The sequence below is a fragment of the Andrographis paniculata genome, unplaced genomic scaffold, assembly GCF_009805555.1.
Source record: "Andrographis paniculata isolate CXL003 unplaced genomic scaffold, ASM980555v1 Contig65END, whole genome shotgun sequence".
In the NCBI taxonomy this organism is placed as follows: Eukaryota; Viridiplantae; Streptophyta; class Magnoliopsida; order Lamiales; family Acanthaceae; genus Andrographis; species Andrographis paniculata.
Genome location: NW_026137601.1, coordinates 4549884 through 4621972, shown reverse-complemented (window position 1 = coordinate 4621972; position 72089 = coordinate 4549884). Strand labels below are relative to the sequence as shown.

Genomic DNA, 72089 nt, shown 5'->3' with positions numbered 1-72089 from the left:
TGAAAAACATCGGAAACTGTAAATATGGAGTAATACTATTCCCTGCGCCTCCGCAGCTCAGAACTCTTTTGTTAGAGATATGATATTTTAGATAATGTAGAATAATAAATTATTAATAATAATTTATGATATTATTTTTTATATGAGTAGTATTGTTGGTATTTTAAATATTTTTAGAAATATATTTTAATAAAATATATGTAATATAAATATTATTTTGTAAATAATAAAATTTTATATAATACAAATAAATAAAAAAATATATTTATAATGAATTTAAGTTAATTTTATAAAAAATAAAAAAATTAAATATAAATAAAAATATTTTTTTAATTAAATTAATTTATATTTTTTAAAGTATATATAAGATGATGATATATATATATATATATATATAAAAGAATTATGTTATGTAATAATAATAATACTTCCTCAATCTCACCGGAAATGAACTCTTTGATTAGCGACACGATATTTAAGGTGAGTATGTTTAATTAGGTAATAATAATTAGTTATGATATTATTATATTATTTTTTGTATAATTAATAATATTTATAGTTTTAAAAGTAAATTTAATATATATGATTAAAAAAATTAAAATATATGTTTAAATATTTAAAAATTATATAGCAATTAAAAATATATATATGCAATATGGATATCATTTTGTAGAGAATAAAATCTTCTATAATACAAGTAAATAAAAAAATATTGTTGTTTATTTATAATTAACATATATCCATTTTATAAAAGATGTGTAGTTTTAAATATAGATAATATTATTTATTTTTTGAGGAGAGAGATGTAGAAATAAAGGGATTTTGAGTGGGTCATAGGTCATTTATGATGTTGTATGTTATGTAGTTAATTAAATTGATTTATATTTGTTAAATATGTTTTGGTTTAATAATTTTTATCAAAAATAGAAATGTGTCGGTTGTTACAGGACAGAAAAAAATAAAAATATTGTCAATTGTGGTGAGACGGAGGAAGTATAATACTCCCTTCATCCCATTGAAAGGTTGTCATTTTCTATTTTCGTCCGTCCCAAAATATGGTTACAATTTCCTAATTTAGTACTTGTACTACCTACCTAACATAATAAATACCCTTCAAACTTACACTATATTACACAAATGTCATTACTTTTATATTACACAATACTAATAGGGGCATTTTCGTCATTTTCACTACAACCCATTATAATACTAATATTAAAAAATCTACGTGCAAAAAATAAACGACAACCTTGCACCGGGATGGAGGGAGTATTATTATTGGTAAGATGTATCAATATATGTGAGTGTACTATCTAATAGTAGTATATGATAATATATATCAATGTATATAATATAATATACTCCCTCCGTCCCATTGGAAGAGTGACATTTGTTTTTTGCACGTAGATTTTTTAATATTAGTATTATATTGGATTGTAATAAAAAAGACAAAAATACCCCTATTAGTATGGTGTAATATAAAAGTAATGACATTTGTGTAATATATTGTAAATTGAAAGAGTATTTATTATGTTAGGTAGGTAGTACAATTACTAAATTAGGAAATGGTAACCAAAATAGAAAATAATAATTTTTCAAAGAGACTGAGAGAGTATATTTAATGTAATAAAGAGAGACTAGTGTGAGAGAAATTGTAATGCAATAAAATGATTCTTCTGTCCATTTTCTTCATTCATATGTACATATATATAGGCAACATATAGGTGAATGGATGAATATAATGCATCCGTATAAACAACACATAATATCTACGTATTCAGTACGTATTGCCTTGTAGGTGTTGAGAATTTTAACAAATTATATGTTATAGGACGAAAGAAGTATAATTTAGCTTTTAAATTTTAAATTTTAAAAATGAATTAATTTAAGAAACAAATGTGTTTGTTTGGGTATTGGATTTTAAATTTACTATTCATCACATTTTTTTTCTCCAAAAATATCAAATCAAACACCTATCTTTTATTTTTTATATTATACTAAAAATCAATTTTTCATTCAAAATATCACATCAACACCTATTTATATCACATCATACGACTATTCAAATTCAACATTTTTACTATTGAAATCTCAACTCAAAATACAAAACCAGAAACAAACACACCCTAAAGAAATGCCGTGTAAATAATTAGCCAATCAAGCAGCCGATCCAAGCTAGAGAGGGCAAGCCAACCCAACAATGAATAAATAAATGAAAGGCAGCAATTGGACGATGAAACATTGGAAGGGAAGAAAAAAACGAAGCGTTGACCTGAAGAGATGATAGGATGGGGCTTAGGGTGGACGCGCGCGCACTTAATAAATCCCCAGCCAGCAGTTCAATCAAAATCCTATACTATTATATCCATACGGCTGCCTGCCTGTCTTGCAGAGTACGGCCGAGATACGGACGCCATTTACCGCCTCTTCCGGTTCCCCACCACTTCCCCCTATTTGCTTTTTAATTTTGCTGCCCATATCTAGCGCCGCGTTTGCTATATTTAAACAAAATAGGTCTTTTTTTTTAGAAAAATAAAAAAATAAAAAAAATATTGAATTTGAAATATTAATTTAAATAATAATATATTAAGATAATATTACTTTTTTATAATAGTACTTCGTTTTTACTATGTGTGTTTCTTTAAAAAGTTTTGGTAAAATTTAAGTTTTGAGTTTAGTTTTTATTTGAATTTTGAAAGGAGTTTGAATTTATGTGTTTCTTTTTTGTTTATATTTTGGTTGATTGGGAGAGTTTTGATGCGTATTGATTTGATAGTAATAAACATAATAATATAAATATGTATTAATTTGTATAATTTGATTATAAATTTATATTATACCTACATATATATTTCTAAATTTTTATTTATTTGTATTATAAATAATTTTTATTTTTATTTTACAAAATGACATATATATCATATATTTTATTAAATTATAATTATTATAATTTTTTTTATAAATAAAAAAATAAAAGAGGAAAATTGCCCCAAAACCCCTCTAATCCAGTTTTGGGCTGGATTACTGCACAATTATTTTTATTTTGAATTGCTCATTACTTTTCAAAATATAATACTCAAACTAATGTCTTACTTTTCTAAACGTCCAACAACTATTGTCTTATTTCTTTTTTTTAAACACAAATTTTACATTTTTACCATTCATTCATTTATTACTTTTACTCTCTACCAGACACTTAAGGACAAATTTGTCAATTCATAACAAAAAGAATATCACCTAAAAAATCATACAAATATACTTTAAGATAATAGAAATTGGACAAATGAAGTATTACTTTTTGCAAATACTCTTAAGGTGTGTTTGTTGGGATATTTGAGATTTGAGTTGAAATTTGAATAGTAAAATTTTTATATAACAGGTGGTATATATTTTTTTTTGAGTAAAAGTGAAATAAAAATATCAAAAGAAACAAAAAAGGAACAAGTGCTTCTTCCCAGTATAAAAAAAAATAGTTTTTTGATTAATATAATAAAAAATAGATAAAACTGTACAAAATCTACGGTTAGTTTCATGAAATTACGTTAAATCGTCGTACTTTTAAAACTATGTTAGATTCCTTCGTAATTTCATAAATTATGCGTTTAACTCCTCGGCCGTTCTTATTTTATCGGTATTTGACTTACATTTGCCCAAACTACGAATGTATTTCATAATCTTTATTTCTAAACTTCTAAATTACAAATATACTCACTCATCTTATATTTAGTCTCACCCAATATTTGCAATTTCAGGAGTTTAGAAATGGAAAATTTGAAACCTATTTGCAATTTGAGCGCATGAAAGTCAAATATCGTTAAATAAGGATGACCAAGAGGATTAAACACAGAATTTATGAAACAATGAAAGAATCTTACGCAATTGTTAAAATATGAAAATCTAACGCAATTTTGTGAAATCATGTATAGATTTTGTGCAGTTTTACCTTAAAAAATAGTATATTAATACAAAATATATAACATATATTCTATTTATTAAACAAATTCAACAATTCAATAAAAAAATATCATTCCTCTATCATAACTAAATGTATCGGTTTAATAATTTTTGTTCATCCAACTCAAAAGTATCTATAATAAGTAAAAGTAATTCATATAGAAATACCAAAATATTTTTTGTTTTTACAAATGTATATTATTTTCAAAGGCAAAAATATCAAAATCAGCTTATATGCTTCCATTAATCAATAAAACACTATTAATTATTAATTCACTATTAAAAAAAAAATAAAAGAATACATTCTATTGAGACATATGAAATATTTTTTATATTACCGATACACTTATCTCTATATAAAAGAAAAACACATCGGGTGTGTTTGTTTTGTGAGGTAATTTAAAAGAATATTTTTTTTATGTAAAGTATAAAGAAATACACATAAATTATAAAAATAATCAATGTTTGTGATATATTAATATTTTGAAAAAATATGTATATATTTTTTATTGAAAGAACACACCCTCAAACTACAAATACGAAATAAACTCACATTGTTGTGTTTTGTATATATATTTTTTAACTTTTCTTTTTTTATATTACATAATTCTTATTTGTTAGATGTGAATATATTTTTAATTTCAAATGCGAAACCCGCATAAAATTTAGTGCATTTTAATTTTTCTTTTTTATGTTACATAATTCTTATTTGTTAGATGTGAATATATTTTTAATTTCAAATACGAAACCCGCATAAAATTTAGTGCATCTTCATACTATTTTATTTATTTATATATCTTGTTATTTTTACTTGTTCAATTTATTAATTTATATTTCTCATTTCATATAAGAATAAATCATGCCACTACTTAGATGAATAGCAATATTTTTAGAGCAAGTAAGTGAAGGAACAATATATATTTTATATCGAGAACTTGTAGGAACAAACACAAGTATTGAAAAATGTGCATGGAGGCTTTACCTTCAAGGTCAAGATCAATGGGGTCTGGTTGATGGCGATGATTCGACAATTTCTCCAAATATTCTAGAAAATACAGACACAAAGAAAATGGAAGATCAAGTCTGATAAAGCAATATTTGGCTTATAGACTTCAATTAACAAAGATTTCATTGATTACGTTCGTGATGTAAGCTCGCCTAAAGAAGTATAAGATACTTTGGAAAAATTGTTCTTAAAGAAAAACATTGCAAGGTTACAATGGTTGGAAACTATATTGATTATGCTAATCCAATGTAATATGTCAATCTCTTAATATTTCTTGTGAGTAAAAAATATTTGTGCCAAAGTTTTAGAGTTGGATTCAACGGACAAAATTAGTGAACCAGAGTTACGATGCTATCTCATCCGAGGTATAAAAAAGAAATACACCATTTTTATTCATTATATACAAGGATGGGTCACACAACCGTCGATTGAGGAGTTAAAAAGTCTACTTTCAAACTAAAAAGCCTTAGCTAAGCAATAGTAAAAAAAATTTGTTTTGATGATACCCCATTCCCAGATGGGAAGCATATGAAAATATCAATAGGAACCAACTCAAATGAGAAAAGTTTGAACAAAGAAAAAAAAGCCACTAGCAAACATAAGTCTTTGTATATGCTACCGGTGCGAAAGAGTTAACCATATAAAAAAATATTTTCAAGTTAAAAATTTTAAAGCAAATGTTGCCACACAAAAGAAGAATGAAGATCATCCAAGATGAGAAAATTGCTTCACCATAGAAGTTGTTAAATGGTTCAACAATATACCTGAACCAGTTAAAGACTAAGCTCTCTTTACCAATATATTAAAATGATGAATGGATCATCGATTCAAGTTGCTCTCATCACGTGACTATAAATGATTTGCTACTTTTGAAGTGCGAAAACACAAAATAGATAGGGTCATTGTCACAACTGATAATTCAACCTATCTGGTAGCAAATGAAAGTGTTGTAAAGATTGGAGCGATTGACAAAAGCATGGTCAAACTAAACAATAGCTTTCATGTTCCAGGTTTAAGGAGAAATACAATTTTTGTTTCTCAAATAACAAATTTGGAAACTAAGTTTTGTTTTGGCCTAAAGATGTTAAAGTCTTTGATAATGTGAAACATACAACTTGATGTTATTATTTCTAATAAGTGAAAGAGTTTGCTATATGTAATGTTGGTAGAAAAAATATATTTGAAGAAGACGAGCCAAATGGTTAGCACTGCCATACGGCATGCTCGTTTAGGAAATTTAGGTTGTCAACTTTTAAAGCAAATATGCTCAACAAAACTTTGGACAACTTTATGAAGTAAAAAAATGTCCGTGAAGACTTAACTTGTCCCAGATGTCAGTTTAGTAAATCACATCACCTTCCGTTGATAAAGTCAAAAAATCGCAGAAGCGCAATACTCGAGTTGATTCATACGGATCTTATGAGACCAACGCAAAGTCCCGCTACAGTGGATATCATTATCTTATGGTGTTTGTTGATGATTTTTCAAGAGTTTACTTGGTGAAATTTCTAAAAGAAAAGAGTGAAGCCTTGTCAAAAAAATTCTTTTGGGTGTGTTTGTTGGGGTTTGGATTTTGAGTTGGGATTTGAATAGTAAAAATTTTGAATTTAAATAGTTGTATGATGTGATATAAATAGGTATTGATGTGATGTTTTGAATGTAAAATTGATTTTTAGTATATAAAAAATAGATGTTTGATTTGATTTTTTTTTGGGAAAAAATAGGATAAATAGTAGAATTCCACCAAAATCCTTCAAACAAACACACCAGTATTGCGATAAAATTGGTATTACACGAAAATTGACATGCTCAAATATGTCCTCAACAAAATGAGGTTTCAGAAAAGCAACTAGCTCATTTGCTTCCGTAAGTTTGTCATGATTGTACAACCAAAATCTCCTTCGAAATCTTTAAATTGAAGTTGTCCAATGTGTGCCCCATGTGATCAACCGACTACACCGTGTAATGATAAAGAAAAGTTACATTTTGAAATTTTATATAGCATCAAGCCTAATGTGAATTACTTTAAGGTGTTTGGTTAATTGCATTTTATCCATGTTCCAAAAACCAAGCAAACTAAGCTTGATCCGAAAGTAAAGAAGTACATTTTTATAGGCTATGATCTTTTGAGAAAGGTTGGAGGTGTGTGGATAAAAAAAAATAATTAATTTTATAAATGTCGTGTTCGATAAAATGTCATCATACTTTCAAGTTGCTGATGCAAATAGTTATAAAGAAAATTTGCATCTTCTACCAAAAATAATTATGGACAACTATAATGATGCAAGGAACTTGCAACCATCACTTGAAATCATTGTGGACAACTTAAGTAATGAGAATTTGGAGCACCAAATATATCATAACCTAAAAGTGTTGCACCAAATATATCAAAGCTTGAAAGTCAAATTCAAAGGATGTCTACAAGGAAAAAAAAAAAAAAAGCCAGAATACCTCTAAGACTATGATGTATGCATTAACCAATTTTTAGTACATTTATGCTTCTTTATAGGAGCGACAGATGATGAAGAGCTACCAAGTTTCGAAATAGCAAAAGATCGATTAAAATGTATAGTAGCATTGCAAGAAGAATATGATGCCTTAAACAAAAAATCACATGGGCGTTGGTGCCACGCTCGGCAAGTTGTGATCCAAACACATGCAAATGGGTGTATCGTGTGAAAATGAAAACTGATGAAACTGTGAACAAATATAAAGCTTGGTTGGTGGCATGTAATTTTCTCAAAGCTAACATTCAATCCGGTGGCAAAAATGGTGGCGCTTCAAATGATGTTTTCTTTCATTGCATATAAAGGATGAAAGTTATGGCAACTTGACGTAAATAACACATTTCTGTACGGAGACTAAGATTTTGAAGTCTCTATGGAGCAATCTAAGGGTTACAACTCAAAGAAATATCCAAACCATATTTTTCGGCTAAATAAAGCATTGTGCAGACTTAAGCAAGCCCCCACACTTGGCATAGTAAAGTAGCTCAGTACTTTACTTTTGCAGCTTAAAAATTTCTAATGCAAGTTTCAACTTATTTATAAAACATGGTGTGATACCCCCAAAGTTGGACCAGTGCTAGGCCAATTCTCGTGTATGGATAAGGCAACTGGATCATCCGAGATTGAATAGAGATAGTTGATTGAATAGACGCTCATGTCAATAATATATTTCCTTTTGGGAGTGTTATTGAAAGAATTCTAGAGTTAAGTCTACTTGCCCTAAAGTAATTTAAAGATTGGTAACCTTTAGGAAGTCTCTCAGGGTGCACGTCAGTGAAAAAAACACGTGCTGAAATAACTCATGTTGACCTGTGGGGCTAGTCTAATCCCAACACACCTAGTCTGCATGGCTTGCATGCCGGGGTGTCACACATGAATCAAGTGTCCACTTGTTGATTCTACTATACATGGAAGACATGGTTATTACAAGAAATGATGAAGATGAAAGTGCTAAACTGAAAGATGATTTGGCAGTTTGATTTGAGATGAAGAATTCAGATGCTCGAAGGTTTTGTCAATTGGTTGATAGTTTAATTTATTTAACTATTACTAGATCTGATCTTTGTTACTCTGTTAAAGTGGTCTTGCAGTTCATACAATGTCCAAAGAGTTCTCATCTAGATGAGGCAAAGAAAATTCTACACTACATAAAAAATTCTCTTGATTATGGCATAATGTACAAAAAATGTGGAAATTTTGTATTACATGAATTTAGTGATGTAAATTGGACAGAGAATGCAAATGGGAGGCAATCGACTTTTGGCTACTGTATCCATACAAACTCATTTACTATATCGTGAGGTAGTAAGAAGCAAAATGTGGTTGCCTTATCAAGTGCCGAAGTGGAATATATTGCTGCAACTATGGGTGCATAGGAATGTATATGGATCAAAAGATTAATGGCATAAATATTTTCCAAAGTTGATTATGTTGTGTAGATTGAGTATAACAATGAAAGTATTGTCAAGCTTGCCTACAATCCGGCTTTCCATAGAATGACAAATTAAAGCACATTGAGGTCTGTCATCACTAAATAAAAATATTTAATTTTAATGGATAGTTGAAAATAATGTAAATATATTTTTCCTTTTTATATGTAAATATATTGGTACAATGGTAAATATATAAAAAAGTAAACGTATTTGTATTAAATAGTAGAGTCCATAATTACTGAAAAGTTAAGTATATATATTGTTATGAGATGGACGAAAACGAAATATATTTACCTTTATGCGAGATAGAAAGAATATAATATAAAAAAAATAGTAACAAAACAAAAATAAATATAGAATACTAAATAATACTTCCTTCGTCCCACTTAATTTGTCCATTCTTTTTATATCCATCCGTCCCACATAAATTATCTCTTTTATTTTTTAAATATAATTATACACTTTAATCACATTTTAAAATTCATAATTTATAACTTTTTTTAATGTTAATTAAATAATTTAGTAATCTTAATCTTATTTTTATTATATCATAATTATTTTTATTATATCATAATTATTTTTATTAATCCACTTTTTAATTACTTACTAATTACATCGTACTAAAACTCTGCGGCCCAGCTAAAGTGAACAAAATAACTGGGACAGTGGAAATATCAATCATAAATCAAATATCACAGAATTTATATCGCAATTTAAATTCAAATTTAAATTGGAGTGTAAACAACTACTTATAATCCTTGTAAAATTTAAAATTAAAATAAATTTGAAGAGCTTAATACCTATCAATGTGAACAAAAAGAAATTATTGATTTATTTATTTTTTGTTATTGTTTATCTTATGTTGTCTACAATAGAAAAAAATTCAGACAATATTAAAAAATAATAACCAAAACAAAAGATATCATAGAATATTAACTAATATAAATCATAAATAGTCAATACATTCATATCCCAATTTCAACTTAAATTAGATTTTTTTTTTAAAAAAAATAATTTATAATCTATATTAAATTAAAATTTTTTAAGATATTTTAGATATTTAGTTTTAAATTTAATAGATTTATATTTACATTTTGTTTTATCCATATATTAGATTACTTAGATTTGAATCTACTGAGTCTGTTTTGTATTGTCTATATATAGACACCTTATTTTGATGATCAATAATATAATTTCATTCTCTCAAAATTCTAACATATAGTATTAGAGCCTATTTTTCTCATGGGCTAGACATAGCTTATCAACCCTCATTTCTCCAGGTACGTTCAACTTGTATTGTACCCGGAGATCTTGTGATTTTGAGATAATGCCTTTGCAAGTCTGTCTTTTTGCAAATCTGTCTCTGAAATTTTTCTGCTATCCGTCATCTGGCTGTTGTCTACGTTCGATCTAAAATCTATCTGCTCTGCGTTTCTCCAGAGCCATGTTTCTAATTGCAATGAGAGTCCGTTATTTCCGATTTCGTGAAGAGTATTCCCGTCCTTTCCGGCTCCAGTAGAGAGTCATGTTGTTTTTGACTCCAGTAGAGAATCCGACTCTGATAGAGAGTCATGATATTTTTTGCTCCAGTAGAGAGTCCGACTCTAGTAGAAAGTCATGTCGTTTTCGGATCCATTAGAGAGTCCGGCTCATGTATATATCTATATATATATATTTATTAGGGTTTAGGGACATGACTTATGCAAATAAATTTTATTTAAAATCAAATTATTATTTGTTTATAATTTTTTTGAATTGGATGAATTTATTTTTGATGTATTGATAATATAAAAGTAATATTTTATATTAAATTATTAATTTTTTAATAAAATATATATACATTATTTTGTGTTAATCGAGTATATATTATATTTTTTATAATATTTATAAAACATCGTAACAAACAAATATAAGAATGGATCGGTTGTTGGTAAAATTATTGTTGAATTCCGCTTAATAACTTTAGAATTAATTATAATTTAGGACATTCAACATCACGTGCTGAAATTGAATTCAACACTTGATCCATGCCGAATTTTCCCTAAAATTATTCGAAATTCTTGGCACAATAAGCAAACTCTTTTAAGTACTCTTGTAATTTGATATATTTTTATATTTTCAAATATATAATATTCTCTTTGTTCCATATGACAGAGATTTTTTTGAGATTTTATAGTAGACTACAAAATAATAATATTTAATTGATTAATGGAACTGTATAAAAAATTTTGATATTTTGATCGTGACCATATATAAAATAATTGTACGTGTAATTGTCTATTTGTAATTTAAATAAAAATTAAAATTATTTTGGTATTAGTGTATGATTATTTGTACTTTAAAAAAAATGTGATACTTTTGAGTGGGACAGGCGAAAATAGTAAAAAAAAATAGTCCCCCGTCCCATAACTAAATATCCATTTGTTTTTTGCACGTAATTTTAGAAATATTAGTATTATATTTGGATGTAGTAGGAATAAAATAGAAATGACTAAAATAACCTTATTAGTATGTGTGGTATAAAGGTAATGACATTTGTGTAATATATTGTAAGTTGTAAGGGTATTTGTAATGTTAGGTAGATAATACAGTTACTAAAAAAATAAAATGAATACTTTGTTATGAGACAGATTAAAATGGAAAAATGAATACTTTGTTATGGGACGGAAGAAGTATTTTGAATTAAGACGGATTTAGTATCTAATATGTCTTCTGTTTAGATTAATTATATCATTTTATTTGGGCATATAAAGTAAAAAATAATATTCTCCCATTTCATTTATTGTGTCCATCTTTCAATTTTTATCTATATAGCTTATTTTGTTATTTTTTTAAAAAAAGAATTATACACTTTAATTTAATTTTAATTTTTTTAAATTTTAATTAGACTGATTAATTAACGTAATATATAATTATTTTTATTACACAATAATTTTTTTCACTAATGCATTCTTAATTATTTAAAAATGATATCTCTTCTAAATTCATGTGTCTACGGTAACGTGGACATTATAATCGGGACGGAGGGAGTAATATTTCAATATAAAAATAAGTCAAGTAAAAAGTAAAGTGAAAATATTATACTACCTCTATCCGGCTCTAAGAGTCTCATTTACTTTTTGTGTGTTGATTTTTGAATATTAATTATTATATCAAAACGTAATACAAACTAAGAAAAAACTGCAAAAATATTTCCATTAGTATTTTATAATACTAATAGAAGGACATTTATGCAAAAAAAATTATACAAATATAAAAATATTCTCAATATTAAATACAATAACGCTAGTATGACCCTTAGAGGCGGATGATGGAGTAATTGGTAAAGTATAAATAATAAAATTATATGTGAATAAAATTATTTACTGATTATGCACAAATTTAACGAAAAAAATAAATGACATAATTATAGGAGGCAAATGAAATATTTATTTTCATAAAAATTATCACATTTAAAATTAAATATTTGTTGCAAAAATTCATATAAAATACCCCAAAATAATAAAAAGCACAAGACACTTAAGAGTATTTTCAATTATTATTTCTTCCGTTTACAAGTTTGTTTTTTAATATATAATTTCAATTAAATGTAATGGCTATGTTTGGTTTTATATTTGAGTTTTAAGTTTTAATCTAAATAGTTTGTTACATGATATGCTTTTGAAAAAATATACTTGTTCCAAAACAATTTATCTATTTTTTTTTTTTTTATTTTGATTTGTCACATAATAAAGTTTTCATTTCTTTTTTATTAATTGTATTATCTACCTAACATTAGAAATACTTTTCCAATTTACAATATATTACACAAATAACATTACCTTTATATCATACAATACTAATAGAGTTAATTTAGTTCTTTACCTTTATTTCTACTTTATCCCAATATAATACTAATATTTTTAAAAACTCTGTGCAAAAAACAAATGGATATATAGATATGAGATGGAAAGAGTATTTTTTTAAGAATTGTAAAAATTAAACAATATTGATCTGCATTTGAAATTTAAACCAAAACTCAACGGTTAAATACATTTTTATACTCCCTCCGTCCAGCTACAAAGAATACATATTTCTATTTTGGGATGTCCAATTACAAAGTAATTATTTCATTAATTATATTCTCTTTGTCCCATAACTAGGTATCCATTTGATTTTTGCACGTAGTTTTAGAAATATTAGTATTATATTGGGATATAATAGAAATAAAGTAGAAATGACTAAAATAACCTTATTAGTATGGTGTGATATAAAGGTAATGATATTTGTATAATATATTGTAAGTTGTAAAGATATTTGTAATATTAGATTGATAGTACAATTATTAAAAAAAAATAGATACTTTGTTATATAACGGACTAAAATAAAAAAATGAATACTTTATTGTGGGACGGAGGAAAGATAAAAGATAAAAAAAATACACAAATGAGAACACCCTCTATTTCTATTGATTATTGAACTTATTTCAAAATTTGTCCTTTAATGATTGTGGGTTCAAATATTAGGTGAAATTAGACTATAGGTTTCAATTTTTGGTGAAATTGTCAAAATCACACCCTTTAACTATACAAAGGATTTATATAGATACTCATTCCGTTCCAATACAATAATTTTGTTTATCATTTTTGTCCGTTTCAAAATAATAGTTTTATTTTCATAAATAATCATATCACAATAAAAATACTCATACTTTTTCATTTTTATTACACAATTGCCACTACTTTTTACACTAACATACTCACAAAGGCAAAAAAAATCTTTTATCCATACATTTTACCAACTACCAATATAATATCAATATTCCTTAAATCTCGTGTCCAACCCAATTAAGACTATATTTATGGGTCGTCCAAAAATAATAGTCTTATTTTCATAAATAATCATATCACCATAAAATTACCCCTACTTTTTTATTTTTATTACACAATTGTCACTATTTTTTACACTAACACACTCACAAAGGCAAATAAATCTTTTATTCATACTTTTTACCAACTACCAATATAATATCAATATTTCTTAAATCTCGTACTCAATCAAATTAAGACTATATTTATGGGACGGAGGAAGTATATTTTATGCATGTAATTAGTTGTTGAATAAACTAGCTCTGAACAAGTGTATTATTTTTATTCTTAAATGTTAAGTGTATATTTGTTTAGACTTTATTCTTTCTATTATTTGTGAAGATATTATTGAAAATGATATTTTGATTGTTTTTGTTATATTATATTGTTATCTATCTATATGTATATATTTAAAATTATTTTTTTTAACTAAATATTATTCCTTTCTCATTTAAGAATCTGTTCAAATTTTTGGTCATAGGTTTTAATGTAGGATGTACATTTGGTTACTTTTTATTTTTATTATAAAGAAATATAAAAAATATAAATTTTTACTAAAATGTAAAATACAAATATTTTTAATTACGTATATAAAAAAAATAAGTACAAATTTAGGTGAGAGAAAAATATTCTATATGTTGTAACAATTGATATATTCCCTCCGTCCTATTGAAATGTTACTACAGTATTATTTATTTTTGTTCGTCCTAAAACAAGGTTATCATTTCCTAATTTAGTAATTGTACTACATACCTAACATAATAAATACTCTTTCAACTTACAATATATTACACAAATGTCATTACTTTTATATTACACCATACTAATAGGGGTATTTTTGTATTTTTTTTACTGCAATCTAATATAATACTAATATTAAAAAATCTACGTGTAAAAAACAAATGCCACCATTCCAATGAGACGGAGGGAGTATTTTTATTTTGAATAAAATTTACTAAATTAAAGTATATAATACTTCATATTGTATATATTTTTTTATTGCAGTATAATTTTAAAAATATTTGAATACATATTTTAATTTTTTAACCTTATATATTAAATTTATTTTAATATTATCAACATTAATAATTATCGAAAAAAATTATAAATAATATGATAATACACTATTATTAACTAATTAAATATATCTTAATACTATATCGTTAATAAAAATGAAAAATTACCTAGTAACGGAGGATTATAATGTAACAAAGTTTGATTGAATAAACTAAGTATGTGTTTGTTTGAAAGTTTGAATTTTGAGTTGAGATTTAATCGTAAAAATTTTGAATAGAAATGTGTGATGTGATATAAACAGAAGTTTGATAATATAAATAGAGATCAGTGTGATTTTTTTTTTTTAATATAAAATTAATTTTTAAAATAATATAAAAAATAAAAAATAATTATTTAATTTAATATTTAAAAAAAAAATTATTTAAATGAATAAAAAATCCGTCAAACAAGCCACATCCTTAAATGATGAAGTGAAGAAGAAAGAAGAATTGCAAAAAGTAAATGGCAAGGTACACCGTACACACACACACACGGAGGTACTATTGTATATATGAGTATTAAACACAAAAGGTCAAATTTTAGCTAAAAGCCTACAAATTAGAAAATTATTTAGGGCAAGTACAGGCCAGAAGACCGATTTATTTATTTTTTTTATACAATAAAACCGGTTGCGTGATGCCCACGCGCCGCCGTGGAGCCGGCAAAATTCCTCATTTCAACGGCGGAGGTTGAAAACCTGTTCAACGGTCCGCAGACGGCGCTCTTCTCATGATAGATAGATAATATACATACATATATATATATAATGAGGTCTGAAAATAGACAACCTAAGCCAAACACCCCTTCTCTGCCTTTTTCTCCTCTTCTTCTCTCCTCTCTTTCTTACAACCTTCGTGCATATCTTTTTTTCTCTCTCTCTCTCTCTCTCTCAGTTCACACTTTCGAGGAAAAAAAGAAAATAAAGAAGATTTATTGTTTATTTCAAAAATAATTTTCGTACAAGAAATCAGGAGGAGAAGGAAGAAACAATAATAAATTTGTTTTGACTGTAAATTTTTGAAGGAAGGAAGGAAGGAAGGAAAAGGTCTTTTGGTTGGGAGTGAAATGAAGGGCGGTTCTTTCTCTGCGGTTCTTGCTTTTTTGTGGTGTTCTGTTGCTTTTGCGGGAGATATTGTTCACCAGGACGATGTTGCCCCAAAAAGGCCCGGTTGCGACAACAATTTCGTCCTGGTAAGAAGTTCTCCTGTCGTTCGATCTTCTTCTTTTGGATGAATTGCAGTAATTTATTTGTTTATTTAATTTTTCTGGTTTGTTTTTAGTTGTAATTTGTTTGTGCAGACAGTAGATTGGATAGAAATTGAATTGAATTTCGAAAGGCATCTGAGTAGCTGACTGTTTGAGTTTTGGTTATGGCTTCATTCTTATGACGTTTTTGTGTTAAGGAGGGTTTTGTAGTATTTGTTTATCTTCAGGTTTTCTTCTGCTGTCTTTGTTTGATCATATGTTGTGTGTGAATTATCTGTTTCAGATTTTGATTCAGATTCTAATTGATTCAGATTACAGACATGAACTATGTTCTTGCATCACGCCTAAATTCCACAGCAGCAATGTTGTTAGAATAGGAAGGAATCGCATCACAATTCTCAGGATTCGACAGATATGATCCTTAGTCACAAACAGCCAATCATAGTACCGTAGTAAAAATTGGATAGGTTCGATCTATAGTCGTCCGACTAGGACCGATCCAATAAGTTGTTTGTAATAATTATTAGTAGAGAGCATTCGTTGTCAGTTTTCGGAAAATACTCATGTTGTAGTGCTAGGTCTTCCAAGTACATCGATATTAATTGCCTCGACTCACGCCTCCCGGATATATATATATATAATCTTGTATAAATACGTAATGCTGCTTTAATACCGTGTTAAATGATTATCTCGGCTTTAGAGGCCTCGGTTTATTATTGTGACCAATTGTGTGATGTGATTGTGTTTCGATAGGTTAAGGTGCCGGTTTGGGTCGACCATAGAGAGCAGAGGGAGTTTGTCGGGATCGGCGCGCGATTTGGTCTAACATTAGAATCGAAAGAGAAGCGCGCGAACCAGACCAGAATCGCTCTCGCAGATCCTCCCGATTTTTGTACTAGCCCGACGAATAAGGTCTATTTCTTCCCTCATAGTCTCGCGCAAGAATCGGACTAGAAAAAAAAAAAACCGTATGCATTTATTGATCTCATCTTTGCCGTTTTCTACTATTCGATAGCTCGCGGGAGAAGTCGCTGTGGTCGACCGAGGCAATTGCAGCTTCGTCAGTAAAGCTAAAGTTGCGGAAGCTGCCGGTGCGTCAGCACTGCTCATCATAAACTACCGGACAGGTTTGGAGCTTTCTTACAATTGTCGTGATGCAAACGCTTCTGATCGTATGAGGATCAGAAACACCTTTATTATATGCAACATGTGCTGTTTGTAATAAAAGTTTGTGCTGTTAACTCATAATTATAGCGTGTGCTGTCTGAGAGTATATAATGTGCTAAAATCAAGTATTTTGTGTGCTGTGTAAGATTATATCATGTGTAGGTTATGTACTGTATTTGTATTATATTAAAATATACTGTGTGCTGTTTATAGTAACACCGTCTGCTGTTTTGTAGAACGGTGTGCTATTCAGCACAGTGCTTAATGTTTCTTCAGCATTGTGGCTGCCGCCATTAGGCGTTGTATTAATCTAACAACGGTTCGGTCTTGTCTAAAATTATTTTTACCTCGACAGAGTTGTTCAAGATGGTTTGCGAAGCGAACGAGACGGACGTGTGGGTGCGCATACCCGTCGTCATGCTCCCGCAAGACGCAGGTGTGGCCTTGAAGCAGATCATGCAGAATAACACTTCACACGGTGAGGGTTGTTAGAATTGTTCGAAGATTATGTAATGGTAGGTACGTATGTATGTATGTCTATCCTTAATTGTTGCTAAACGGGCTTCCCGATTTTTCCAGTTTCAATACAAATGTATTCTCCGAAGCGACCAAAGGTCGACGTGGCTGAAGTGTTCTTATGGCTGATGGCTGTTGGCACCATCCTGTGTGCATCTTATTGGTCGGCGTGGACAGCGAAAGAAGCCGCGGTCGAGCAGGAGAAGCTTTTAAAGGTCGCACACTTGTTTGTCTGATTATTACATTTGAGTTTGGGTTTGAAGGATTAACTGATCGTTGGTGTGTATTGTTTACTGTCTCAGGATGGTTCCATCGACGAGGATGCTTGTCAGTCTACTGGCATCGTGGATGTGGGCGTCGCCTCGGCTGTTTTCTTCATTGTGATCGCGTCGTGTTTCTTGGTGATGCTTTACAAGCTGATGTCGTATTGGTTCATCGAGATTCTGGTGGTCGTGTTCTGCATTGGTGGCGTCGAGGTTGGTTGATCATTTCATGGTCTTTCGAAGAATCCTCTCCAAGCTGTCTTTTCGATTCGAAGATTTATATGTTCTCTGTCTGTCTTCTGTTTTTCTTACAGGGCTTGCAAACTTGTCTTGTCGCTCTGCTATCATGGTACGTATGAGGGTTGCATACTTCACTACTATGTCCCGGCAAGACAATTTCGACTTAAAACATCCCTTTTCTACTTCAGTTTCAGATGGTTTCGAACGGCATCGGAGTCCTTTGTCAAAGTTCCTTTCGTAGGCCCTGTATCGCATCTCACACTCGCCGTGTCACCATTCTGCGTTGCATTCGGCATTCTATGGGCTCTACACCGTCGTCACGGTCCATTCGCCTGGATCGGACAAGACATACTTGTAAGAACAGAATAACCGAATACTTACGTTTACATTTCCATGTATCGTTAATTGTCTTAGCTGCCGGGACTTAAAAAGATTTCCTTCGGAACAGGGCATTGCGCTGATAATCACGGTTCTACAGATCATACGCATCCCAAATCTTAAGGTACTCGTCTACAACCAAGTTCTTTTATCTTAGCTTCGATGAATAAACATGTCTCCAAACATTGTTCGAAATATTTCCTCAGGTGGGAACAGTTCTGCTCGGCTGCGCCTTCCTTTACGACATTTTTTGGGTGTTCGTCTCGAAATGGCTATTCCACAAGAGCATAATGATCGTGGTACGTTAAAGCTCTCGATAAGTTCCGCAATGTATATAACCCGATGGGACAGTTAATATATTGCGCGCTTATCTTGTAGGTAGCACGCGGCGACGGGAGCGGGGAAGATGGCATCCCGATGCTGCTGAAGATCCCGCGGATGTTCGACAAGTGGGGCGGATACAGCATCATCGGATTTGGCGACATTATCTTGCCGGGTCTGCTTGTCGCATTCTCCCTCAGGTAACAAACATTCTAAAATATATAAAAATCGATCAAACAGCACCACTCCAGAGTGTAATTTCCGAACATATATATAGGTATGACTGGCTGTCGAAGAAAACCCTGAAAGCTGGATACTTCATCTGGGTGATGCTCGCCTACGGTTCAGGTACATATCCAACAATCGTGTCCAGGAATTCATCAATGTCGCACTTTACTTACAACATCGAATCTGCAATGCTCCCGTAGGTCTTCTGGTAACGTACGTGGCCCTGAACCTGATGGACGGACATGGGCAGCCGGCGCTACTCTACATTGTCCCATTCACTCTAGGTAAGCATCAGCACAACCTATCAAGACATCCAACACTATTATTAAAATCAAAATTAAGAGCTTTAATAATGTTCACCCGGTCGATGTCAGGGACGATGATAGGATTGGGGAAGAAGAGAGGGGACTTGAAGCATTTGTGGACACGAGGCGAGCCTCACCAGCCGTGCCCGCACGTCGCCCCTGCTCAACAACAGCAACATCAACAATGAACGAGAGAGTTGAGATGAGAACTAACTAGGACACTTGTATACACAGGAGATGTATATGTAGAGTAATTACAGTAACAAAGGATGTTTGCATTTTTCTTGGCTGTTTTTGCAGATTCAGTTTTTGGTTCCTAGACGATGAAAAAATCCAATAGATTGACAAATACACACCAAAATATAGCGATATATTCAACAGAAACTGCAAGCAAGGAATGGAATTAATATCAAACCAAGCTCGAAGCACCATATAATTATATATCATACTTCTAAAATGCTCCAAAAAATGGATCTGCCAAAGCTAGAAATAAATCATACCTTTCTAAAATGCTCCCAAAAATGAAACTTCCAAATTTAAAATTTTGACATCGCCTAGACAGTCAAAACGTACGTACCAATAGGTTCTCGATCTTGGGGGAGCAACTCGGTCTCAAGTCAATCTGTCGATTAAACTGCACCTAAGCTGAAGTAAAGTTACTAAGCACAAAAACATAACTTTCAACACATGAAAAGCACAACTCAGAAAGACAAATCAAATTACATGTGAGAAAATTAATGATCATCGAGCAACTCAGGCTAAACTCAAGCTAAAGTAACTTTACTCAGCATAACATCATTACTTTCAACACATAGAAAAGCGGAACTTAGAAGGAAGATTAAACTCGACAAATATGGGAGTTTCAATGAACAAAAGCAGTAAATCTCTCCATCAAATCATTAAATTAAAGAACAAGGAAAAAGTTTCCTGATATTTACAGAAACTTCAGACTCACTTGGCTGCAGGCTTGCTTTTCCAGCAACTAAGATTTCTTCTAAACCACCTTGTTGACAGAAATTTCTATTACAAGACCCACAAGAAAAGGAACAACAGTCTATGACATTGTAAGCCTCGTGGCCTAGTCTGTTTCTCTGTTTCCGGGGGAGCGAAGACAATGAAACAAGAATTTTTTTAAAAAAAGGTAAATTTGGAGAAAAGGGAGGCTGGAAAAATAGGCCGATTTATGCGCATTCTTTCCCTTATTGTTTCTACAGAAGTACCTTAAGGATCAAACTCAAACATCAAAATTGAATCTCTTAAATGATTCCAAAAAATAGCCGGTTGTCGATCCATAATGATGTTGTTTCCAACTCCGGGCTGCGAGAGATTTTCTTTCTTCTTCTTTTTCCTTGTTTGGGGTCTGTAATTGGAAGTTGATAGGCAGACACGGAGCATCATTTTTTGTGATGATCTAAACCTGCAATGAAATTCAGTTATACAAAAAGTTTAACAGAAACAAAATGGTCTGAAAAGGTAAACACTTGGCGACATGCAAATGCTTGTCACGTTTAGACATTTTGTACATTAATGCAGAATACAATCAATGGCAATAACAGAACCATAATTAGAGCATGAAAAATAATCGTATGATTGCAAGTGTCTAATACTAGAAGGATGAGACAGCATAAGAGACAATAACATTAAACGTACTTGTGAATCGCCTCAATGAGCCATTTCCATTAATTGACAACTGTAATGGCCTGCGCTCTTGACCTAGGGAAAGAATCTCTTGCATCCTCTCTGGCCAGTCGGAATTTAACCTTCTGGCGAAGTCTTCCACTTCCCTGTTCAATTAAATGCAAAACAAAATTGTCACATATAATATTTCATTTGAATATCTTGAATTCCACCACTGCATTTTAATGCAGTGCATTACTAAACAACTCAACTAAAAGTAAGAATGAAGCATGATATCAGAAATTTGTCAGAAATGTATGTTTCTCCAAATACAATAACGGTGTCCTCAATGCAGCAATGCCGCCACTTTACGACTGTGATACTGCTATTAGCAACAAATATCATACCAAGATATGTTACATACACATCACTTACCTACGGACACACAAAAAGACAAAATGAACAAACTTTAAGTTGTAGACGCATGTCCAATTAACTTCATTGTAAGACAATAAATATATCAAGAAAATATCTCGTCTGATCTGTGGGGAACATGGTGTAGTCGTGTGCAAAAAATACAGCAGTGAAAATTTATAGAAAATATATCATAAATATGTATTGTGAAAAGAATGTGCAAAAAGAATCTTACAATAGATAAAAACAAATATAAACTCAAGGTGAAGATTACACGGACATGTTAGTGGTAAATCCAAGCACCATGGTATGCTGGCCTATACTGAAAATGAGCTTTTACTTATCCCACAAAATGATCATCAGCCGACACAGAGACTTCATTTTGTTTACAACTATCAACTAAAACTCACTCGCACAAATCAGGCATATTTTTACCCAAAAGTGTTTGTGCTCTCTCATATTGCCATAAAATAATTCAAATTCAATTACTATGGCCTATTCAAATTTATTTAAACTTTCCAAAACCCTGTACACCGTGGCCGAAAACCTAACCATATATTCTAGATCCCACCACATCATCCCCTAATACACAATAAAATAAATAAAAAGGAAAAGGAAATATAGTAAAATCAAACATAATCCACCATTATTCATGTCTGAGTAACCACACAATATTCTATCGCTAATAGTATCGGAACAAATAATAATAAAAAATTGCACAGTAATCCATAAAGCAGCACCATGCTCACCTATCAATTTTTTCTTTCAATGCAGGATCAATATCATCATCTAAATCACAATCATCAAAGTCATCTACCACAGCTAATCCACTATCTTCAATGTCAAGCAACTTTGTCGAGTTGGACATGTTGGGATGAAGCTTGTTGAGTAAAGAATGATTCCCACACTCAGAATGACACTTGTCTAGTTCCTGCCACATAAAATGGCATCAATCAAAACAGAGGCACATGCATCAGAACAACCTCCAACAGCCTATTTTTGCCTGTACTGGAAGACAGGGCTTAGGAAATTAATAAGGCCATGACTGAAACAATGAAGCCGACAACTTCAGAAAAATACAGAAAAGGTTTCTCACTTTCTTGTCCTTATCTGCAGTGTTTCTTGAACATGATGTGCTGTTCGATGGGCTAGTGCAATCTGAAGGAGCATTCTTCTGATTTTCTTTTCTCTTACGGTTCTTCTTTTTATTTTTGGAAGCTCTAGTCCCCTTAGAATCTACAAAATAATGCTTATCCAAGGTTAACCTTAACATGAAGAGAGAGAGAGAGAGAGAGAAAGAGATGGAATGATTGAGACGCAAAAAAGGTGTGGGGGGATGACAAGTGCATGACATCAAGTTCATCATTAAAGGAGGTATAAAACAAGGAATAAAGGAAATACAGCTCTAAGTTCAGAGGTAGTTGCTTCTGATAGATGATACACATTTACACATTCTCAAATACAGGACTCAGCAGAGCCACTGACAAGCATATCTTCAAAATAACAGTAGCATTTACCAGAAAATCTACAGAATTTAGTACAAAAAATATACTAACAAAGCATACAAAAGAAATTAAGGAATTAGGTAACAATGCAAACACCCAACTACACGAAAAAATTCAATTCCAATTGGAAAAATAAAATAAAACAAAGTGCCAAACTGTAAGATATAGAAAGCAAATACTGCCCAGGAAATCTTTGATGCCTAAATTTGAACCATAATGTAGAAAAAATTAAGAAAATGAATTCACCAATAAATACCTCCATTGCCTCCATTGATAAATGATAAGAGGTCATCAACTGATCGCTCATCTGAGTGATCCTCTGCAATCTCAACACTCTATAGAACACACAATAAGTTTAGTATTAGCTACTTTAAGTATTATAAGAATAAGACTCATTGTTCAAAGGGTACAAAAACCTAAGACTATATTTCGGTCCAATATCAAAATAGAAATCAATTATCATATTCACCTTTTGTCTCTCCCGTTCCTTTAACTCTTTCCTTTTCCTAGCATATAATCTGTTTAACAACCGAATTCTTGGATCATCCATGGTATTTTTTATAGGCTCCAACTTTTCTTCCTGCATTGACAGGATAAAAGAATATAAGGTAGAAGAGATCACAGAATTGGGTTCTCCCACGCAAAGAGGAACATCAAACATGCAGACTGCTTGCAACAACAAAACACCTCAGTGAGATCATCAGGCAGATGAAATATCTCCCGTATCTCTTCAGGGGTTTTCCCTTCAATCACCCTAGCAAGGGCACGGCTAGTGAGATCAACAAGTGGCTTCAGCTGAAGGCTATCAGCAGCAGATGTCAGCTCACAAAGCCTTTTGGTATCCATTCGAACAAACTTCTCATCGAAGGATTTTCTTTCCTGCACCAATGTATTCAAGGATTATTTTCCACTACAATCTAGCTGGAATGCCTATTGAGCTATCAAAATAATAATCAAGTAAAAAGAAACAGGCACAGCAACAACAACAACAAATTCAGTAACAGCTGGCAACCTTGTTTGACCGGCCTGGCACTTGATGAAATCGGCAATAATCAAGAATCAGACTAAGCATAGCTGGATTAACCCGAGAAGGAAGAGAAATGGGATAATTCTTTGAAGACCCGAGGCCTGAATGTATTTCCTGACATATATATGGACAATACATCGCAACCTCTTGTTCAACTTGCTGTATAGAGCCATCAGACGTTTGAAGCCACACATAAGCCTTCAGCATCTAGCCAGAACAGAGGAACGGACAATTCAAACCAGCAGAAAGTGTAACAAGGATATTACAATATTAAAACTATGAGCTTTGTGTGTTGGTAAGGTGGGCGATCAATAATTCAATAATTTATCAAACAATGAGAATAAGTAGTAAGGGGAGCTTGTCACCAAATAAACTTCGAAGAATATGCTAATAAAAACTAAGAAGGTAATTGTGCCAGATACCTCGGGTTTTATAATCTCGCTGTCGGCTTCAACCATTGTACTGAATCCAGTGCACCAATTTCACAAGCTATTTACTACCTGCAGTGAAGAACACGGGTTAAGGAATCACACAAATTTCAATGAATGGATATCATGAAAATAGTGTTATACAAATCCTAATTAACAAACCTCCTAAAACAAAACAGTATGGCCACATTGAGTGATAGTTCTAGTTTGTGCTCACATCCAGGACTACGGACCATACAAAAAAAAAAAACTCTTCAAGCTTACAAGTACCGGTAAACAAGTAAAAACATTGGCTCTCGGAAAACATTAGTATATATGGACATCTCATATAAGAGGGCATGCAAAATTAAAGATTGAGAATTACTACTGTTGGCATTTATTCTGTTCAAGAACTGAAACATAGTTGAGATATATAAAAAAAAAAAGATATTAACTATGAAAATTGTTACTAAAGTAAAAAAATCTGTACATAATACTAGGAAAGAAGAGCTAAACCAAAATCTTTCCCTCCGCTAACTTAAGATATTGTTCTTTGTTTTTTTCCTTAGAAGATGCTTTCGGTTCAGCCTCAAACATCATAGAGAAACAAGAAGAAGCCAACGATTTGCCACACCAATTTGAGTTCCGAAACCACAGAAAAGTTCAAAAAACCCAATAAAACCTAGACTCAACTTAAACAGCTAACAAATCTGAAATTTGCTGATTCCCAGCAACAACTCCCAAACTTAAATCCATAAAATGGATACGAAAAACCACCCAAACCAATAGAGAATCAACAAGCTCCACATCAGAAAAGCCCCAATTCCCCACCACAAAACAAGCCCCACCCCATTCCAATCCCTAATCGAAAATCTTCGCATACAAGATGCATTTTACAGTCACAGAACAGCAACAGAAAACCAAAATCAAGCAAATCTAAGAAATGGATTGACAAGCACACCTCACGAACCCCTCACCGGTTCCTATAATCAATCGAATCCAAACCTTAGAAATTAATCCAAAACCCCAAGTCAGAAGAAACACGTCAAATAAACACAAAAATATAACAAAACAACTCGGCAGCCGCTGTTATTGTGCGGTAAATGAAGTGGAGCATTTCCCACCGGCAAATTGAGAATAAAGATAACCTCAGTTCGAGCTGAACGGCGCTTTGAATTGCAGAAATGGCGGTCGCCCTCGAAAGCAGAAAAAATGGATAAATGCAGCCAAAGAGGCGAATAGAGAGTATCCGAACAGAGAATAGGGGATTTTTTTAAGACAAAGAAACTTACAATTTTTGTGCGGAAAAGATTTGTCTTTTTTATTTTATTTATATTTATTTATTAGTATTATTTTGCCTATTTTCATTTGGGTGGGTAAAAAATCTCAAATTTTAGGTAGTTCATTGCTTTTACAAATTTTGATTTGCATTTTAATGCACTCCGGGATCAAGAGGTCCAGAATTGACTCAGGCCACTTGTTGAGTGGGATCCACATTTTATTTGTAGTAGAGGTTGAGTAGGAGTCGAGTTCCTGGACTCGTTTATTAATCTACCCCTGATGAATCAGAGTATTACACTTTTATTTTAATATATACTGCACAATTTTATTTTATTTTTTTATATTTCAAATAAAATAATTAAAAGAACATTTTTCCAATAATTTCGCAAACTAAACACAATTTGGTGTCTAAAAATTATTTTTAATAAAAAATATTAAATACTATTTAGGGTTGGTTTGTTTCATTTTTGTTTCAATTAAAAAGCAATATCTTTATTCAATTTGCATGGTAATTTATATAAATATATTTTTTTTATATAAAATATTAAATTACATACAATTTAAATAACAAATTAAATTTCAAAATCAAAATCAAATAAGCTGTTACAGTTTATTTAGTTGTAATTTGAAATTGATTTGAAATAAAATATTAATTTGATTTTTTGTTTATATACTATTAGTTTAATTTAATATTTTATAAGAAAAAAATAATTTATTTTTATTAAAAAAATATATGCCAAATGAAATGGTAAAAAAAATTTGGTTTAAAATGCTAAAAATACATAACAAACTGAGTTCAAATTCAAATTGTAGTTTAATTTTAAATAGTAGTTGGTTTAATAGATTGATTTTTATTATTATTATTTTTAAAATAGTAGTTGATGTGATATATTATATGATAATATTATTTATTTTACAAAAAATTGTTTGACCAGTGAAAAGATTAAAAATATTATTTATTTTTGTTTAAATTAATGCATTTTTTTGGAATTTAATTTTAAAATGTTTTATTATATATTTCTTTCATAAAACAGTATATTTAAATTGATTTCGAATAAAAAGCAATATCTTTATTCAATTTGTATGATTTTTTTATATAAATATATTTTATTTTATTTCATAAAATATTAGATTAAGATAAAATTTAAATAAAAAATTAAATTTCAAAGTCAAAATCAAACAAGTCTTTACAGTTTATTTAATTGTAGTTTAAAATTAATTTGAAATTTAATTTATATATTATTATTTTAATTTAATTTTTTATGTGAAAAAATAATATATTTTTATTAAAAAAAATATGTCAAATGAAATGGTAAAAAATTTGGTTTAAAGTGATAAAAAGAAACCAAACAGACCTAGTTCAAATAGTAGTTTAATTTTAAATAGTAGTTGATGTAATAAATTGATTTTTATTATTATTATTTTTTAAATAGTAGTTGATGTAATATATTATATGATAATATTATTTATTTTACAAAAAATTGTTTGACCAGTGAAAAAAATTAAAAATAATACTAATTTTTGTTTAAATTAATGCATTTTTTTGAATTTGATTTTAAAATGTTTTATTATAATATTTTCTTTCATAAAATAGTATATTTAAATTGATTTGGAATAAAAAGCAATATCTTATTCAATTTGCATGATTTTTTTATATAAATATATATTATTTTATTTCATAAAACATTAGATTAAAATACAATTTAAAATTAAATTTCAAAATCAAAATCAAACAAGTCCTTACAATTTATTTAATTGTAATTTGAAATTGATTTGAAATGAAATACTATTTGAATTTTATTTATATACTATTATTTTAATTTAATATTTCATGAGAAAAAAAAATAATAATGTATTTTTATTAAAAAAAAATATGCCAAATGAAATGGTAAAAAAACTTGGTTTAAAATAATAAAAAGACACAACAAACTAAGTTCAAATAGTAGTTTAATTTTAAATAGTAGTTGATGTAATAAATTGATTTTTTTATTATTTTTTTTAAAATAGTAGTTGACGATATATGATAATATTATTTATTTTACAAAAAAATTGTTTGATTAGTGAAAAAAATTAAAAATAGTAATTATCTTTGTTTAAATTAATGTATTTTTTGGAATTTAATTTTAAAATGTTTTTTATTATAATATTTTCTTTCATAAAATAGTATATTTAAATTACTTATTAAAAAATAAATTTTAAAATAACAAGCTCATAATTTTACAATAATTTGGTTTCATTTTTTGCCTTATTGTATTCGATTACCTTTGGCATGAAGCTTAATTAAAAAATTAAAATGTGAAAAATATTACTTACTTCTAGCTTGATTCTATAACGAACGTCAAGTGCACATTAATACCTCCAAAGTAGATGGATTAAGTCTACTACGATGAGGACTAACCAATTTTCCACTCGTACTAAATGTTGATTCAGAAGCAACTGTTGAAACAGGAATAACCAACACATCTCGTGCAATTTTTTGCAAAGTAGGATATTTCACTCAATTAGTTTTTCACCAACTCAAAACATCAAAATTTGGAGTTCTTGGTAGCACATTTTCTTCCAAATATAAGTCCAATTTAGATGTTGATGATACTCTAGCAAAATATTTTGAACTAGAAGCAATATACGGATCATACAAAGCTAATGGATCACTCTCAAGTGTGTCACAAGTAGAATTATACGATGATGCATTTCTCAAGTCCAAACATTCAGAATGTCCAACATTTGAACATGTATCCCTAAATTGATAGTCATGCAAGAGATCATAGCAATATTGTCAGATCTCCTCAATTTTTTTCCTCCGATTATCACCATATATGAAGGGAAAATAGAATTCAACAAACTTCATTTTGTATCCAGGATCCAAGTCTTTCAAATACTAATAATAACACAAAAAAAAAAAGAACAAATCAAACTGCATCCTTTTATCAATAGACAATAACATCAAATGCAACTTTCTATAATCCACTCATTCACCCCTGCCCGTCAATAACATCAAATGTAATTCTCCAAAATCCACTCATTCATCCCTGCATAAAAAAAATAAAAAAAAATAGCAGTAATAGGAGGTTATTGTACTTAATATAAACTTTGAGAATAATATATTATACTACCATCGTCCGGCTCTAAGAGTCTCATTTACTTTTTGCGTGTTGATATTTGAATATTAATTATTATATCAAAACATAGTACAAATTAAGAAAAAATTGCAAAAATACTTCTATTAGTGTCTTATAATACTAATAGAATGACATTTATACAAAAAATTATACAAATATAAGAATATTTTTAATGTTAAGTACAATGACGCAAATTGTAAATGTGACCCTTAGAGACAGACAAAGGGAATACTAAATAATAAACAAAATATGTGATTCAAGTTAAAAAAAGAAAAAAAACTAAACTAAAAATAAATATAACTTGCAAGATCTGTTGGTTTTCTTAAAATAAGTGATCTTCATTTCTTTGCATCATCATAAAGTAGAACCGGTGATACCTTAAAAAAGTGAATAGACAATTTATGAATATGAACTATATTTAAATAAGAATAAAGAGAAATATTAATATTATGCCAGGTTAATATTAGTAATGAAATAACAATATAAATAAGAGAATTACCTTCTTCAATAGTTGCTAACATATTCAAATCTTCCTCCACATTGACTATTTTAGTATTTTCAAAAAAATTTCACTACAAACAAGGGATTCAACTATTTTAGGAGTTAATAAACTCCTAAAAGGGTCAAGAACACGTCCACACAAACTAAATGCAAATTTGAAAGCCACTATGGAGATGGGGATGGCTAAAGTATCACGAGCTATTGAACTAAGAATAGGAAATCTTTGACAGTTCAACTTCCACCAACTCAACACATCAAAATTAGGAGAAACGGCTTCCCTTGGCTCACTCAAATATTTTTCTAATTTAGATTTATTCTCAACACTTCCAGCTACGAGTTCAAACTTTTTCAATCTTGCCTCTGTGACAGAGTATCGTTTCTTCATTTGCCTTTCCAAATCATGAGTTTCCACTGATTTCAAACTTGATTTTCCAAATTGAGATTCAGGTTGAATGACTTTCTTATACTCATCAAACAAGTCATATAAGACATCTCTGACTTTTTTCTTGAGTTGTAATCCACTGGTTTCTTTATACATGTCTTCCAATGCAAATTCAAGATAAGCTAACTTGTATTGTGAATTAAGAATAACTGCAATGAAAATCAGGATATTGATCTTATTCGGATTTCCGAAATATTTAACATATTTAGCCTTCATTTTTATAGCCATAGTAGAAAAATTCTTATTTTCATTGCTGCAACATCCCTTCAACATCATATATTTCAAGGAAAAACTTGTTGGAAGTCACATAAAGAGATCCAGACACCCTACAAGTAAGCTCATAAAAGCACTCAAGAAATTCTACCAATGCTCTCACATTATTCCAATCTTCATCACTCAGAACACCATGATTAGATTTAAGCTCAATCAAATAAACTGGATCTTGCCTACCAAATCGCTCAAATGTACTTTGGAACTTTTGGGCTGTTTGTAACATCAAATATGTGGAGTTCCATATGGTACAAACATCAAGGCATAACAATGCCTTGCTTTCAATCCCTTCAACTTCAGCATATCTTTTAAACTTCTCCAATCTTGCTGGTGATTGCCTAATGAACTTCACTGCATCTCAAACTCGAATCACACATTGATTGAACTATTTCAAACCATCATTCACAATCAGATTCACAATGCGAGCAACACATCGCATGTGAAGAAACTTACCTCCAGCTATCCCACCCTTCCTATTCAATACTTTTCTTTGCAAGTACTCAACAACAACATCATTGGATGATGCATTATCCACGGTGATAGAAGAAATTTTATACAATTCTCAATTCCTTAAACAAATTTCTATAAGCATGCTAATATCATCACTCTTGTGACTTGTAATAGGACAAAAACTCAAAAAACATTTCTCAGAATCCAATTTTCATCAACATAGTGGGCTGTTAAAACCATATAATTAACCCGTTGAATAGAAGTCCATGTATCCGTTGTTAGAGCAACCCTTATAGATGTCTTCTTAAACAAGTCTTTCAACTTAGATTTCTCATCATAGAACATAGAAAAACAATCTCTACCTACTGTAAAGCGGGTAAAGATACAAAATCTAGGACATACCATAGACATGAAATATTTAAACCCTTTATTCTCTATGTGCTTAAAAGACAATTCATCCATAATCACCATAAAAGTCAATGCCTTTTTTATAACTTCATCAAATTCCAACAACTAAGTTTACCCTCCACATTAGTATTTCCCACAAGAAGAGATTGACTTGATTTTACCTCGGGATTCTTATCACATTTTCGGATATGCGCATTCGAGGAGCTTGTCCCATTGCCTTTTGAATTTCAAGCATATTGTTTACCACAATATTTGCACTTTCATCTTTCCTTCCTTTTGTCGGTCTTGAATTTAATGAAATGGTTCAACACATCAGACCTTGGAGCAATTGCTTTCCTTTTCAATGATTGCATTTTACTTGATGATTGAAGTGGAACACACTCCGTAGAAGAACTAATAGATCTACCAGTGCTTCTTCTTGGGCAAGTTGAGGTATTGTTGACCACTAGATTTAGGGATCCAACATCCTCGTGTAGTTGTTCTGAAGTTCCCACTTTAGATGAACTTATAATCTAGAAATATAAATAAAATAATAAATAACAAGTTTGTTTGGTTAAAAAAAAATATATATCAAAATAAAATTAAATTAATAAAAACATGAATGAATTCTAAGATTCAAGAATATGGCTATAGAAAAAAAGAATAAAGTAGCAATTGTGCATATGTGTTGTTAATTAAATTAAATAAGTTAAAAATTACCTCTCTTCGGTTTCGAAATAATCTTGGCAATTGAAAGTCAGGAAACAACTTTAGACGTTGTTTTGTTTTCCTCGGGGGGAAAGAGAAGAAGATAACACCGTCGATTCATGAAGAAGAGAGATTGAGAATAGCGGGCGCGGGCAGAGAGGCTGAAAAGAGGATTGTCCGCCATTGATGATTGAGAAAATTAGGATTTCAATTTTTAAATGGGTGAGTGAGGACGTGAGAGTCAATTTGAAATTCAAATATTAACATATAATCAAAATAAAATTCAAATAATCAAAATTCAAATATTAAAATATAATCAAAATAAAATACAAATAATCAAAATTCAAATATTAAAATCATAATATATATTATTTAAAATTTATTTGATGTAAAGTTTGGTTTTTTCGGTTAAAAAATTGAAACCCATAACCGAACCGAAACCAATATTTATAAATTTGATTTTGGACCGAACTAAACCAATTAGCCGAACAAACCAAACTGAACAATCCAAACCGAAAAAAAAAATTCAGTTTTTTCGGTTTGAACCGACCAATGCTCACCCCCACCTACAATGATAATTGTGACAATTCTCACCCCTACCTACAATGATAATTTTGATTAAAGAGGAAATATTTCATAATGTAATATAATATAGATAGAGCACGTAGCATACTAAAAATAATCACACTATCGTAACATAATTAGCACAAATTGTAGTATAACTTATCACAAAAAAACTCTCTTCTTTTGAATTATTCTCTAAAAATTAGTGTTTAAGTTTAATTATATATACAACAAATTATAAATAGCACATAATATGTTAACAAAAATCACACTAAGAAGACTATTTTGCACACGAACAACTATATAGAAGAGAGCTTTTTTTTTTTTTTTTTTATTAAAAAAACACACACACATTCAAATATAAAATATCACACATATAAAAAATTAATAGTACAATAAAAATAATAGAAAAATATAATTTGATTTACTAAAAATTATAAACGATATGCCTAAAGGGACCAACCCTAGAAATAGTGTTGTTTTTGCATATGTCAGTATAAAATAATAGTTACATTTTTAGTAATATCTTAAAATTATTTAATAATTTTATTAAACTAATAAGGTATCATCATTTTAAATAACAAATATTTTATAGAAAAATATCACATATATAACATATAATAGCACATAGACAACCGTAGTATATAATCTTTAATGGAATAATATAAACAAAATAGCAACATAAGTAAAAAAATCACACATATTAAATAAAAAAACACAACAAATATAATGAAAATATATAAACCCTAAAAACCTTAAAGTAATATGAAAATTTTCAACGTGTGTTAGAAAAAGCTAATCAATATATTTTTGTAATTATTTTTATAATATCATATTTTATATAAATAGATAAATAGCATACATTGCAAGTAAACAAATCCCACATTTAATGTAATAAAAACACACATATACACTTTTTGATTAAAATATAAATTACACTAATATAAACAAAATAACAACACTATAAACGTAGAATGTCACACATATTAAACAATAAAGTACGGTAAAAATATTTAAAAATATATAATAAAAAAACATAAACCATGAAAACGCTAAAAGTAATGCACTGCATTTTTTTCAATATGTCATGAAAGCTAGTCATTATATTTTTATAATTATTCAATATTTTTATTAAAATAATAATAGTATCATATTTCATATAAATAGATAAATATGACACATTATAAATACATTATAAATAAATAAATCACATATATAATATATTTAAGAAAATCACACGTACCGATATATTAAAATATGTGTATATATAATAAAAATATATAAATCCTAAAAATTCTAAAAGTAATCTATAATTTTTAAACGTGTGTCAGACAAAGCTAATCATTATATTTTTATAATTATTTAATAAATTTAATAAAATAATAATATCATATTCATATAAATAGATAAATAATATACATTATAAATAAATTAATCACATATATAAATAATGTTTAAAATATGAATTACACTAACATAAACAAAACAGAAACACTATAGGTACATAAATCATACACATTATAACAATAAACCGCAACAAATGTACTAATATATATAATAAAAATATATATAAAATCTGAAAATCCTAAAAATAATATGTTGAACGCATTGTATTTTTCTTTCGGTTGTGTCAATGAAAACTAATCATTATACTTTTTTAATTATTTAATAATTTTATTAAAATATTAATATCATATTTTATATAAATAGAAAAATAGCATACATTATAAATATATAAATCACATATATAACATAATAAAAGCACACATACAAATTTTCATTTAATAAAACTAAAAAAACAATAATGTCATATTTATTATAAATAGACAAATAGAACAACTACAAATAAATTAATTATATATATAATAAAAACATATATATATAGATTTTCATTTAAGATATAAATTACACTAATATTTTTATAATTTAATAATAATTTTATTAATATAATAATATCATATTTAATCTAATTAGATTCATAGCACACATTACAAATAAATAAATTACATATAGAATGTATTAAAAGCATACAATTTTCCTATTTAATCGAACATAAGAGCACACAAACATCTTTCATAAAACATCAACTTGGTGCGTCTAAATAACTGTAGTTGTAAAAACAATCACTACTGACGGTTTAATCGGAAAACTATGTCAGAATTGATTTATTCGAAGGGTTTTTCGACCTTCTCAACAAAGGATCCGGACTATCTCGCGATGAACAAATAATTAATGTAAAGAGAAAACAAAATAAAGTTGATAAACAAGAAATAAAGCTGAAAATTAAATTGGAATTAATGGAAAAAAATTATAAAAAATCTGAAGAAAAATACAGAAAAGCAATGCAGAGAAAAAATTAAAGAAAAAAGAAGATGAATTGATGTGAATGTGAATGGTGTGTGATGATCTGATCTAATCCGCTCTTTCTTTTATCTTGAATTTTGTTGTTATTTTTTGAATTTTTTAAGTAAAATATTATTCAACTTTTTTCTCCAACAACTTCAATCTTCTTTCAACCACTTCCGCATCCTTTTTCCGAGCTTCTTGCCACCCTCAAGCTGAACTGAGCCCTTCACATTGGGTCAGGCGGATCGGCAGGCTGTTCGCTGGTTTGGGCCGGCAAGTTAGGCTAGAACTCATCCTTCTTGGGTTGTGCTTGTATTGAGCCGGTCCAATTAATTTTGGATGTGTACAAATACTCCGCAAAAAATCATCTGGACAAGAATTAACTCGTGGTCCTGATGATTTTGTCAAATACTTGGTGTTTCTTTTCTTCCTTGGTCTGTCCGACCATTCTTTTTGCTTCTGGGAGGTTATCGTTTACTACAGCTTGATCGTGCCTTCTTTACAGCTCCCAAAGAGAATGGTATAATATTTAAAGATGTCTTCCATTAATAAATATCTTCAGCTCTTTCCCTTCGGCCTCAATCAATCTATCTGCGTTGTTAGATGACTTGACCGATATGATAAACGGCCCTTCCTATATTGAGAACCACTTCCCGAGCTTCGCATCTTTGGAGCCTTCCGAGAGGACGGGCTTCCAGTCCAGGTCACATTACTGGAAGGTTTGAGGCCTCACGCGTTTTTAGAAGGTCGATTCGGCCTTCCTCTTTTGATGCCAAATGCGTTCAAGAGCCTTTAGTCTCTCTTCGGGCAAGGCGTCGAGCTCCTGTAGCAATATCTGGTCATGCTCTTCCATCGGTAGCTGGTTCATCTTCAAGATCCGGAGAGAAGGCATTATAATCTCCAACTGAAGCACAACGTCATGGCCGTAGGTCAGCCTATAAGGAGTGCTCCCGATTACGCAAGATTTGACATTTCGATACGCCCATAAAGTCTCTTCCAAAGTATCATGCCAGCTCTTTTGGTTGTCTTATAATGCTTTCTTGATAATGGAAATCAAGATTTTGTTCGTCGTCTCGGCTTGTCCGTTAGCCAAGGGTAGTACGGAGAGGAATGAAGCAGCTCGATTCCGTATTGGACTTTAAAAGTCTTGACCTTCGTGCTCATAAATACGGTCCCTTGGTTGGTGGTTATCGTCTTTGGAATGCCAAACTTGTGAATGATGTTATTCTTAATAAAGCGTATGACATGATTATGTTGTACCTCGGCCAATGGAACGACGTCCGCCCACTTCGTGAAGTAGTCCGTAGCTACGATGATGTTGACGTCCAAAAGCCTCCCGAACCACTTGGACAAATTACCCGAAGACAAGCTCATAAACTTCAAGATCAATTTTCCGACTTTGAGAGCTCGAGATGAAGAATAATAATAAAGATGAAGCATGAAGAGCTATCGGCCTGAGATTAACGGTTATACAAATCAAAATAATTGAAGACATGTGATGATGTCATTGCTTAGATCATAAACATTGACATCATTGCTTACATCACATGTGATGATGTCATTGCTTACATCACTTTTTGGGAATGTACTACAATTAATTACAATCTTGGAAATATATATTCTTTTGGAAATATGTTATCATTATTGTGAAATTGGTAATATACTTTTGGAAACATGTAGCAATTATGTATATTGAAATATGTTCGCTATAGGAATGTGTTGTCAATTTAATTGTACTAAGTGCTTTGTCCCCCTCCCTTTGACTTGTATATAGGCTCTTGTATCCATTTTCATATCAACTTTGGTCATAATATATTTCTTTTCCTTTGAAAACTTGTGTTTTTCATTGTGTTTACTTTCAAAGTGTGATTGAGTGATTTCTTGCACATTGTTTTTAAATAAGGTCTTTGGAATTATCTATTGGTTCGTGATAGTTCTTGCAGAGGAATTAAGCCTATCGATTTTTTTTCTTTTCCATAGTTAGGATTTTGGGTCTAAGATTGAATTCTTGAGGTTCTTAATCAATTAGATTGAGTATCAAATTTCTGTTCTACTTATCTATTTTTTTTCTCAAATTCCTTACATTGACTAAGGTTATTTTTCTTCAACCTGGGAAAAACATATGAACCCACGCGGGTTAAGTCATTTTAGTATCAGCGCTAGTTAGCTTGAGTTTATACACTTGAGTGTTATTTTTTTTTCTAAAAAAAAAAGAATCTACAAAAAAAAAAAAGAAAAAAAATTAAAGCTTGTGCTAATTAAAAAAACAACACACTTGTTTGTTTGTTTTATTATAGCTTTCGCATTTTCCATCATAAGTATTTTTTTGTTTTATTTTCTTTCTCAATTTCATTCGAGTTCTTCGCAGTTGCTTTCACTATCTTGATTTTTTCATCACATCTTTGAAAATATTCCACCGATCTAATTTGTGCTTTGTGCAAGATGGAAAGATACAATATGTGAAGAGTGAAACATGAGAGTTGTGAGGACTTATTTTCTAACTAATCTATACATATATTTTCATATTAGTTTTCCTAATTGTAGGAGATGAGGACACACAGATTCAAAATGTAGATGTTCAAAACCTCTTGAACTTGGTAATGAACCAACTGAAGGAGTAACACCATTCCACACTTGAGGTGCTTAATGACCGCATGCATAAATTGGAGTTTAACCAAAAATGGCAACAAACTCCACATGGTTTTGAAGCCATTGATGGGGAAGGTGTTCGTGGTGAGGGAGTTAGAAATAACGCCCTTCAAAGAGAAGTACCAGCTCCCCGACATAACCTCCATGAACCAAGGAGGTACGAGTGTGACTATGAAGATGAAGAAGAAGAGTTCAATGATGAACTCCCACGATGGAAGGTATAATGATGAGGTTGCACTACCCGTTAAGTTCCAAGTTCCGTCATTCAATGGAAAGTATGATCTCGAGGCGTTTATCGAATAAGAGCGTAAGATGGAGTTGATTTTTGACGTGCAACAACTTTCAGAGCAAAAACGTTGCGTGTTGTTTTCATGAAGTTCTTTGACTATGCTTTATCATAGTGGGCAGACTAACCTCTCACGACATAGACACGGAGAGCCGCCTGTGCGCACTTGGAATGAGTTGCGAGGACTCATGCAGAGAAAATTCGTGCCGCCGCATCATCACCATGAGGTACTAAGGAAGCTAGAAGGTTTGAAGTAAGGATCAAGAACAGTGGATGAATATCACAAGAAGTTAGAGATGTTGCTGAAACAAGCTAATGTTGATGATGATCCGGAACATATTATGGCCCGTTTCATCAATGGGCTTAATCAAGAAATTGCTAATAGTTTGGAGATGTATCATTATGTGGATTTTGACGAGATGGTACACCAAGTCATCAAATTAGAGAGACAATTGAAGAAAAAAAATAAGGTGCACATACATCAAAGGACGCTGCAGCCGACAAATGTGTCAAAACCGAAAACTCCCTCAACAGCAAGTAAGGGGAAAGAATCCACCGTTCTTGCATCGTCACACTCTAAGGGTACAACATCTTCTCCAAATCATGGATCCACTATTGGCACTCGTGAGTTATTAAATATTTTCAGTGTCAAGGACGATGACATTTTACCAATCAATGTCTTAACAAGAGGACCATGATCATCACGTCCATCGGAGATTACGTATTCGAATCCGAAGAGGACATGGAAGAGACCGGGGAGATCAATCCGGAGGAAGATGAGTCCATAACCAATAGTGGACTGACATTGGTGACCTTGCGAGCTCTAAATACCTTGCCCAAAGGTGTCGAGGACATGGATAAATGGGATAACTTATTCCATGGGAGATGCAAGGTGGGAGAAAAGGTATGTAGATTGATCATTGATGGAGGTAGTTTCACTAATGTTATGAGTGACCTTGTAGTAAAGAAGTTGGGTTTGAAGTTCATCCGAAGCAGTATAAGTTCCTATGATTGAACAACTGTGGCGAGATCAATGTTCTTAAACAAGTGGATTTGGAGTTTGAGAATCAAGGCTACAAAGACAAAGTAAGGTATGACGTAGCCCCGATGCAAGCTTTCCCTGTGTTACTAGGACGATCTTGGCAATTTGACAAGAAGGTCATTCATGATGGATATCATAATAGGTACATTTTCTCCCATCTTGAGTACGAGAGAGGTCAACGAGGATCAAAAGCATATATAAAAGTAATATGCGGCGGAACAAAGCGAGAAGAGAGCTCAAAAGAATGGCAAGAAAGTCCTTATAAGCAAAAATAATGAGAAAAGTAAGTGCATTTCAAACACTCTTGACCCACATAAAATTGTTGAGCAACTTTCTTTTCAAAACTCTTCCAATCCCTCTTCTTCAAAAGCCAAACACTCAAATTCCAAAAACACGAGTGGTGTTAGGAAAATGCCGACAGATCTTCTATACACGAGAGCGTGATGACTAACTTATTTGTTAGTAGGAATGAGATCAACCAAATGGAAAAGAGAGTACATTGCTTGTTAATATTCACTAAGCCTTCATATTTGTCTTATCAAGATACTAATGTTCTTCCCTCTAGCATTGCTAACTTGTTGCAGGATTATGAAGATGTGTTTCCCGAAGAAATACCTTGTGGGTTGCCTCCAATTAGAGGAATTGAGCATCAAATTGACTTTATCCCGGGATCTTTTCTTCCAAAATGAACAACATATAGAGCCAATCTGGATGAGATAAAAAAATCAAAAGCAAGTTGATGAGTTGTTGAGGAAAGGATCTCAATCCTTGTGCAGTGCTTGTACATTTGGTGTCAAATAAAGATGAAAGATGGAGGGTGTGTGTTGACTGGCGTATTGCCAATGCAATTATGGTAAAATATCGTCACTCAATTCCTCGATTTAGATATGTTAGATAATTTGAGTGGTTCAACGATCTTTTCCAAAATTGATTTGAAAGGTGGGTATAACCAAATTCATATGAATCAAGGTGATGGATGAAAAATAACCTTCAAAACCACTTTTGGTTTATATAAATGGCATGTTTTGCCATTTGGACTCACAAATGCCCTAAGCACTTTGATGAGGTTGATGAACCATATTTTGAGGAATTTCATTAAAAATTTGTTGTTGTGTATTTTTATGATATAATTATTTATAATCAATCTATTGATGTACACACAAAACATGTTAATGATGTACTTGATGTTCTTCGAAATGAGAAGTTGTTTGCTAACCGCAAGAAGTGCGACTTTTTTGTAGACAAATGCATTTTTCTTAGTTTTATTGTAGGCAAAGATGGGATTATTTTGGATGAAATCGAAGTTAAGGCAATTCAAGAATGGCCTACACCAATGAGCGTGAGGGATGTTCGGAGCTTCCATGGCCTTGCAAGCTTCTACCGATGATTTATGCGAAACTTCAGCACCATTGCCTCTCCACTAACCACCATCACCAAAAATGATGGTAAGTTTGAATGAGGAAGTATTCAAAAATATAATTTTGATACATTGAAACAAAAGCTCACACAAGCACCTATCCTTGTTTTACCCAATTTTTTAAAATCTTTTGAGGTTGAATGTGATGCTTCTTGTGTAGGGGTTGAAGTTGTTCTACCTCAAGATAAAAGACCCTTGGCCTACTTTAGTGAGAAGTTATATGGTGCAACCCTCAACTACTCCACATACGACGAGGAACTCTATTCCTTGGTATGTGCTCTCCAAACATGACAGCATTACTTGCGCCCACATGAGTTTGTTGTCCATACCGACCACGAGTCCTTGAAGCACATTAAATCCCACAAAAAGTTGAGTTCAAAACACATCCGGTGGACCTCTTTCATCGATACCTTCCCGTACATTGTCAAGTACAAGAAATGTAAAGATAATATTGTAGCCGATGCACTCTCCCGAAGGTACACTCTTGTTGCTACCCTTGAATATAAATTGTTAGGATTTTCCTACTTGAAAATTTTATATGCAAATGATTTAGACTTTTCTAAAAAAATTTCTAGGTGTCTTAAGCATGCTTTTGATAAGTATCATTTGCATGATGGGTACCTAATGTGTGAAAATCGATTGTGCATTCCAAGATGTTCACTAAGGCATTTATTGATTTCTAAGGCACATTCGGGAGGATTAATGGGTCATTTTGGTATTTCAAAGACTTTGAGCTTGTTAAAAGAACACTTTTTTTTTGGCCAAATATGAAAGCTTATGTAGAGAACGCTATTTAAAATGCACCATTTGTTTATCTTCCAACGTCATAGTTTTTATACACGCCTCCCAATTCCTGAATCCCCTTAGGTAGATATTACTATGGATTTCATCTTAGGATTGAGTAGAAGTAGAGGTGGAAAAGATTCAATTTTTGTGGTTGTTGATCGATTTTTAAAGATGGCTCATTTTATACTATGCACTAAAACCACTGATGCCTCACATGTAGCGAATTTGTTTTTCAAAGAAGTTCTTAGATTGCATGGTATTCTAAAAACTATTATTTCTGATCGTGACTTTAGATTTCTAAATTACTTTTGAAAAACCTTGTGGGTTAAAATTGGTCACAAAATTGCTATTTTCAACTTCACATCACCCACAAACGGGATGACCAAGTTGAATCCGTGAATAGAATTGTAGGTAGTTTAAACCTTAGTTCAAGAGCACTTGAAATCATGGGAAGAATGTTTACCATATGCTGAGTTTGCTTACAATATTACCATTCGTATGGCTACAAATTATTCACCGTTTGAAATTGTGTATGACTTTAACCCACTGACACCTTTTGATCTTATGACATTGCCTCGAAATAAGCAAACCAATCTTGATGGTAGAAAAAAAAATGGAATTTATGTGGCAATTGCATGATGAAGTCCGCACAAGACTCCAAAAGATGGCTGAAAAATATATAAAGCAAGCAAACAAAGGTCGTAAGAAAGTTCAACTCCATCCGGGTGATTGGGTTTGGTTGCATTTGCGTAAGGAATGCTTTTTCGAGATAAGAAAGTCGAAGTTAACACCACATACTAATGGCCCCTTCCATGTTTTGGAGAAAGTGAATGACAATGCTTACGGCATTGAACTCCCAGGCGAGTACCAAGTCTTCAATACCTTTAATGCTGTTGATTTGACTTTGTATGATGTAGGAGACGATGATGTTGTTCCGGAGAACAAAACACCTTTTCAGGAATGGGGGATGACGTGGACGTAAAAAAGCCTCCCGAACCACTTAGACCAATTATCCGAAGCGAGCTTGTAAACTTCAAGATCAATTTTCCAGCTTAATCCGAGAGCTCGAGATGAAGAATTTAAACAAATATGAAGCATGGAGACCTATTGTCCTGAGCTTAATGATTATACAAACCAAAATAATTGAAGACATATGATGATGTTATTGCTTACATCATAAGCATTGACATCATTGCTTATATCACATGTGATGATGTCATTACTTACATCACAACATTGACATCATTGCTTACATCACTTTTTGGGAATGTACTACCATTAACTACGATATTGAAAATATATTCTTTTGGAAATGTGTTGTCATAATTGTGATACTGGTAATATATTTTTGGGAACATGTAGCAATTATGTATATTGAAATATGTTCTCTATGGGAATGTGTTGCCAATTTAATTGTTTTAAGTGTTTTCCCCCCTCCCTCTGGCCTATATATATGCTCTTATGTCTATTTCCATATCAACTTTGGTCATTATATATTTCTCTTCCTTTGAAAATTTGTTTTTTTTATTGTGTTTACTTTCAAAGTGTGAATGAGTTATTCCTTGCACATTATTTTCAAATCGGGTGTTTGGAATTATCCATTTGTTCGTGGCTTCTAAATTCATGCAGATGAATTAAGCCTATCGATTTGTTCCTTTTCCATAGTTACGATTTGGGTCCAAGATTGAATTCTTGAGGTTCTTAATCTACTGGGTTGGGTATCAAATTTTTGCTCGATCTTATCTATTTTCTTTCTCAAATTTCTTACATTGATTAAGGTTATTTTTCTTTAACCTGGGAAATATATACGAAGCCATGCAGGTTACGTCATACGAGAATGAAGGAATGCCCCTTGAAAGATGGAGGATGGATCTTGCCGATGATGTCTATCACCCACTCACGGAAAGGCCAAGGTTTGATAATCTAATGAAGTTCTTCTACGGGGACTCATCGAAGTGGTCCATAGTGCTAACATGTTGGACATCTTCGAGCATAAGCCACGCAATTCTGTGAGATTCGCGGCCAAAATTAGCCGTAATGGAGTATTATCCACTTTATAGCCGGTCCAGCCCTATGAACACCTCTAACACTTTCTTGGACCTCGGCCATGACTTTCATAGCATCCGTTGGTACAAATCTCCATCTATTTGCGTGTATTTTAGAAACTGATGGCACACTGCTTTTGAAGCGACCTTCCCAAGGTCAGTTAGACCTTCCAGCAGCTGAGTTCGCCAGTCTGGGTCCTGAGTAGCCTGCAAACATTCATATCTTTGTTGTATTTCCCCTATTTTAAATCGGAAAGCCTATTGGGCCAAGTCATTGGCCTCTAAATTTTATTCCCGAGGTATGTTCTCTAATGTCACCTCCTTGAGCTGCTGAAGGAGATCGTGGGCTTTTCGAAGAAGGTCCTGAAGCTGTGGTTCCTTGTTTATGAATTCTTTGAGGGTTTATCAAATAACCAGTTGAGAATCCCCTCGAATGACGACTTTCTTGACCTAATTTGTGACCAAGAATCGCAATGCTAAAAGTAGCGCCTCGTACTCAGCTTGGTTATTCGTGACACCTTGCGGAAGTTGGTGGGCAAAGCGCCACACTTTTCCTTATGGACTGGAGATCACCATGTCTGCTCCGGTTGCTCCCGAGGTGCTGGATCCATCGAAAGTAACCAGCGAAGGTTCCAGTACCAAGTAATCCCAGGGGATGGCCTGAACCATCCCAGGATGTTCGGACAAGAAATCAGTGATGGCCTATCTTTTAACGGCCTTAAGGGGCCGGTATGTTAATGCGAATGACGCAACTTTAACGCCCAGTTAACGAAACAACCTCTGAGGATTGGCCTATTTAATAAATAGCATAAAAGGTCAACTTTGCATATGACTTTAGTTTCAACAGGAATCAAATAATACTCTAATTTTGTGCATGCATTATATAATGATAGACAGAGTTTTTCAATACGTGAATAAAGAGTTTCAACATGGTTGGGGGTCTCACTAAGATAATAAATAGCTCACTCTCGACCTTCATCGTTATCCTGGGCAAGGAGAAAGCCCGTTGTATCATCGGTCGCAGCTATGTACAGCTTCAGTTTCCTTCCACTGATTGGAGACATTAACACCGGAGAGGTGTTAACGCCTACTTAATTTGATCCAGGGCTTGTTGCTGGGTTGTTTTTCATTCAAACACGTCCTTACTCCCATGCATAGCAGCACCGAAAAGACTTTCATTCTCCCAACCGCATTGGCGATGAATCTCCTCAAGAAATTGAGCTTCCCCATCAAGCTTTGTAGCTCTTTAATGTTGCGTAGGGGCCCAAGGTCCTGGACAGCGTTGACCTTATTTTTGTCAACTTCAATCCTCTTTTTATGGACCAAAAAACCTAAGAAATTCCCAGTTTGTACTCCCAAAATGCACTTTGCCGAGTTCATCTTGAGGTCGTATTGTCTCATACGCATAAAGGCCTTCCGAAGATCGAGAAGATGCTAATCAAATGCTCGGGACTTCATCACCACATCATTTATGTATACCTCCATGCAAGCACCGATCAGGTCATGAACATCATGTTCACCGCCCTCTAGTACGTCTCTCAGGCATTCTTGAGGCTGAAGGACATTGCTATCCACTCGAAGATTCCAATTGCTCCGGGGAAGCGGAAAGCTGTTTTATGGGTGTCCACCTCGGCTAAATATATCTTATTATAGCCAGAGTAGCCATCCATAAAAGATATATCTCGTATCCAGCCGTAGAATCAACGAGCATGTCGGCAGTATGCATCATGTATTCGTCCTTCAGTGTCGCTAAATTGAAGTTCTGGAAGTCAATGCAGATCCGGATCTTTTCATTCTTCTTCACCACTAGTAAAATATTGGAAATCTACTTTGGGTACTTGCATGTTCAGATAAAATTAGCTTTAAGGCATTTTTCAACCTTTTCCTTCACTTTCGGCAACAATTCCGGTTTGAAACGTCTATGGGGTTGTTTGTGCAATGATGCTTTGGTGGATATTCGGTGTTCCACCAAGTTCCTCAACAACCCGGGCATCTTATGGTAATCCTACACGAAGAAGTCCTTGAACTCTCGGATTAAAGCAATTATTTGCTTCTTCTTCTCGAAATCTAACAGGGCGCTGATCCGCATCATCCGACGGGCTGTCTCGTCCCCCAGGTTGACCTCCTCCAATGGATCTTGCACTTTGAAAGGTGGAGCGGCTCTTCAGATTGAATAATAGACCTCATCTTCACCTTCATCCCAAATAGGCGGCTGGGAGAATGCCCTTGCCTGGCCGTCAAGAAGGTAAGGAGCATAATTTTCGGCATATATGAATGGGCAGCCGAATCTGCCTGCTCGCACTTCCTAGTCCTGGAGGATCATGTCGTCATTCATGATGAACTAACGAGTTGCAGGGCCGTGTGTTGTCCTCGGTTTGGAGGTAAAAATCTAATCACCTTGACCTTGAAGTCGCCCCTGAAATATAAAACTTATTCAAGGTCTTGATTGGTGGCAATTATGTCCAAACTTGCTTCCTATATCTCGTCGCAATCGAGTGTTCCAATCATCGGTCCATCTTCCGAAACCTAGATCATGTTAGATATTGCAGGAGGCTGCTGGTCAAGAAAAAATTCACTTTCCAACATGACACGCTTCGGTTTCCATTCCCGCTAGGCCTGACACGCTTCGGTTTCCATTCCTGCTGGGCTTGAAGCTGATGGAGCAGATCTTTCAAATCCAATTTCGACCTTCCAATGGCCACTGCATCCTGATCGTCTGGCTGCTGCTTCTAACGTTCCCAATCTAATTTCGGCCTTCCAGTGGCCACTACATTCTGATCGTATGGCTGCCGCTTCCTTTCCTGATCTTCCTGGTCTAATTTCGGCCTTTTAGTGACACTGCATCATGATCATCTGAATGCTGCTTCCTTGTCTGACCTTGCTAGTCTAATTTCGACCTTTCTGCGGCGGCTCTTTCCTGGTCCTTGGCCTACTGGCCCCCAACCCGACCCTTCTGGTAGAGGCGAGCGGCCAAATGTTATTGCTACACTCTCATTTTTCGGGTACTAGTAGAAAATCGCGATCTCTGCTCCTTCTGGTTCACGGCCCAGCTTCCATCATTAGGAGCTCTTTTAGGAAGGCAGGTCTGGTGTAGTGTAATCACTATCTGATCTACCGAGGTCACTTACCAGACTTTCCCACCCTTATCGAAGCTCACTTCCGCAACTATATTAGTAGGAGAAAGTCTATCGCACACCGAGCTCTTTTTCAAGAGTTTGATCAACCTTCTGAGTCATTCGAACACCAATTTTTTAGGTTCCATTTTCATGTTATTTTTTTTAGATCCTGATGCTGACTTTTTGGCCTTGTTTGACGTATTCCGACGGCATTTATTAGTATAGAGAATGGTTCAGTATCAATCTTTATTTATGGTTTCTCAGCCAGCCCAAGGTGGCCTTCTTTGATGGCTTTTCCATGGGATTCAGCCAGGAAGATCTCATTTGGTTCATCCTCAGCATTGGAATCTTCTCCCTGGGAATGAGCAGAGTGGTTTCCGCTCCGAACTTCTGGTTTCGAGCGGTTTGAACCTCTTTAAAGGATTGTTCGGCCTTCAGAGCTTTGGACATCGGCTGCCGAAAGTCATGACACTCCTGGAGGGCCAGCCTGTCCCGCAGCTGATGCATCGTATTATTTATTCTCACATTCACCACCTGGTCCTCTGATACACGAAAGTCATCCCAAATCCGTCGGTTGAAGGCAGCCCAAAGGAAGCCGGCCTGGCCGACGCTCGAGATTCTCCGACCTTCTGGGTGGTGATCGGAGGTCCTCCAGATCTAGACCCTTACCGAACAAAGTAACATTGTCATACTAAGTGTTTGGGAAATCCTTAGAGCTGAACGGAGGTAGTATAAAAAATTTATTTAAAGAAAAATATCAAATATCTATTTATATGATGTCAAATAATTATAAAACTAAAATTTTTAGTAAGTTTGACCGAAATTCACTCAGAGAGCATTTAAAAAATAGCATTGTGGATTTTCACGTTGCGAAAAAATTTATATTCTAAAATCCTCATACACAACCAAACCAATCTTAAAATTTTGAATAAGTATTATTATATCATGCAATATTTTGAATGAAAAATTAATTTAATACTTTCTCCGTCCAGATGAACCGTGGACATAGTATTTTAGGTAATGTAGATTTAATAAGTTATTGATAATAATTAATAATATTATTTTACTTCCTCCGTCCCGCTGCAAGGTTGTTATTTGATTTTTGCGTCATTGTACTTGACATTAAAAATATCCTTATATTTGAATGATTTACTCTAAAAATGTCATTGTATTGCTATTATAATAGACTAATAAATATATTCTTGAATTTTTTTTCTCGATTTGTACTACGTCTTGATATAATAATTAATATTCAAATATCAACATATAAAAAACCAATGACAACCTTGCAGCGGAACAGAAAGAGTATTATTTTTTTTTATATGAATAGCATTATTGATATGTTAAATAATTTTACTATTATATCTCCGTAAAATATATTCAATATTGATGTCATTTTGTAGATAATATATTTATTATTAACTTAAAATTAATTTTACAAAAATAAAAATTTTTAAATATAGATAAAAATATTTATTTTGAACATAGATATAAAAATAAAGGGGTTTTAAATTTATCCTACATGTAATAAGTTAAAATTTAATTAAATTGATTTATATTTATTAAGTATGTTTATGAATAAATTTACTAAAAATAAAAATGGATCATTTTTATTGGACGAATTAAAAAGAAAATTAGGTTATTTGTCGCGGGGAGTATATTTTTACAATATATATTTAATTTACTATTTGTATAGAAAAAATTATACAGTAGATATTAAAAACCCACCCAAAAATCAAGCTTGTGTTGTGAATTAAAAAGAAAAAAAAGAAGAACAATTTAATATACATAATTAAAATTTAATTATTCAATATAATAAGTTTAATATAATATATAATTTCACTCTCCAATATTCAGATAAGAATTTATGAAAATGTCACTGCAAATGATTATTATTATTATTTATTTATTTATTATTATTATTATTATTATGGATAAACTATTTTGTCATTTCGTAATTGTATTTCTTTATCATTTTAGGGTCTGTTTGAATTAATGTGAAAATTAAACAAAAACTAAAAGCAAAAACAGAAATAGAAAGAGTTCGATTTTGTGTTTGATGGATCGTTACAAAAGCAATTTTTTTATAAAAAAAACTATTGTGATGTAATAGAGTTCTTTTAAATGGTTAAAATTAATAAAAAAAAAATGCTCTTATTATAATTATCTTTTTCTATAAAAATTTTATAATTTATTTTTAAATTTTATTATTTATATTTAAAGATTTTAAATTAAAATATAAAAAAGTATTCTATTTGTCATAATTCAAAATATAATTTTAACTATTTTCGTATGTCCAACTTCAAATATCTCTTTTCTATTTTACAAAAAGTTAAAAGTAACCAGGGGCTGTGGGTTCCCACGTTATAAAAAAAAAAAGTATTATATACTAATACCAAAATACCTTTAACTTTTATTTAAATTACAAATATAAGATTATACGTACAATTACTTTATACATAAAGTCAACGAACAAAAATGTAAAAAATTGTTACACATTTTCACTAACGTAATATTATTTTTAATCTACTACAAAATTTCAAATGTTATTTATGTTTTAAAATTTTAATTTAAAAATATATATAAATTAAAATTAAAATTAAAATCTAATATAATATAATATTAAATTAAAATTAAATTTTAATTCAAGTATAAAATATAAATAAAAATAATAATATAATTAAAATTTTATTGATTTTTATTAAAATATAATATATAAATTAATTATTTTATAGTATTATTATTAAGAAGGATAATATTTTATTTTTAGTTGAAAAATGTTTCTACTTATTTAAAATTACCTTCAATATACTTCTGGAAAAAAAAAAAGAAAAAAAAATTATTTTTCAACTTAAAAATTGTTTCTATTTTTGGACAAAAGCCAATGTAAATATACAAATTGTTTTCTCCTGCCAAAAGCCAAACTAGACTAGGTTAGTTTGTAACGGAAGGTTGTCTTAAAACAGTCATATAAGTGAAAATTTTTCACATATTTATTCATCACCGGAGATGCTTGATTCATCACCGGAGATGCTTGTATAGAATACCAGAGGATATGTGTCTGTCAAATCAGCACCACCTGATGAACACGAAGATAATGTTTATTTTTCTTATTTTTTATTTTATTTTTAAAAATATAAAAAATAGAAAAATAAAATAGAAAATATTGTTTTTTTTTAAATTTTATTTCATTTTTTATAATTTTAATTTTCAGTTTTTAATAATTTATGTTTTATTTTATTTTAAATTATATTTTATATTTTATATTTTATATATTTTGGAAATTTTTTTTATTTTTTTATTTTTTATCATATATTTTAATTTTTTTATTTTCATTTTATATTTATATTTTTCATTTTTTAATTTTCTTTTATTTTATTTTATTTTAAATTATATTTTATATTTTATAATTTTATTTTTTATATTTTTAAATTTTATTTTTTATATTTTATATTATTTTTAAAAAATAAAATATATATAAAAAATAAAATTATTCATTCGCCAAGTAACTTTGAGCTGACAAAAACGTGTCATCCGGCAAGACAAACGTTAGATGAATTAAATATACAAAAAATTTTCAAGACTATTTAAATACAATCTCCTTATGCAGTTTACTTACTACTACTATTATTATTATTATTATTATTATTAATTTTTATTATTATTTATGTTTTTATTTTTTACGTAGCAATCCAAAATGTTCTCCAAATAATATAATGGGCTAATACAATCCATTGAATGAATGTTAGCACAGCCCAAACAAAAAGTTTATATATATAATGACCTTGAGGAAAAAAAGTTAGATTAAACAGAAAATATTATGAAACACATCCCAAAAGAACCTGTAGATATGTGTTTGATGATTGAATTTGATGTCCAATTTTAATTTGAAGAATTATTTAACATGATATAAATAAACATTATCTGTATAAACGAAGACTAGACGATACTCGTTGCTATGCACAGTGTAATCGACGAAAAAAAAATTATAAATACTCATATTGTATATAATCAGTGAAAAAAATTGCAATATTCATAGGTTGAATTTTATCGTATTTTCGTATTATAATTTTTTATATATTATGTGCATTTTTCATCTTTTTTTTTAAAAGATAGTATTAATAAATTATACATGTATATATATCTTGTATAAAACGGTAAAAAAAAAATAGAAATTAAATTGTGTTTGATTGTAGATTTACATAAGTTTTTTACTGTTCTTACCATTTATTATTATTTTTTTTTTTATAAAATCCATGAAATCAAATATTTCCTCTAAAATTTATGAAATATTTCAATACTAAAATTAAATTTTAATGTAATATACTGTGAATTTCATGTTATTCTTATTATTATTTTTGTAAATTATATATATAAAAAAAAAACATGTATAAAATTAGAGGAGGAAAAAAGTAATAAATACAAATAAATATTTGATTTAATATTTTTTTTTCGAAGAAATTCAAGTAATAGTAAAAAACCTATAAAAATCTACAACCAAACACAATTTTACTTTTTTATCTAACATATATATATATATATACATTTGTGTATAATTTATTAATACTATTTTTTAAAATGATTAAAAAATAACCTCGTGCTTAGTTGTAGGTTTTTATATATTTTATTTTACTATTTCTATAAAACTTCCTATAAAAAATTATTAAATCAAAAAAGAAATTTATTTATTAATTTCCTCATCCTCAATTTTATACATATTTTTTCTTTATAATTTATATATTTATATATATAAAACTATAAGATTTGAGATGTTTAATTTTGTATTTTTAGCAAATTCTTTTTTATTTATTTTATTTTATTTTTGATAAATAATAAATTTTTTGTAAAATATGATAAAAGAACCTACCATTTTTTTCCGAAACATTACATAAATTTAAGAAAAGTATTTATTTAAAATATTTTATAAGAAAATTTGTGAGAATACTGAAAGATCTTATAAAAACCTACCAACTAAACACAACCTTAAGATTTTAAGGTTTTTTTTTTTTTTTAAATAAAGTAGATTTATAATTAAAATACCATGTAGAGAATATATATATATATATAAACATATATATAGAAAATTATATGTTTATATATAATAATTAATAAAGACATAGGTTAAAAATGAAAACTGTTGAGAGAAGAATACATTATCAATTTTCTCTTTATCGGAAAATATTAATATATATCTGACATATCACGATATTGCCACATAAAAATGCAATAATTAAAAAATATATATATATCTCAATATCAAAATTAAAGAAATAATTTTTATATTAATACATAAATAAACAAACAACTTACCAACAATATATAATCATTGATCTATTTTAAAATCTGCACTACAAAGAAAAAAAAAAATCAGTAAATGAGACGAATAGGAATTATATACACACAAACATAAAACACTATCATTTAAATAATGAAATAAATTTATTGTATATTAATAACAATTATTTAATGTAATATATGATAAAAACTACTAAATATGTTTTACCTAATTTTTTATTGTTACAAAATGTTATAATATAGAAATAATATATCCTAATTTAAAATTTATAATAAAATCGTAATTTTTTTTAAGAAAATAATTGAGCTAAATTTCAATATTTATATTATAATATAAAATTAATATGTTAAACTTTTAACAATATTTAATAATAATTTTAAATTTCATTTAAAGCTAATTTTGTAAATTAATTAAAATTATATATTATTTTTATTTTTTAAATATAGTTATAAATTGGAATATTTTTAATAAATAAGAAAAATAATTTTATAAATATTTAAATAGATTAATAGAATCATTTTATCAAATAAAAAATAATTATTAAATTAAAATTATATTTGTATTAAAATTGAATATATAAAACACATTCTTGTATAAATTAAAAAAAAATCACTTTATGAATATTTAAATAGATTGATTGAAACAACAAAAAAAATAATTATTAAAAATATATGTTTATATTTAAATTGTATAGAATAAAATAACAGAAAATATAATCAATAATCAAATTTATTGTAAAAATATTTAAATATGTTAAGAAAAATACTATATCAAACAATCAATAAATAATACTCCCTCAGTCCTAATACAATAAATTTGTTTACTATTCCAAAACAATAGTCTTATTTTCATAAATAACTATATCACCATAAAAGTATCCATATTTTTTCATTATTATTACACAATTGCCACTACTTTTTACACTAATATACTCACAGGGTCAAAAAAGTTATTTATCGTTACTTTTTACCACTGCCAATAAAATCTCAATATTCTTTAAATCTGGTGTCCAACACACAAGACTATATTTTGGTGACAAATGGAGTAATTATTAAAAATTAATTGTTTGCATTTAAATTACACAATATTATATTATATCTTATAACCAATAAAATAAATAAATCAAAATTCAAAACTCCTATAAAATAAATGCAATGACCAATCAATAAATTTAAAAAGAAATTCAAAATTCTTCAAAATTCAAGCTTTATATTATGATGGAACTAGAGCTGTTAAACGAACCGAGCCGTTCGTGAATTCGGCTCGGTTCGGCTTGATTCGGCTCGATTAAAGCTCGTTCGCGAACATTAACGAGCCGAGTCGAACAACATAAACAGGCTCATTTGGTTAACGAACGAGCCCGAGCTTTGTTCGCGAACGTTTATTTAAATAATATATTTATTATAAATATTATATGTTAGAAATTTTGGAGAAAAATAATGAGATTGTCTTATTATCGTCAAAATAAGTAGCCTATATATAGGCCATACAAAATAGACTCGATAGACTCAAATCTAAGTAATCTAATCTATGAATAAAATCAAATCTAGATATAAATCTACTAAATCTGAATATCTAAAATATCTCAACATCCCCCCTCAAACTCAAGATAGTGCAGTAGAGACCAACTTGAGTTTGTCCAAAAGTAATCAGAAACGGCCTGGAAGAAAAGATTTGGTAAAGATATCTGCTGTCTGATCTTCAGAAGATACTAGAATGAGATGAACTACTCCATTGACAACATGTTGTCGAATAAAGTGACAGTCAAGCTCAATATGCTTGGTGCGCTCGTGGAAGGTATCATTATGGGCCATCTTCATAGCACTCTGACTATTACAGTGAAGAGCCGTAGAAGATGGTTGAGGGGCACCAAGGCCAGTGAGTAGCCGTCGAAGCCATAAAAGTTCTGAAGTAGAGTCAGCAAGAGCACGATACTCTGACTCGGCATTTGAGCGAGAAACTAAAGTTTGCTTCTTGCTGCGCCAAGAAATGAGAGAATCACCTAGGAAGAAGGAGAAACCAGTGGTCGAGCGTCGATCGGTGGGATCACCAGCCCAATCAGCATCAGAGTAACCGCTGAGAGTCAAAGAGGAGTTAGAGGAGAACTGTAAGCCATGCAGAAGAGTACCTTTCACATAACAAAGAATATGTAAGACGGCAGAGTGGTGAGAGGTCCTCGGAGCTGCCATGAACTGACTCACAATATGGACTGCATGAGCGATATCTGGTTGAGTGACAGTCAAATAGATCAAACTCCCAACAAGTTGACCATAAAGAGTAGGATCATCAAGAAGAGAACCATCATGAGGAGTAAGTTGAACGTCGTACGCAAGTGGTGTAGATGCTACCTGACAGTCTGTGAGACCAGCTCGAGCAAGAAGATCGGAGGCATACTTAGCCTGGGACAGAAAGAAACCATCGGGAGAATCAGAGACTTCAAGCCCCAAAAAGTAACGAAGGGGACCCAAGCTCTTCATCTCAAACTGCTGGCTAAGATATGCTTGTAGATTAGAAATACCAGATACATCATCTCCCGTGATGATCATATCGTCAACATAAAGTAAGAGTATAACTATCCCTGATGAAGAACGACGAAGAAATAAACCAGAGTCGTAAGCACATGTGGTAAAACCAAATTCCAATAGTGCAGCGCTGAATGTGGCATACCAAGCCGAGGGGCCTGCTTCAAACCATAAAAAGCACGACGCAAACGACAAACTTTTCCAGAAGACAAGAAACCTGGAGGAGGGGTCATATAAACTTATTCAGAAAGTGTGCCATGGAGGAATGCATTCTTGACATCTAACTGAAGAAGGTACCATTGACGAACAACCGCAACGGCAAGAAGACAATGAACAGTAGTGAGACGAGCAACATGAGCAAAGGTCTCCTCATAGTCAATTCTATACTCTTGGGAATAACCTTTGGCCACCAGACGAGCCTTGTAGCGCTCAATGGAACCATCAGAGTGTGTCTTAATTTTAAAAATCCACTTGCACCCAATAGAGGTTTTTCCTGAGGGCAAATCCACTAAATCCCAAGTGTGAGTATTTTCCAGAGCCTGCAATTCTTCAGTCATAGCTTGCTGCCATAATGGATCAGCATTCGCCTCACGAAAGGACCTAGGTTCATGTTGAGATAAAATGACAGAGTAACAATGGTAATCATTAAGGTGTGAAGGAGGTTTACTTACACGAGTGGAACGACGACAAGTAGGGAGAGGTGTAGGAGTAGACATCGGCTCAGGAGGCGCAGGCGGATTAACTCCAGGAGACGGTGACAAGACAGATTGATCAATGAGCTGTGGTGAAGAAGAGGAAGAGGTTTCTGGGAAGAGATCGGAGAGTGAAGACGAAAAGAAGGGAGAAGATGAGTGAAAAGATGTACTAAACTTGGATAAGGTGGAGAAATATGTGCGGTCCCAAAAGGTGACATGACGAGATATGCGCAATCGATTAGAAATAGGATCCCAACATCTATAACCCTTGTGTTCGTCGCCATAACAAAAAACAAAAAATATACAAGCTCGAGGTTGAAGCTTTGTCCGCTCATAGGGAGGGAGGAGGACAAAGCACACACAACCAAATGGATGGAATAAACTATAATCAGGAGACTGACCAAATAGACGCTCGAAGGGACTGACATCATGGAGGACTGACGAGGGTAACCGATTAATGCTGTAAACAACAGTTAAGGCTGCTTCCCCCTAAAAACGATCAGGACACTTAGCAGAAAGAAGGAGGGCACGAACAGTATCGAGAATGTGACGATATTTGCGTTCTGCCCGCCCATTCTCTTGAGATGTATAAGGATAGGAACGCTGTACCAAGGTACCCTGACTAGATAAAAACTGCAAAAATGATGACGTATTGTACTCACAAGCATTATCAGTACGAAGGACTTTAATAGGACGGGAGAATTGAGTGTGAATCATCTGAGCAAACTGAGCATATATAGAAGGTAATTCAGAACGATTTTTCAAAAAATAAATCCAAGTAAATCGTGAAAAATCATCAATAAATATAACATAATACTGAAAACCACTGACGGAAGCAACAGGAGAAGGACCCCAAATGTCAGAATGGACTAAAGAAAAAGGCTCAATAGCAATATATGAACTTTCTAAAAAACTAAGAGCAGGTTGCTTTCCAAGTTGACAATCGACACACTTAAAAGACTCAAAACGACCTGGACCTAAAAGACCTTTAGTATGGAGTGATTGGAGCTTACTGAAAGACGCATGACCTAGGCGAAGATGCCAATGAAGACTAAAGGAATTAGAGGTAAGAGCCGCAGAGCGGGGATATGCACAGGAGGTATAAAGAGACTCAAGCTCAAATAACCGAACCGTTTTGCATCCCGTCCCGAGAAGTTGACCCGTCTGAGAATCCTGAACCTGCACACCACAAGAAGAGAATGTAACGGTAAGACCTTGTTCAACTAATTGACCAATAGAGATAAGATTTAAGGCTAAGTCAGGGATGCAATATGTATAAGAAAGATATAGGGAAGGGGAGGACGCAAGACTGGTATGGGTAATATGCATGGTAGTACCATTGGCAGTATGTATGGGTGGTAAATGGGAGACAGGGGACATATAGGTCAAGTTACGAGGGTTAGAGGTCATATGGTGACAACAACCAGAATCAAAATACCAAGTAGATGTACCTGGAGTGGTAGACATAGCAGAATTGGTTTGCATAACCTGTTTGATGATGGCTTCTATGTTGTGAGGATTGTAAGGCGCATGCTGAGTCTCATCAGTAGTAGCAGCCGTAATCGTAGGAAATGCAGTCGAAGAAGACCCACTAGGCTCTCGAGGTTTGGGAGCAAAGCTACCGGAATGTGTAGGAGCAGAACTACCTGAACGTTGAGATCTTGTGGGACAGACCGGAGCAATATGGCCACGCAGACGACATGAGTGGCACTCAATCTTCGGACAGGTAGACCAAGTGTGATCAGGAGATTTGCAAACTCGACATCCAGTACGAGCAGATCGGGACTGGCGAGACACAGCTAAAGCAGAATCAGAACTCGGTGTCTTAACCAATTGGAAACGGGTCTCCTCAAAAGTAATCTCCTGAATGGCAGCATCAAGAGTAGGCAATGGATGTCGATGTAGGAGTGAGGCACGAACAGCCTCATATTCAGGTCGAAGGGCCATCAAGATCTGAATAAGGTCAAGATGGTCCTGACTAATTTGTGACTGCTGGAGACGATAACGAATAGGCTGAACCTGAGCAAGAAATTCATTAACAGACTGACTAAGTTGCTGTCGGGCGGAGCTCATCATGGTCCAAAGTTGATAATAATGAGCAAGACCTGTATTTTGAAAACGAGCAGCGAGGAAATCCAATGTCTCCTTTGCAGTATCAAAAGGAGTCAATTGTACCTAAATCGCAGGTACAGAAGTATTGTGCAACCAAGTAAGAATCTGATGATTCTTACTATCCCAATATTCCAATTTGGCAACATAATCTTCATGCTCCCGAGAGGTGGGATCAACATGCACAAAAGGAGATTGAGAGACAGGTGGTCGGATATCGCCAGTGACAATTCGCCATAACTTCCTACCAATCAAGAAACTTTTCATAGACTGCATCCAAATATCATAATTATCGCCGGACAAGATAGTAGTAATAGGTAAATGAACTTCCATACGCTCCATAACAAAAAAACGTATAAAAATATGTGAATCACGAAATCAAAGCCCAAATAAAAAAAGTAGATCAAACAATCCAATAGGTAGCAGTCGCAAAACGAGATCAACTCCGATGAAAAAACCAACCACACCACGACGTAAGGAACAAAGCAGGAGGCGGTGACCGAAAAAAAAAACGACGACCGGAGAAGGGCGGACGATGGACGGTAAACAGCGGCGGCGACGACTAGGGTTTTGGTTTTGGAAAACCATGCTCTTATACCATGTTAGAAATTTTAGGGGAAAATAATGAGATTGTCTTATTATCGTCAAAATAAGGAGCCTATATATAGGCCATATAAAATAGACTCGATAGATTCAAATCTAAGTAATCTAATCTATGAATAAAATCAAATCTAGATATAAATCTACTAAATTTGAATATCTAAAATATCTCAACATTATATATATAATTATAATTATAAATAAATAAAAAATTAATTTAAAATATATAAATAAAATAATTTTAAATTTCTCTATAATTTATATATAAATTAAAAAAAAATAAAACAAACGAGCTCGAACGAGCTTAATCGAGCCGAAACGAGACAAACACGAACACGAGCTAAAACAACAGCAATTCTTAACGACCCGAGCTCGAACACTACGAACGAGCTCGAAAGCTTAACGAACGAACACGAGCCTTATTTGCGAACATTAACGAACACTTAAAATTTGACTCGGCTCGAATCGTTCACAGCTCTAGATGGAACCTACAATGAACTCGAATATATATATATATATAAGCTTTTACAATTATTTATTATATTTTTCTAGAAAATATCAAATTAAACATTATTTAAATGAAAATAAATAAAAAAATCAAACTTTTAAACTCATCTAAACTAAAAAAAAAAAAAACATTGTTCTAATAAATAATTTGAAATGACAATGATAAATTTTGAATGTAAAAAATAAATGTTATATACCCCTCCATCCCACCACACTTAACACATTTTCAATTTTAGTTTGTCTCACTGCACTTGACACATTTCTATTTTTATTAACTTTTATCTACCAAAAACATAATTAACAATTACAAATTAATATAATTAAATATATTTTCCAAATATATAAAATTAATATTTAAAAAAAACTAAATATAAATAAAAATAAATCTAAATAGAAGACAAATCGTGTTGAGCTTTGTCATAGCGATTTCCTCCCAAATGCGAAGAAAACTCTAGCCGATCTCTTTCTCCTTCAATGTGCGAGCTGATTTCCGACGATGAAGGCAGATCTGTCGCCGCGCCACCGCGGCCGCCAAGGGTTTCAAACGAGGTAGATACAGACCTCCATTTCTCATTCACGGGTACGTATTTCTCTTCGATTAATTCAGTTGAGGTTGTTCTTGATACTCTTTCCCCTGACGAATCGGCGATGGCGGCGCTTGGTGACGACCCCTTCTCCTATGTGGCTGAAAACCCCCATTGAAAAACAGCCCCATAGCCATGTCGATGGATATGTTTCTTCATTTTGTCCGAATTCACCATTGCGGTTCAAACGCCCGTTAACTATATTTGAAGAGTTTCAATTGCTATAACTTTTTTCATCTTCACACTGTGAGATAATTAAATTTTAATTTTGTACTTATTGTTAAATTTTTTGGTATGAGATTTCTAAGCTAATTTATGTTTCTGTGTTGCCTTCCTTTGTTGGACATGATGAAAATATTGGTTAGTTCTCTTAATTTGATATGATATATTTATTATGAATATGCCTAAATAATATTTTAAAATTACTATCATCACCACTTAAATAAAAAAACTAATAAATTAATATTATAATTCAATATCATTAACTCTTTAAATACAACTATCTTAAATATCATGTCCACACTACAAGAAAAAATCATTTTTGTAACAAAACTTTTTTGTTTCTAAGTCTACTTTTTCCGTTACTAATGACATTAGAGACGGACTTAGAAACGGAATTACGTTAGCTACGTGAACTTTAGGGATGGAATTCTGTTACAAATATATTATTTTTTTGTAGTGCCAACTCAAATGTGTCAAGTGTAAAGGGACGGAGGGAGTATATGAGAAAAATAATTTTTTTAAAATATTTATAATTGATAAGAGAATATGTTATAGTTACTATATTTACTCAATTACTTTTCATATCTCTCCTCCACATCATATTTATCTCAACGTTTACATTACCTCTTTTGTCACCCGTTATAGTAAATTATATTCAACCTATTACTTTTACTATAAAAATACTATTCACAATACTTTATTTTATTTTTATATATTTTTATTATATAATAATATATATAAATAATAATTTATTTATTTATACATATTTAAATATATTTTATTGTTTAATAACATTTTTATATAATATTAAATTTTAATTTTTAATATTAATCAATATAAATTTTAATAATTTGAACCATATAATTTATTATTTTAAAATTGAATATAAAAGTTAGAAAATTTTCTTATTTTTTTCTCTTTTTTTATAAATATGTTAGATAAAGCTTGATAATTTTTTAATATATTTATAGATAATTTTCGATGAATTTAGAGTTTAATAAAATTTAAAATTTCTTAGATAATATTTAATTATTTTTGTTAAAGGTAATCAATTCTTGAGAAATGTAATAAATTTATATAATTGTAATTTTTTTTTGTTAAAGATAATAAATATTGTTATAGTAAAAATTGAAAAGACAATGAAGAAGGTGACGGTAACGGATGTTCTAACGAAAATACATAAAATTTAAAATTTACAAATGCAAATAAATGAAATATGTATTTAAAAAAATAAAGAGAAACAAGTTGTATGATAATTTGAGTACTTTCATAAATATGAAGTTGCTTGCAATTTCATAATTTGGTTGTAACTTAAACTAAAAATAAAAAAATAAAAAACACAAATTTTAGTTTTATCTTTTAAGTTAATGAAATTAATAACTTTTAAAAATAGTATAAAATTCTGTATTTTATAGAATTTTGTTAGATTAGATTTTCCTTCTTACCAAAACCAATTTTGGTAGATTTTCATATAATTTGGTTTACTTACAAAAAAAAAAAAAAAAAAAAAAAAAATCATAGAGAAAAAGGAGAACAAAATTTGTTTCGTGCAAGTCTGATCGGAGCATCATTCATTGTCTGATTGGGGTGATATTGGAGTGCTTCTACACTTAACTATCTTGATTCTGAATGGTGGGATCTTAATTTCAATAGTCAAATTTGAAAAAATGATTTTTTTTTTTTTTGTTACAAATATAATACATAAAAATCGAAATGAGAGAAAATTCAAATAAAAAATCAAATACAAACTTAACATGAGAAAATAGATTAGATTTTTGAGTTGTTCTCAATCTACTAGAAACAAATTTGACCCACCACCGATTACTTTTCAGAATAGAGTGAATTTAATTGGAATTAAAAATTCCGCCACAAATCGAACAAAAAAAATATGTAGCAAAAAAAAAAAAATTCAGAAAAATTTTCTTTTTCGCGTGAAAAAGAGAAAATTATAATATCTTTTAGAAAAAAAAAATATATGTGAATGATCATTGAATGTTTTACTTTAAGCTAGAGAGGAAGAAATTTTAATTATCTCAATAATTATCCCACATAATCCACCCACTTTGAATTTGCACGTTGCACTAGTCGCAATTGATTCTCATTATCTTATTATTTTGATTTAATCGGTCAAATATTCAAAAAATTAAACTAATACAAATACAAAATTGAGTTTATTATTATTAGACTTAACCCATGTGGCCAACAAACCCCTACTTCCCAAAGCCCAATATTTGACCATTAACATGGCTTAAGCCCAAGCCTAAGCCCAAGCAAACTCTAGTTCCATCCAATTATGTCATTTATAATTGATGGTGTACACATTCATATAATGAGAGATGAAACCCTTTGTGTTTTCAAGATAGGACAAAAATTTTCACTTTTTTTTTTCACCTCTTAAATACCCAATGATTCTCCACATGAAAGGGGAAAAGATGATAACTCGAAGAAAGAAGAATGAATTATGCATATGATAAGTAGGTTTCTTTTTTAATTTTCCTTAAGCAGTATGTAGTTCTTACCAATTGTCCAGTAAACACGTTGTCCTTAAACAATTCATTTTTTTAGTAACTGAGCTACATACCGACACATAATCTATATTTTTAGTTTTGGTTTTCATTGTTTGGTCGGTTTTGGTCATGGAACCCATTCTGATTCTGCGAGAATTTATAAAAAACTGAGTCTGACCAATTCTTCTTTGAAGCATCCCCACTTTTCTCTCACACAGGTGATCACTCTAAGTTTCTTAGTGATACCACACTATCTTAGCGATTTTTAAAGCAATCATTTACCATCATTCCTACTCTGTCACCGTTCGTTGACAGGAATTGATCGAAGTTGTTATCCCCCATAACGACACACATTAGCTTTATAGGCAACTTGTCCTATTGAACCTAGTTCTTGGGATTTTTAATCTTTCTAGGTTAGATTTTCCTTTATAAGTTTATGTTTCGGCAGGCTTTAGCCATATTCTTCTAGTCAGTTTGTAAACTGCATCACAATTTAACCCTTTGATTAGTGGTTCTGTTATGTTATCCTTTGACGCAACATGGTTCATGACATAAACTTAGTTTTTATCAGTTATCTTATGGAATTGTATCGATGATGAATGTGTCAACTTTTGCCATAATACATTGTGTTATCTGCTCTACCAATGATAGATTTATTGTCACAATAGTAGATAATGACAGAGACAGGTTTGTCCCATTCTGGAATGTACTAAAAAAAATGGTGAATCCACTCAGCCTTATTTTCAACTTTATCTAAGGAAATAAACTCAAATTCCATTATAGATTTGGCAATTATTATTTGTTTCAATGATTTCCAAAAGAATATTGTATCAACTAGTGTGAACACATAATTACTAGTTGATCTCGAATTAAGTGTGCCAGATATCCAGTTTTCATCTTAGTAGCCTTCTACTACAGCTGGATATTTGTTATAGTGTAGCTTATAATCTCGAGTGTACCGGAGATAACTAAGTACGCGAATGATGGCTTTCTATTGCTCGCGATTTGGATTGCTTATAAATGTACTCAACTTGCTTATAGCATAAGCTATGTTGGGTCTGATATAACTCATCAGGTATATCAAGCTTCCATTTCTCCGAGCATACTCGATTTCGGATACACCTTCTCCACGGTTTTTGGATAAATGAATGCTTGTGTCTAGTGGGTTCTCGCTATTCTGTGTTATCTTTGCTATTTTTTTCAAGAATCTTGTCTGCATAATGAATTTGATTAAGTATCAGACCATCTTCAATTCTTTTGATCTTGATTTTTAAGATCACATTAACATTACCCATGTCTTTCATTTCAAATTTAAAATTTAACATTTCTTTGGTAGACCTAATAATTTTTTCGTTGCTGCAAACGATAAGTAAACCACTACGTAAAGACATATAACCCGACTCAGTGGTTTTTATGTATATACAATTATCGCATTCATTGATTCTGAAACCAATGTGCATGATGATATGATCAAATTTCACATGCCATTTCTTTCGAGTTTGGTTGAGTACGTTTAGTGATTTCATAAATTTATAGACTTTCTTTTCTTGTTTTGGAATAGTAAAACCTTCTGGTTGTTTCATATAGATTTCTTCATCAAAATCTCCATTCAAGAAAGTCATTCTTATATCCATTTGATGTACTTTAAGATTCCGAAAAACGGCTATCGCTAGGATCAATATAATAGATGTTATTCTCGTGACAGAAGAATATGTATCAAAGTAATTTAGGTCTTCTCGCTGCATGTAACCTTTGATTATAAGTTTGGCCTTATACTTGTCTATTATGTCATCCAATTTTAATTTCCTTTTGAAGTTCTACTTAGAACCGAAAGGTTTCGAGTTAGATGTTAGATCCACAAGTTCTCAAATGTGATTCTTATGAATAGAATCGATTTCACATTTTATAGCTTATTTCCAGAGAGGTGCTTTTGAAGACCGCATTGCCTTATCATAAGTTCGAGGCTCGTTTTCACGGAGATCTGTGAAGTAGTCATTTCCAAATGACTTTTCAACTCGTACACGCTTGCTTCTTCTGAGCTCAGGTTCTTAACCTGATTCAGATTCATATTCATCTATTTCAATTTGATCTGATCCACCATTTTATGTTCTCGGTCATCCGAACTAGATTCAACGCCTACTTTTGCTATGAACACATTTTCAAATAACGATGCATTCTTTGATTCTATATTCATATTTTTCGAGATATCTAAAATTTTCGAACTGAATACCAAGAAATGATAACCACTATTATGTGCATATCCAATAAAAATATAGTCAACTATCTTGGGACCGATTCTCACACATTTGAAAAGTTGTACCACTACTTTGGTGAGACACTTCTACACTCGAAAGTATTTATAAGATGGTTTTTTACTTTTCCAAAGCCGATAAGGCTTTTTTTTGCAAGAAAAAATTATGCAGATAATTACTGCTCAAAATTTTCCCCCACATGTTTTGGGTTGTCCACAACTTAATAATATCACATTCATTATTTCTTTTAATATTTGATTCTTGTGTTCAACAATGACGTTTGATTGAGGTGAGTAAGGTGGATTTATTTCGTAAATTCTCCCATTTTCTGTCCATCTTTTTGTGAGAAATTAAGTTAAACAAATAATTACTACTCAAAATTACTTCCCCCACATGTTTTGGGGTAGTTCACGACTTACCAACATTGCATTCATAATTTATTTTAATATCCGATTTTGGTGTTCATCAACGCCGATTGAGGTAAGTAAGGTGGAGTTATTTCATAAAGTATCCTATTTCGTGTACAATATTCACCAATTGGAGTTTCATATGTTCGACCTCTATCACTCATAATTCGTTTAATTTGTTTGTTAAAGTTGATCTTCCCCTTCATTTTTATACAAAATGAATTTACTTAACGTCTCGTATTTGCTTATAAATAAATACAAATAAAAAAAACTTTGTACAATCATCTATGAATGTAATAAAATATATATCTCTACCACGTGTTTGTATAATTTTTAAGTTTCGCATATGTCACTGTGAATCAATTTGAGTGGTTCTATTTTACGTTGAATAATTTGGAATGACAATCGAGTTTATTTTTGATTCAATACAAATTTCATATTTATATTTATTTAATATATATTTTGGAATATGGTACAGGTTAATTAATCAATGTATTGAATTATAATTAATACAACCCAATCCAAGTATGTCATAAAATAGATGAGTTAACAATATAATCAACAAACTTATTATTATTATTATTATTATTATTATTATTATTATTATTATTAACTGTCATAATACAATATTTTGGAAGCTCATCATCTACATATTCCTTACCCACTATGCAAATAAAATTATCATAATTAATATTAATATTAAAATTGTGTTTTATTAGGAGCGTCCCCGAGACTAGGTTCTCTGTCATCGCCAGCACGTACAAAAAATTGGTCAGTATCACAATTCTTCCATAAGTCATCTTTAGGAGAACTTTTCCTCTCCCTTTGATTTCAGCTGGAATTGCATTTTCCATGTATATCGTTTCTCCTTTGACGGGATCGAAAGAGAATAACTTACTTCTATCCATGTAGATGTGGCGAGTTGCTCCCGTATCGAGCCACTACTGAATCTTGTTAGATCCTACCAAGTTTGTCTCAGAGATAACACATATAAGGTCGAGTGGATCTTTCTCTTTAGTAACGATGTTTGCTTGCTAACCTCTTTCTTTCTTTTTGGTACTTTGCGGTCTATCAAACAGTGTCCTAGCTTTCCGCAATTGAAAAATTTTCCTTTGAAGATACTTTTTGATTTTGCCTTTGTTTTTATCAATGCCACCATATGACTTTAGCTTCTCCTTGCGGCTTCCAGTACTTTCCAAACTGCTTATTGTTCCTTAGAGCAGTCTTGAAACAAGAGCCTTAACCCTTGTGTTTGATCATATTGATCTTGCTTGCAAGAATCGTATGTTTCATACTTGCTAGATTTGATCTATGCTCCTCTTGAGTTTGGAGACGATTGATCACTCTTGTTATGTTCATTTTTTTTTTCTTTTTCTATTTGTGTTTCAAGTAAATCTTGAGATTACCCTAATTAGACAGTAATTTTCCAATTATCATCGCCACTTGGAAGGTTTCACTCAGCTCCATACCCTTAACTTAGATTTCATGTCGAATTAACTAAAACTCACCGGGCTGCTTCGTAACACTCTTTTCGTCACCATCTTGAAATTCAAAAATTGTTCCACAATGGATATCTTGGCACTAGTATCATCAGATGTGTACTTCTTCTTCAATGTCTCCCACAACTAGTTAGCCATAAGGGCACATGGGTAGACACCGTACAAAGAGTCGTTTAAATTGTTTAGTACACAATTTTTGCATATAAAATTTGAGCATTTTCAGGCTTTCAGATTTGTGCATTATGTTCTTTCGATGATCCTTCAGACACAATAGGTGCATCATTCATTAGCTAGTCCGCCAAATTCGGTATGGTAAGATAAAAAAAAAAAAAAAAAACATCTTTTGCTGCCACGTTTTAAAGTTTTACCCATTGAATCTTTTTAATTTCTTAGCCGACGCAATAATAGGTTACTTAAAAGTGGCAGCAAGAAGATACATGAAGTGGTCTGTTACAGCAACAAGCTATAAACTCTCCAAGTCGTTTAGCCGTTGTCTGGATGATGCAATGAGACCTTGCGTATTCCCTTAGCCATATGCTACGGATGAGGTAGAACAACAACAAGTTGTCTCACATGGGCATCAACAAGATCCTATTTTTTAATCTAGCAACAGACTGGTTGAAGATCACAGCAACAGGCTGCGCCTTCTCCATCGCAGCCTTGACCTTTTCGTATGCTGCTTTTGTAGCCTTTTCCACAACAGCCTTCCTAGCCGCCTTACACCTCTCGCTCCTGGTAGTAGTGAGTTCAGCAACATCACCAATAGTGCAGGGTGGTTGAGATCGGGGTACAAAAATAACCAGAGTGTGAGACTCGTTGGAGTTTATCTCCTCATTCTTCTCCATGTCCCTACCGATTTGAACATCGTCGTTAAGATTTCTATCGCTTCCATCGTGCATGACTTCAATCATTAGTTCATTTTCAAACACGATATAGGCACTCACGATTTGATCATTTGATCATAAATAGGAATGATAATGAGTCCAGGTAGACCCGAGACCTAACACGAACCCAACCCATTTATTTGGGGTCGGATCCGGGTCCGGAATGGGTCTCAGGTTCAAGGGTGGACCCTACCCGGACCCAGACCCGATTAATATATTGCTAGTATATTAATTATATATATGAAAAAAAAATAATTTTTAATAATATAATTATATTAAAAATATGTTTTTAGCTTAATTAATTAATTAATTATTTTATTATAATATTTTTTAATAAAATATATAAATTTTAGTATATGTCGGGTTTAATTTTAAGTTTAATTTTGAAAGATTTTTTTGTGTCTGTCGGATCCATTGGATCTTGTCAGATATTGTTAGGGTCGGATTCGGGAATGGTCGGATCCCGGAATAATCGGGTCAAATTCAAATCTCGGATCCAACCATGTGTATTCGGATTGAATCTCGGGTCCGGCTAGACCCAACCTATTGGCATTCCTAATCATGAATCTAGGGAAGTTCGTCAACAATCTCGATTATCACAACAAAAATGAACATGCTTCAAGATTGTTAATAATATAATACTTGAAAATCGAGGCGAGAGAAAATCCAAATCGAAAATCGAATTAAAAATTTAAGATGAGAAAACATATCTGAGCTTCACATTGTACACGATATCCTTAAAGCAATTTCGGACCGTCACCAATTGCTTTCCAGGCTAGAGTGAATCAGATTGGGATCAAAAATTCCACCACGAACCGAACCAAGAAAATATAAGAAGTTTTTGGACGATCTGACAAAAAAGAACTTTTTAGAGAGATTTATTTTTTCGGTGTGCATAAGGTATAATTATAATATTTTTAAGAAAACAAACAAAAAAAAAAGTGAGTAATCATTGGGTGTTCTATTTTTAAGTTAGAAAGAAAGAAATTTTAATTATCCCAATAATTATCACATATAATCCGTAACATACTCATTTTGAATTTTCACGTTGCAATAGTATTGATGCAACTGATCCTGATTATTTAATGATTTTGATTTAATTATTCAAACATCTATAAATTGAAATAATAAAAATATTAAATTAAATTTATTATTATTGGGCTTGACCTACGTAGGCTACGGGCCCAAATTCAAGCATGTTCAAGCTCTAAAACTATTTGTTTTTCGCTTTCGTCTTTTAAATACCCATATTTTTCTTTAAGTTGTACTTGCAGATTCTTTAAAATGCACAGATCATTTGGGGTTAAATTGCATGATCGATTGTAAGGCATCATCTCGTCTTTTAAAGCTTTGATTTGTGCTCTATGATTTGAATTTGGTTGCCGAAATCAGAAACTACATGGTTGTTTATCTAACTCCCACACCACCAGGCTATCCTTTACTGGATATATATATATCTTGTGTATTGTTTTAGTTGTGCGTGGATATTGTAATCCAAAAATTATTGAAGTTAGTGAATGTATGGATGAAATACGGTCCTATAATTTTATTATTTCATTGAAAAGATTTTCATATAAAATCTCGTAGCTATTTATTTTTGTTGCTTTGAATGTTATTGTGCTACTTGTTTGTCTTCATCACTAGTTCACACGAGGACGGAATATGAAGTCATGCACTTTCTTTCCCAACATGTATTTTATAGTAAAAAAAATATATTTAATGTATTATTTTTTTAAAAAAATAATAATTATTTAATAGTAGCAAAAATTTCAAAAGAAAGATATTTACATTAAAAGAGAGCCTAAATTCCGAAGCCACGCTTTTAGATAGTAAATAACATAACATATTGGTGCAAAAATAATACTCCCTCCATCTCAAGTATTCTATCCGTGCTACTGTAGACACATAATTTATGAAGGATATGATTAGTAAATAATTAAGAATATATTAGTAAATTTAGTTACAATATAATACAAATAATTATAAATTAAAGTTAATATAACTAATTAGTCTAATACAAATTTAAAAATATATAAATTATAAAATATAAAATATAATTAAAATGTATAATAATTTTCTAAAAAAGGAAAGTAACCTAATATGTAGGACAGACGAAAATAAAAATTGTGATATTATATATAGAACGGAGGGAGTATACTGCAAAATGAGGGATGAAAACATAAAAATCATAGTTGGAATATTAAAATTTTGGTTTAAAATAGTTGTTTTGATGTGATATAAATATGTATTGATGTGATATTTTGAATGTAAAATAAGTGTTATGAGAAAACGAGAAAGAAAGCAAATAAAGAACACAGAGGTTTTACGTGGTTCGGTGACGGTGTGTCAACCTACGTCCACGGGCAGGAACCGGAGAGATTTTATTATACTGATTCAGAGATTTACAATGTGTCATCCGACTAAGAACCATAGTTGTCTATTTATAAGCACCCCAAAACACCCTAAACCGTAAGCCTATTTGTTATCGATTAGGATAAGCCCAAAAGGAACTCTGCCAATTGAAACAGCCCTTTCGCTTTGGTTTAGGGTCGGGTAGACCGCTAAATCCAAGTCACGTTTCAACAATCTCCACCTTGACTTGGAGTTTCTCCAACCGCCAAAGGTTCGTCAGTATCTCTCAATCGTCTCCTTCCTGCCAGATGCCCCGAGAGGGCTTTACCTCCTACAAATATTCACCAAGTTCAAGCAGTGCTCAAACTTCTCCGTCGGTAGCGCCTTTGTCAACATATCAGCTGGATTGTGCTCTGTAGCTATTTTCTGAATAGAAAACTTGTCTTCCTCCAGAACATCACGGATAAAATTCAACCTTACATCAATATGTTTGGTTCTCTCATGATACACTGGATTTTTAGCCAAACTCAAAGCACTTTGACTATCACAGAATAACACCGGTTTCTCCACCTTCAGACCCAAACTCTGCACCAGACCATGTAACCAGATACCCTCCTTAATACCTTCAGTCATTGACATGTATTCCGCCTCAGTCGTCGACAATGCAACCGTAGGTTGTAAAGTAGACTTCCAACTGACTGCACATCCAAACAAAGTGAAGATAAAACAAGTTAGTGATCTTCGTTTCACCAAGTCACCCCCGTAATCAAAGTCTGCATAGCCAACAAGACCATCACCATGGCCTTTATCATCATATACCAGACAAATATCAGACGCTCCTTTCAAATATCGCAAGATCCACTTTACAGCTCCCCAGTGAGCTTTACCCGGATTAGCCATAAACCTGCTCACCACACTAACCGCATAAGCGAGATCCGGTCTCGTACATACCATCGCATACATAAGACTTCCAACTGCACTTGAATATGTAACCGTCTTCATATAACTAACATCTTCATCTGTAGCCGGTATAGTGCTTCGATCAAGTTTAAAGTGTGCCGCCAAAGGGGTACTTACCGGTTTGGACTGATCAACAGAGAATGCCTGCAAAACTTTCTCAATATACTTTTCTTGAGAAACCCATAACCGTCTTGCTTCTCTATCACGCCAGATCTCCATACCAAGTATTTTCTTTGCCGCACCCAAATCCTTCATCTCAAACTCACCCTTTAGTAGAGCCTTCAAGTCATTAATTACAGCCATATTTTTAGCTGCAATTAACATATCATCCACATACAACAGCAGATACACAAAGGAATCAGTAGAAACTTTCTTCGAGTAAACACAGTTATCAAACTGATTACGAGTATAACCAATAGACACCATGAATGAGTCAAATCTCTTGTACCATTGCCTCGGAGACTGCTTCAAGCCATACAGAGATTTCTTTAACAAGCATACCTGGTCCCCTTTAGAACTGTAGAACCCCTCCGGTTGAGACATGTAAATCTGTTCTTCTAGATTACCATGAAGGAATGCTGTTTTTACATCAAGCTGCTCCAGCTCCAGATCAAAAGCACCCACCATTGCCAAAAGAACCCGAATGGTTTTGTGTTTCACCACAGGAGAAAAGACTTCATGGTAATCGATTCCTTCCTTCTGTGAAAACCCTTTTGCCACCAGTCTCGCCTTGAACCTAGCAGGTTCAACACCAGGAATTCCCTCCTTTCTTTTAAAGACCCACTTGCATCCCACTGGCTTCACCCCTTTTGGTAGTGCAACAAGATCCCAAGTCTTGTTCTTTTCAAGAGACTGCATCTCTTCATTCATTGCCATAATCCAGGTTTCTGCATCTTTACTCGCCACAACTTCTTTATATGTCTTTGGCTCATCAGAGCCAAGATCATCACCAACCGCTAGTGCATAAGCAACAGAATCCGTGTCACACGTATTGACACATCCTGCAAACCTAGCTGGTTTCTGAATATTTCTCTTTCCCTTTCTTGCTGCTATGGAATCTTCAACCCCAGTACCAGCGTCATCAGCTTCTTCCCCTCAACCAGTTTCCCTTGAGGTTTTGACTGATCTGGTTGATCGGATTGATCAATAGTATTATCCTGCTGCTTTTCCTCTAACACAACTCTGTCAGGAGTCTCAAACTCCACCCTCTGGTTAGCACCACAATCTTTTGTACCTGCAATACTTTCACAAACTCTACTCTGATCAAGCATAGCAGATTCATCAAAGGTTACATCTCTGCTAATAAGAAATTTACCAGGATTTTTACCTTCTGTACACCACAGTCGATAACCTTTTACTCCTGTTGCATACCCTAGAAATATGCATTTTACCGCCCTCGGCTCCAGCTTACCATCATTCACATGAGCGTATGCAGGGCATCCAAATATTCTTAGATTAGAGTAATCAGAGGGTTTACCGGACCATACCTCTTGAGGAGTCTTTAAGTCAATTGCAGTTGATGGAGATCTATTAACCAGATAGCTAGCAGTGTTTACTGCTTCAGCCCAGAATTGCTTAGACAAGCCAGCAAATATACGCATACACCTAGCACGCGCCATGAGGGTTTGGTTCATTCGCTCTGCAACTCCATTTTGTTGTGGTGTGTGTCGTACAGTGCGGTGCCTCACTATACCTTCTTTCTTGCAGAAATCATCAAATGGAGCGTTGCAGAACTCCAACCCATTATCAGTTCTTAGAGTCTTGACCTGTTTACCCGTCCGTTTTTCAACCATGGTCTTCCACTCCTTGAACTTCCCAAACACCTCATCTTTAGTCTTTAGAAAGTACAACCAGACCTTTCTCGAATAATCATCTATAAAAGTGACAAAGTAAGAACACCCGCCCTGCGATTTCACCGGAGAGGGACCCCATACATCTGAATGAACATACTCCAGAATTTCTTTTGAAGTGTGATGACCGGTACTAAACCTCACCCTGCGTTGCTTCCCTTTTACACAAGCCTCACAGAATTGAATTTTACCTATCACATCCCCACCAAATAAACCCTGCTTGCTCAACACAGACAACCCTAGCTCACTCATGTGACCTAATCGCCGGTGCCACAAATTTGTCCTGTCATCGTGTTTATCCAAGGACTGAGATACCGCCGCCGTTCCCATCACTGAACTGCCCTGTAGAAAATAAATTCCATGCTGCAGTTTTCCCTTCATCATTACCAGCGCACCTTTCAGGACTTTCACCCACTCACCTTCACCATGATATTTTAAACCATTCTTGGCTAAGGTCCCAAGAGAAATCAAATTCTTTCTGAGTTCAGGAACATACCAACAGTCAAATTTCCTGACAGTACCGTCATGCAATTTTATCTGCACTACCCCGCTCCCTTTTATGGCTAGAACCCCATCATCACCTAACTTCACCGTTCCATTCCACTCCTTAAAAGAAGTGAGTAGATCACGAGAGAACGTCATATGGTGAGAAGCACCGGTATCCATAATCCAGGAATCAGCAGTACTAGCACTACACGCTGTCAGAACTTCACCAAAGTCCCCATCATCAGAACTGTCTTGTACATCAACATCACTGCTGCCACTGTTACGTGGTTCGGTGACGGTGTGTCAACCTACGTCCACGGGCAGGAACCGGAGAGATTTTATTATACTGATTCAGAGATTTACAATGTGTCATCTGACTAAGAACCATAGTTGTCTATTTATAAGCACCCCAAAACACCCTAAACCGTAAGCCTATTTGTTATCGATTAGGATAAGCCCAAAAGGAACTCTGCCAATTAAAACAGCCCTTTCGCTTTGGTTTAGGGTCGGGTAGACCGCTAAATCCAAGTCACGTTTCAACAATAAGATTA

At 32.0% G+C, this 72089-nt stretch overlaps 3 protein-coding genes across 6 annotated transcripts; 1 reads left to right on the top strand and 2 right to left on the bottom strand.

The window, feature by feature from the left end:
* The first annotated feature begins 15586 nt into the window (after positions 1–15586).
* LOC127262200 (signal peptide peptidase-like 2) lies at positions 15587–19726 on the top strand. Its single transcript, XM_051290779.1, has 14 exons — positions 15587–15994; positions 16763–16921; positions 17025–17136; positions 17532–17654; positions 17756–17907; positions 17995–18168; positions 18270–18304; positions 18384–18549; positions 18644–18697; positions 18780–18872; positions 18952–19094; positions 19172–19242; positions 19323–19406; positions 19497–19726. The coding sequence occupies exons 1-14, from the start codon at positions 15869–15871 to the stop codon at positions 19613–19615; spliced, it is 1611 nt and encodes a 536-aa protein (XP_051146736.1). The 5' UTR covers positions 15587–15868; the 3' UTR covers positions 19616–19726.
* A 539-nt stretch (positions 19727–20265) lies between these two features.
* Positions 20266–25701, bottom strand: LOC127262201 (SKP1-like protein 21). 4 transcript variants are annotated; one of them, XM_051290782.1, is made up of 11 exons: positions 25546–25684; positions 24581–24643; positions 24413–24490; positions 23976–24197; positions 23651–23842; positions 23433–23543; positions 23220–23298; positions 22555–22694; positions 22208–22389; positions 21078–21211; positions 20266–20844 (listed from the first exon to the last, which is right to left on the bottom strand). In XM_051290782.1, the coding sequence occupies exons 3-11, from the start codon at positions 24446–24448 to the stop codon at positions 20822–20824; spliced, it is 1119 nt and encodes a 372-aa protein (XP_051146739.1). In that variant the 5' UTR covers positions 24449–24490; positions 24581–24643; positions 25546–25684; the 3' UTR covers positions 20266–20821. The 4 variants fall into 4 exon arrangements, with proteins under 4 accessions (XP_051146739.1, XP_051146741.1, XP_051146740.1 ...); XM_051290784.1 differs by lacking the exon at positions 24581–24643 and adding an exon at positions 25359–25402 and having other exon boundaries at positions 25546–25678; XM_051290783.1 differs by lacking the exon at positions 25546–25684 and adding an exon at positions 25359–25539.
* A 27050-nt stretch (positions 25702–52751) lies between these two features.
* On the bottom strand, positions 52752–53857 carry LOC127262399 (uncharacterized mitochondrial protein AtMg00810-like). The gene is made up of 2 exons (XM_051291055.1): positions 53770–53857; positions 52752–53680 (listed from the first exon to the last, which is right to left on the bottom strand). The coding sequence occupies exons 1-2, from the start codon at positions 53855–53857 to the stop codon at positions 52752–52754; spliced, it is 1017 nt and encodes a 338-aa protein (XP_051147012.1).
* Between the last annotated feature and the right edge of the window lie 18232 nt (positions 53858–72089).

Excerpts from the sequence above, each read along its gene's own strand:
- LOC127262200 (XM_051290779.1), top strand. The coding sequence starts at position 15,869 with ATGAAGGGCGGTTCTTTCTCTGCGGTTCTTGCTTTTTTGTGGTGTTCT. Across the intron at positions 18,305-18,383 it reads CTTGTCGCTCTGCTATCATG|TTTCAGATGGTTTCGAACGG; the intron begins GTACGTATGAGG and ends TTTCTACTTCAG. Across the intron at positions 18,550-18,643 it reads GGATCGGACAAGACATACTT|GGCATTGCGCTGATAATCAC; the intron begins GTAAGAACAGAA and ends CCTTCGGAACAG.
- LOC127262201 (XM_051290781.1), bottom strand. The coding sequence starts at position 24,448 with ATGGTTGAAGCCGACAGCGAGATTATAAAACCCGAG. Across the intron at positions 21,212-22,207 it reads TTGAAAGAAAAAATTGATAG|GGAAGTGGAAGACTTCGCCA; the intron begins GTGAGCATGGTG and ends TTAATTGAACAG. Across the intron at positions 20,845-21,077 it reads CTCATTGAGGCGATTCACAA|GTTTAGATCATCACAAAAAA; the intron begins GTACGTTTAATG and ends ATTTCATTGCAG.
- LOC127262399 (XM_051291055.1), bottom strand. The coding sequence starts at position 53,857 with ATGACCCCTCCTCCAGGTTTCTTGTCTTCTGGAAAAGTTTGTCGTTTG. Across the intron at positions 53,681-53,769 it reads GAAGCAGGCCCCTCGGCTTG|GGATAGTTATACTCTTACTT; the intron begins GTATGCCACATT and ends GTTCTTCATCAG.